A 72,089-nucleotide genomic window follows, 5' to 3' on the forward strand; every position below is an offset into this window, starting at 1 on the left:
TGGTTAATTAAGGAAATGCTACAGCATATTCAGCTACCTAAGATTGTTAAGTTTTGATCACATAAAGTTTTGGATATATCATTTGTGATTAATTGTATGCAATATGATGGAATTTAGCCCACAGGCAATTTCGTTATATTTGTATAATTAATTAGGATGAAATACTGGACTACGGTAATAATTTAGCCCACAGGCAATTATGTATCAGAATGTAGTTTAGTAGTTTTATCAGTGATGATAGAAATAAATCAATTTATTTACATTATGGTTATTTGTAAATAATTTCTAATTCTATCATGAAGTTTAATTTTATGATGTAAACTTTAGATCATATTTCTTAATTTACCCACAGGGATTAAGAAAAGGAACATGATCTCTTAAGTTTTTTATCATAATGGTTGTAATGAATCTTATTGAATAAAACTTTAGCCTACAGGCAAGTTTTATGTCACTTGGTTCTTCAACTCATTTGATAACTGTTTCATCATAAATAAAATTTTCTAGTTGGATCTAATTGAGTAAAATTTTAGCCCACAGGCAAGTTTTATGTCACTAGATTCTTCTGGCTCTTTAGTAATTGTGAAAAATATTCTCAGAAGGGTTTATTAATTGGATTTAATAGAATTAAAACTTTAGCCCATAGGCAAGTTTTATGTCAATAAATCTCACTACCCATTAGATAATAATTTTATCACAATTCTTATAATTTATAAATTCAGTTTAATTATAATTCTAAGTTTCATGGTTTGCATTGGCAAAACATGTATTCAGTTACTTCCCAAAATTTAGTCACTTTTATTAATTGATCCACGAATCTTGCTTGGTTATTCGTACTAACTATAGTAAGTTACGTGATTTGACATATCTCTTTTGGATTCCATTAATAAAAAAATGTATCTTTTTGAGCCAAATTCTAAACTTGGTTTTGGAAGGTATATTTTGTTTTTTTAGTATGTCCAACTATGGTGGGGAATTATATCTTCATTATTTAGTTGAACTTTGATTAGAACAAAAAATTGATTGTTTAGTATGTCCAACTAATGGTGGGGAATTATGTCTTCATTTGTTAGTTGGTCAATAAATCAATTATGAGTATGTATATTATTAAGTTCACTTTATTAATTTCGGTGAAGAATATTTTAAACAGTGGGAGTGATCATTTAGAAAAAGATCATTAAGTTACTCCACTAAAGATTTTGGATTTAATTATTGTATTCATACGTTTCAAATTGGATTGTATGTCAAACAATAAGTCCATAAGATTCGACAAGTATCAATCTTGTATTTGTTCATATAAATTCATAAGTTCAAATTATTGAACATTTGGTTGTGCAACATATTTATGAAAATGTTGCAACAATATTAAGGAATTTATTAGAACAAAAGCATTTAACTTGTGGTACACTATAATTTAATAAATTCTTCAGTGATTAATAGAGTCTTTAGTTTCTTCAAAATTGATCCTGGGCCATTTCGGTTGTAATGCTCAAAACAATTTTGTGGGACATATAAGACTCATTATGTTTAGTTCATTTGAAATGAACATTGAAGTTATTTGGGAAGTTATGGTGTATGATTAAGATTCCAAATTTATGGACTTAGACCTTTGGTTTATTGTCTAAGTTATTGGAATGCTTCTGTGACTTGACTATCTTTTGGCTATTTTTGATGAGTGGGAGTGACAGACGTGTCAACTCCAAGCTCTTAGCTGTTAGAGATAGTACTTAAAGTTAACTTATAAAGAAGTCATAGAATACAGTTAGCATTATGCTAACATTAAGAGATCTCTACTTAAGGCATTCTTATAAAGTTTTAGAGATCATACAGTGTACTCTTTTGTACAATTTGGATGTGTTTTCTCCTTCAGTTGTGCACATAATTTATTTTGAGAAACATCCCTTAAGGTACCGAGAATAAACATAGTGTTTGTTCATTAAAGGACCTAAGTTGGAGAATTAAATGCATGTGACCATAATGGATACTACTCTGATTAAATAGAGGACATATCACTATGATTCGTGTGTTTTGTTCTTTGATGATGGTTGTGCTAGTACTTGCACTAAGTGGGAAAATGTAAGATTTTCCCTAATAATATATATTGTATATTATATATTAGGGTCTTAATTAAGTGGTGCAAGTTGACTATGCTTATTAAGTGGTCTGGTTAGACTGAATAACAAGAAGTTGTTAGTCAACCAGACTCTGTGCCTAATATAATCCTAGATTGATGGGATACAGGATGATTGATGTTAGCACATTCAGTTACGGTACTGAGACTGCTCAGTAGACACTAATACACCATCTAGGGTTCTGAGTCAGGCCTGAGGCAAAACATGGCTAACGGTCTACCGTTAAGAGGCAATACAACAGGAACATCAACTGTGGCTGGAGATCAACACGGTTACGCTTCCGCTATCATACGAGGTCAGGTTTCTCGTATACTATGGTTTATTATAGTTAGACTATTTAGATCTAACATAGGATCCCTACAGAATAAAAATTTCGAACTTCACTAATTTCGTTAGAATGTCTGGGGTTTGATCTTCAATCTTGCAATACTCCAGTTTGATCACTCCCTTGTTAACTTGATTTCTCAAGAAAAGATACCGTATGTCTATGTATTTGCTCCTTCCGTGAAATACAGGATTTTTAGTTAAATTAATATTTGATGCGTTGTCCACATAGATCTTGATTGGACTTTCCTTCTGAAACCCAAGTTGGCTTGTTATGTTGTTAAGTCAAATTGCTTGATATGCGCTTGATGTTCCTGCAATATAGGATACTCCAAATGCATGCCAATAAATGTGTACATCAAACATTAGCAAGATTCAAACACAAAACCTTCACAAATGTAACACATGAACCGTTAAGCCTTTATCTAGGTTGTTATGTTTCACGGCATACAAGCACACATGTGAATTTTGGACATATATAATATAATAACTTGGAGGCGAAAGTTACAATTTTCGCTCAAATGAAAGAAGGCCTAGGTGGAAACTAATATCCCGTGATGGGGATGCCTAAAATTTGTGGTGCTTCTTCAACATCAAACTCTATGATGTGTTTTGCTGCAATGAAGACAGTCTCATTTACTTTGAATTCATATGCATGCAGAATCATATGCTCCCCTCTCTAAAAGAGGTTTATATTACTTGCTGGAAACATAAGATAAGAGTTAATAAATCTCCAAAGAGGAGGTTAGAGAATTAGAGGTGGCTTAAAGCTGTTCTATAATTCATTTTAATAGCTTTTTCAATGTATAACCTTCATGGTTAGGTTGTTTAGCTGAACTGAGCTTAGCACTGCTGGAAATTATGGAATTTCCGACCACCTAAAAGTAATCTTAAATCAAGTCGAAAGCAAAAAGTGGTCGGGAATAGCAACAAAGGTTTTTCCGGATACCAAAAGTGGTTGGAACAAGGCTTTCGAATTGAATTAAGATCACTTTCAGGTGGTCGGAAATTTCATAATTTCCAGCCGTGTAGGTACTTGTTCGTTAAACTTACAATTCGACTTCATATATACAATGGAATATCCCAAATGAGATCAGTCATAGGGCTTGTTTAGCAATAAGCGGTTAACGAATAGCGGATTGTTGACCAGCGAATTGTATAAGTAATTTTTAAAAAGATGTTTGATAAAATTAGCTATTTAGATTAGCGGTTAACATGTAAAATGACCAAAATGGTATACATATAATAATAAAAATAAATAATAAGAATAATAATAATAATAATAATATAATAATAATAATAATAATAATATAATAATAATAATAATAATAATAATAATAATAATAATACCAAAAAGATGCCAAAACCTTGTGGTTTAATGGCATCCGGGTGGCCGGGTTGAACTCTCATATGGGAGGTTGTGAGTTTTAGCTTCAGTGGAGGCATTATTGACTTTTCGTGCTTTAGTAGGTTGAGAAAGTAGTTATGAATAGATACTACATTGTAATAGAGTCAGTGGCATTCAAAAAAAAAAAAAGATGCGGGACCATTCGGAAGTTTTTTTTTTAATCCCACATCGGAAGTTGTTTTTTTTAAAGGGGGTTGAGCTCCCTTATAAAAGGGAGCTCAATGCCTTTCAACATATCTCTAGCCCAGTTGCCCATCCCACATCGAATGGGCAAAAGTTGAGAAGTCAGAGGCTTCTTTAATATTAAAGAACTCATGCTTCTTTTTAACCGTGCTAATTTATATATATATATATATATATATATATATATATATATATATATATATATAGTGGGTGTTTAGAATTTCAGTATGGAGCGAACTGTTGTTTCAAACTACTGAGTTACCAAACGGTTTTTTTTGGCATTTTGACTTTAGTCAAAATGTCAAAATAGCGAATTCGTCAAAATTTGGTAGATTCGTCATTTACCAATCATGGCCTATATAGTCTTGGAGGCGTAATGGGTTCAACCCGCCAATAGGCTCAATAAATATCAAATTAAACAGTCATAGGTTAAAATACAAAATACATTGGGGGTGTTTGGTAAATGGTTGTTAACTGATTGGGTTAGTGGGTTTGATTAGTTGATAGCATTAACTAATTGTAGAAAAGTGTTTGGTAACATTAGCTAATTGTAGAAAAGTGTTTGGTGAATTAGTTGTTAGCTGTTAGCTGATTACATAAAAAATACTTTCTCAAAAAGCTAATTGAAAAGTAGCTTAGCTTTTTTTTTTTAAAATTTTTTTAGCATTTTGAAACAATAAATTGTTACAAAACCTAATTAATCAAACATTCATATCCTTTCAAAAAAAAAATCATTCATAATTGTTTAACCAAGTCAAACAGCTAATAGTGGGCAAATAAGTCAAAATTGGCTGATACACTAATTATTTTAGCAAAGAGGGCCATTATAAATTACAATAGAATTTTATTACATGATAGCTAGGGTCGGAGTCAAAATATACTTGAGTGGAGTGAAAATGTAAAAATTCGAAAATATTTATGACAAAATATGAAATATAATCAATTAGATAAACTAATTTGAATAACAATATATTCATAAATACTTTGTTAGATCAACTTTAAGTTTTTCTAAATTAATTCGAATACAATGAAGTATAATATAAATTTGTATACTACATTAATTAAATGATTCACAAAAATTTAAAAGTAGACTAAAAGGGCATTTGATTTGTTAATTAAATGATTCATAAAATGTAGAATCAAAAATATTTAATTTATCTTGCAAAGCAATTTAAAGACAAGTGATGCCGTTGCTAATGAGATTTGAACCTATGACATAGGTTTTTTAACAACAAGTTTGGAGTTCAAATAACTAAGCTACTAAAACTATTCGCAATTTAAACATAAATATATATTTTATATAAAATTTAATACTATATATATATATATATATATATATATATATAGATTTTGTTTCCTGTGAGGTCATGTCTTCCCGTGTGGTCAGTGCGGCATACACCATTAGGTATGTATAAATGCACCATATAGTGTTCGAAAATACAACAGAATGAAATGTCAAAAAATACACCACACAAAAAAAAAAAAAATACACCACACATAATGATGTATTTACGAACACTGTGTGGTGCATTTTTGCATACCTAATGGTGTATGCCGCACTGACCGCACGGGAAGACCTGACCTCACAGGAACCTGACCCTATATATATATATATATATATATATATATATATATATATATATATATATATATATATATATATATATATATATATATATATAAAGAGATGCGGTGGGGACAGCTGCCCCTACAGTGACTCCGTCCTTGATAGCAATAGTCTTCTATAGTAACGTAGATAACAATTTTGGTTCTAATGCATATAGACCAACTAATTATGGAGATATATAATTAGATATATAAATTTTGACATGAACATCAAACTATAGTTACATAGATAACAATCACAATGAACATCTATGACATGAGAGTCGAAATATTCAAGAACAACAGAGGAAAAACACACGAACTTAAATCAAGACAAGATTAGAAAGAAATTTGCTCAAATTGGAGTTGCAACTTCTTGAAGATCTTTCCGGCATTGCAAGACTTCATCAATCTTGAATTCTTCTTGTACCTGCACATATTTTGACACTTTAAATGATACCTTCCAAGAAGGCATCACCCTTTTCACAAGCATGAATCCGAATTAACATGATACGTAGCTAGGTGTTTCTCTGGTAAAGCAAATAACATTAGATTAAACCTCAGATCAGAGTCACCAGCATATTGCAATTACAACATAAGAACAACAGACCACCATATATTATACCATGAGTCCTTACTCACCTTGCCAATTGAGTCTTAGATGAATATATTCATTCTGTTTGAATAAACAAACTAAGGTTTTACATTTTTGCAAAAACAATAACACCTTTTGAACTGACCCAGAATCCAGAGATGCAGGTTAAGAGTGGCTTATAGACTAGGATTCTTACGTGCATCCCCTCAATTCTTTAGTTGTGTGATTTTCCTCAATCCTTAGGTGTGTTATTTTTCTAGAATCTTTCTAACTTTTAATCACACCAAAATCTTATTTGCTCTATGCATACACTCACTCTACTCAAATATTGTTTCATTATTATTAATCTTTCTAAATTGAAGTGCATTTAATTTAGTGCTAATTTTAAAAAGCTATAAAAGTTTATTCAGCTTATCTATCAAGACCAACAAATATATATACCAATATATGAAATTTTACAACTTTAAAACAAAATATAAAAGAAAAAAAGGGTCAAATAGGCCATAAACTTTGTTGGAAATTTATATAGTAATGAAGATTAATATTTTCAGATGGACTACCATGAAAGCTTAAATAATATTTGGAGTTGTGAAGTTATAAATATTATTTTAGTTTGATAGAAAGTTAATTAATATAGCAGGTGGAGAATGAGTTTGCTGGAAGGACTTTGACGGAAGACTGTCTATTTTCCAATATTGGAAATTGTTTCAGTTGGAGCTTTGTCCATTTTCCAATATTGGAATATGTTTCAGTTGGAGCTTTGTCTATTCACCAATATTGGAAATTGTTTCAGTTGGAGAATGAATATACAGCTCGTGAGCTTTCAAACTTCCCAAACTTCCATGCAAAATTGTGCTAGCAATTATAGTATATATAAATATATTATTCTTGCACAGTTATGTTAGGAAATGCAATATTGTGGAAATCTGTGCGTTTGTAGTTTGGAACGGAAAAGAGTAAAAGTTATGTATTGTGTATTAAATACTACCTTAAAAGCATTTACGACCAGGGATTGAGTCGCATGCTCTCGACAGGCACAACAGAACGAACAGGCTAGCTCCATGTTCACTCGCAGGCAATATTAACGAAGCAGTTTTGCAGTATGGTTTCTGTACTGTTTTGGCGTGGAAAGAAGGACCAAAGTAGTAGGTTTATATAGTAGAGTGTTGTAATAGCCCACCTCTCACCATCCATTATTGTAGGGCTAAAAACTAGCAAAGGACCAACTCTGCACACTCATTCATTGAGTTGTACGGACAAGGTCACCAGATGATCCACAAAAATAGGGTGAGATAATAATTTTTGGTAGCAAAACGTTGACCCCACCACACCGCGCGCCGAGCAGGCGGCGGCGGCGGCGCGCGGGTGGTTTACCTCCTTTCCCTTCTCATAACACTTCAAACTATCTCAAAAGGCTATATAAGTAGGGAAAGAAGGGGTTATTCTACCAATGTGGGACAACTTGGGTAAGCTATAAAAAGCCTTTCCCTTTAAATGCTCCCAACAATCCCCCACCATGAAAACGGATTAGGCTTGTTGTTGGTCCCGATAGGGTGGTGAAAGCCTAGAGGGGGGGGGGGGGTGAATAGACTTTTAAGTTTTTTCAAATAAATAACTCTTTGGTAACTTCAACTCTAAGTAACAAGTAAATAGAGTAAGTTTTGAACTGCACAGCGGAATAATAGTATGTAAAGAGTTATGCCCAAACAATCATTTAAATGCGCATGTAAGATGAGTACAGATGATATGTAAATTGACAGATGTATCTTGAATATATAAAGGAGATGGTGCACTGAATATATAACAATAATATTCAAGAATATAAATAAAATATCGTGTCATGTCGACAGTGTGATGAACGTTACATGCAACACGTCAAACTTGCTTAGAATAATTTAAGATTTAAGCTCGAGAAGTTTGAATCACATGCATAAGTGAAAACACACTAAACCCGAAAGATTAAGATTAACTGTGAATAGTAAACGAGTTAGTCGGATAAGATAAATAGATAGAGCAAATTATGTAAGTGCGGTATGTAAATGAGAGAGGCAATTTATAGTGGTTTGGAAGTGGCGTAATCTTCCTAGTCCTCTTTACTCCATTCACTTCTAGGAGTAATTCACTATTTTCCACACACAGTTACAATAGTGAATAAGCACTACACAAGCACTTCTTCCGGATGTCTTGCACACAGCTACACCCAACTCCGAGTGTTTCGCACACAGCTACACTCAACTCCGAGTATTTTGAACACAGCTATACTCAACGCCAACTAAGTGTCTTGCACACAGCTACACTTAGCAACTACGAGTGTTTTGCATACAGCTACACTCACTAGAGTATTTTTCACACAGCTATACTCTTTTTACAATTACAAATACAAGGGTAATTGTATCTCTCTCCAACAAGTTTTGAGACTATTCAGACTAAGTCTCTAATGATTATTTGAGCACTTGCACTTTTCAAATTTTGCACTTTGTTTATCCGTGTGTATTGCACCTCTATCTCATTTCTATCTTCAAGTCTTCATGGCTTTTTATAGATAATCAAATATATCCGTTGGAGTGGGATAATTTGATATTTGAAATTTGAATCTTCATAGCCTGATATTGTTGACAATAGTAGATCTTCAATTTTGATTTGATTGTCAACTTGCTTGACAAAATAATATTTTATCTCAACTTGATTTTCTAGTTGTTTCTTAAAATATTATTTTTGTTGTCAATTTGAATATCCAACGAATCTTTGAAATAAATTCTTCTGATGGAATTTATTTCTAGGATAAGTTTTTATAATCATGTCTTCATAAATATTTTTCCGTTCTGATCAATATCTTCAGGCAATTTTGGATTCTTGTGGCATGTGGGCTGATTTAAAATAAATTCCTTCGAATTTATCCATTTTCAGAACATCTTGCTTCTTTGCCACATTGTGCTCCTTTGACTTAGGCACTTCTTGCTTGTTTGACTTGAACATTGTGTTTTTCTGATTTGGTCACATTGTGCTCCTTTGACACATTGTGCTTGTACGCATCGTGCTCCTTTAAGAACATTGTGCTTGTCCGAATTCTTGACTTGTAAAAAATAAATCCTTAGGGGGAAGCGATCTCGGGTATGATTGTTTTAAATAAAGACTTCTACCATTTCACCGTTAGGCTCATCCAATCATTTCTTGTAACGCCATTCCTTTATGTTTTTTTCTCGGATGAATACTTGTAGGACCAAAATTAATTTCCCAAATTAATTTTGTTCTTCATATGGTAGATTTCCTTTGACTCGATATTCTGATTTATGATGCTTGTACTAAAAGACCTAAAAACTAAGGGGATCTAAAGTACATTTGGCTCATCAAAACTTACAAAAATATTCCTAATAATTTTCCCCCTTTTTGATGACGCCAAAACCTATACTCAGTCATTTGGCTTGCCTTTTTAAAAACAATTATTTTTCAAAATATTTTATTAATTTTTTACATAGCCATGACGAGTTTAACATTTGATTTTGACTCTAGGAAAGGTATTTTTAGCAACTAAGTTCCTATTCGCATTTTTGGATTTTAATGATAACGAATTTTGTAATTTTCCAATTTATGCGATTTGATACAATTTAAGCTAAAAATATTACCTTTCAAGACAAATAAAATAACAATAGATAAAATACTTAATAACATCATAAACAGATAATTCGAATCATTGCAAATTGTTCCATGATCATGAGTTTGTAGACCATTCAAAAAACATTGTGACAATAATCATACAAATCACTTGATGATTCTGTTTCTCCTTTCTTCTAGCACATGATTAATATGATTTTGAACTTCAATGAAATTGTCACTAATGGCATAATTGTTGCATACCTGCCCAATCACATAATAGTTGAATGCTTTAATGATGTTGTCCCTGGGCAGTATATCTTCTTCATACCATATGATGCACTCTTCTAGACTCCTATCTCCTTGAAGCGCAGCATCATTGACTTTGATATAGTCTTTAAGCACCATGATCATCAAAGCTCTTGCATAGCTTTTGATCCTCCTGAAGTTCTCATTCGAAACCCACAAGTTTTGGTCACTTGGACCACTCTTCTTCATTCCCTTTGGTAGGTCATTCAAGGTTGCCAGTCTTGGCATTTCAACTCTACCATCTCTTGGTGTGGATTCCAAATAAAGAGCTGCTCTGTTGTACCAATTGATTTGTTCCTGATTTCCACCCGCACAAACAATTTCACGAAATGATCAGTTAGTGGTATTTGTACTGCTTGATCCACCTGGACTGCCAGCATCACCACGGAACCAATATTCCATTCCTCATCTTCTTGCAATATTGCTTCTGCCAACAGATCTGCTTCCTCCTCTACTACTGCTTGTACCAACATTTCTGGTAGCCATGGCAGTCATAATCATTTCCAGCATGCCTTCCAAATGACTGAATCTCTCTTCCCCCTTTTTGACGTAATCAATGAGTGTATATACTGACTCACGAAGAGATGAAACAGATTCAGAGATGTTTTCATATGAACCTCGAAGGCAACCCACTTTGGTGTTAATGGAGATGCGATCTGTGTGGACATCACTAATCTGCTTCTCATGTTGATGAACCATATTAAGAATTCCTTGACTTTGATTCACGGCAATTGCTTCATTGGCTTTTCCAGCATTTTTGAGGATTTGAGACAGTTGGATATAGAACTCATTGAGTTGTCCTTTGACATTTGTATTCAATCCGCCAACTTGTCTCTCAAGTGCTTGATGTGTGTCAAACAAGTGTTGTTGACTCCTTCGGTTTTCATCAAATGAGGTTTCAAATTTTCCTCCTTGAGTATTGACAACATGATCCACATGAGTGTAGATGCCTTGAATCATGCTCTCCATTCGGTCAACTAGGCTTAGTACAACATTTTCCAGATTTTTCAATCTTGCATTTGAGGTTGTGCCATCAAGGTTTTGCTCTTCTTGGGTTGCGGGAATACATCTTGCTCCTTCTTGAGCAGAGTTATCTCCAAGCATGTGAGATTGTGCTTGATTTTCTAGTACATTCCCTTCTTCTTCTGGCGTGTGTAACACGTGTGTGTCACCTTGCATACTTTCTGCATGAATGGATTGAATCTCTTCCGTATGGTGGCTGACTTGCATGGCATGATGTTCTTGGCTAATTTCAGTTTGATTGAACACACTAACATCATATAGGCCACTGTCCATCAAATGTACACCATGTGTGACATTTTCTCCTTCTTCGTTTCTAGTAACCTCAATAGGTTGATCAAACTCATCAATATCAACTAAAAAATCATCTTCAGTTGGTATGTTTCCTTGGACTGTGTTATCATGAAAAGTCTCGGCCAATTTGGCTTTCAGTTTACTAAAAAATACTCCATTTACGGTAGAAATCAGTGTTGCATGGCCAACATCTAAACTGCCAATCCAATGCAAAGAAAATGCTTCTTCTTCTTTCATACTTGGTCCTCTTGTCATCAACGCTTGATAAGAGTCAAGTCTCCGACGTCTCCAATTGAGAACTCTTTGATATCCATTCACCAATATCAAATCAAGTCCATCAACTTGATATATCTCTTCATTCATCACTGTTTCCAATTCGGCTATTCGGGAAAAAAGGTTCAAGATATTTTGGCTTGTGTTGGAATTAAAGTTTGATGTGGGATTGTGACTCATGGTGGGATTTTGGCTTGTGGTAGGATTTTGGCTTGAATTTGGTTCGTGACTAGAGATTGGATTTTCAAGAGGTTGGATTGAGGGTTGAGGATTTAAGCCAAGGATTTCTGCTACTTGCCTTTTCCTAGCAGGAATGTAACACCCCAGATTTTCAAGACATTTTAAACTTATATAATAAAGGTAATATCTCATTACATCCCAAAGTATATCATAAGTGTACGGGGTGCTATGCCACACCTGGGCTAGAGAACCCAGGTGCACAGGCTGTCTAACTAATATCCATTGAAACATAATGCATAATATGGCGCGCAGGCTGAAAGGGAAACTAATCTATTTCTACGCTCCAATTCTAGCACGCTCCAGTGCTCTAGTCCTCTGTGCCTGAAAGCCAAATATATCTGTTCAGCGAGAGATGCTGGTAACCCACTCCAACGCGTTGAGATACAATACATATAGAGATATATATAGATATACGAAAACCATTATGAGCATGAAGATATATCCTACGAACTCTAGCTTTAAAACCGGGAATGACTCGACAGATAAGGCCAGACACAAGCAACAGATATAACGAGCATATGCAGTTCACAATAGATAAGGCAGATAAGGCAAGGCATAAACAATAATCATAACCCAACATGAACAATCCCCAATATAAGCCCCATAGTCACATCCCCCAAGACACTCATAATCACAACCCATCCATATCACAACACATAACACACCTTGTTGGCGCCACAGGACCAATCGCATGCCCATACATGAGGGTCAGCGCATATAGCTCTGACACTGCCCCGCAGCACCCTGCCCCGTATCGCAACACGGAGGGGTCGATCGCAACCGACCGATGAACCGCAACTCATCATAGTGTTTGATCGCAACCAAACAGTGGACCGCAGCCCAAGAGAATGTCATCTGACCGCAGCCAGGAAAAAGGACGAACCGCAGCTCGTATAGAAACGTTTGATCGCAACCAAATGGTGGACCGCAGCCCAAGAGTATTAATCTGACCGCAGCCAGCTTCTGAACCGCAGCTCAGGATAACCAATCCGATCGCAACCGAATTGGGGTAACACACACATAACACATAGCAAGCACATGCAACCCACATTACACATTAGGAAGGGGGAGAAAACGTATAACAAAACCTATGCGTGATCCATCACTTACTAAGAATAGTCCTAAGGGGTTCATACTTCTTCCACCTAGGTCAACGGGATACCGATTCAACTAGCATGCAATATAATAGACTCATAAACCTACGAACGGTACCCGAAACATCAAACTAGACATAGGCACGATAAACGGGGTCCATTGGGACACCGCGGGGAACGGGGGGATATCAAACGGGGAAGCCGGGGTCCCGGGTGGGACGACTTTCCAGCGGGTAGCCGGTGGGTGGTGGGCCACCCGCCGGCTGCCCGCCGGATTCTACTGTTCCGGGCAGCGGGTCGCCGGCGGGCAGCTGCCCATCGGCCGGCCACCCGCTGCCAGGCGGTGGTTTACGGCTATGGGTAGGTGGCGGGTCCCCTACCCCCCACTGACTCTTTTCACACACTTTACGCCCCGGGAATTGTTATGGAACCCGAAACCATGCTTAGACACTTTACAACACAATTAATGACAACCCGTAGACAATTAACGAATCAAATACGAGGAACGAACGGCACATAACCTATCATGCTTTTCTAAGTATAATCAACACCCAAACATGCGGTTTCCCCACCCGATAATCCAAGAATAAGATCATACGATACAACCTAGGGTTCTAGTCATTTTTATATTAACAATAATACGGTTCGTCTTCTAATTGTAAGATTCGGTAAGAATAACACATAATCATCAAGATCATCACCCAATTATCAAGAACGACACATAATCATCAAGAACTCCATATAATCATCAAGAACATCATAATTATCAAGAATCTCTCAATATCAAGATTATCAAGATCCCCCATGGGATCATCACATCAATCATCAACAATAATCATTACAAGTCATTAATACACAATAATATGGGGAAACCCTAAGGGGGAAATCATAGCTATGAAAATAGGTTTTGTTGAGACATGGGTTACCTCTTAGCCTTAATTAATTCCTTGGCTATGAAGGATCTTTCTTTAAGCTTCCTTGCTTTCTTGATTTCTCCTAAGGGGATTCTTGGAGCTCTTTTGGGGTGGTGGGGCGTTATTCTTGTGGGAAGTTCTAGGTGTCTCCTAAGTCCCCTATTTATATATTTAGGAGTCCTAATTAGGAACTAATATTATAGGCTCGCTAATTCTATTCCTTTTGGAACTAAGGATTGGGTTTAGGGGTTGGGTTTATATATGAGGGCCCATGGACTATGGTGGGCCTTTTTCCCTAATTAATCATTATGATTTGTTCCTTCTCTTGGGCTATTGATTGATTAATTAAATGGTTTTTGGGGCCGTAACACGGGGTGTTACAAGGAATACCTCTCGGTTTTCTCTTTCTTTTGGAATTCAACTCGGTTGACACTTCATGATCTTTATATAGAATCCGGTTATTTCCAAATGGCTTTCTAGACCTCATTGGCAATCCTTTTCTTTTGACGATTTCTCCAATAAGTAACCCGAACCCTAGAATGTGGTTGAACTTGTCATTCCTAATCTTTGCGCCTTTCACAAAATGTGCAATCCGGCTTAAAATAAGCTTAATCCAGTCACCCTTAACATCATTCATCAAGGCATGCAAATATCCAATTCTCACAGGTGATATATCCTCCATACTATTCAGTTTACATAATACACATTTGTAGATGATTTTGACTAGCATTTCATACTCTAGCTTCAAGTCAGATTTTTGACCGGAAAGGTTGGGTTCGAGAGATGCATTCTCATTTTGAATTTCTGCCCAAACTTCCGTGTGATTATATGTGTGTATATCTAAGTCCAACAGTGGTTGTTCTAGACTAGATATAGGAAGTCCAAAAGTTGAATGCATCTCTTGTTCATCAATGGTGATGAGAGTTCCATTTACGGTGGACTCAATGGTCCATCTAACAACTTTGGCATTCACAAAGAAATCTGCTACATCTTCATCATAAAATCCTGAGTATGGATAAGAACATAACCTCATAAGATTGCTGCTTTGAAGTGCATGGATGATTCTTTGTGCTAGTTCGGAGTTCTTGGCCTCCTTGAGAAATTCGTGGGGGTCAAAACTTCCTCCTGCCTTGATTCCAACTGCTAGCTTGGTGAGATTTAGTTGTGTAGAATGTTCTTCATTCGGTTGAGAACTTGAATCTCCAATGGCATCCATAATGTGCTTGGTGTTTCGATTTGAGATTGAGAGAGATGGAGCTTGAGAGATTTCGGTTATGGAAGATGTAAAGGTTTTGAGAATTTTGAGTGGAAAGGTGACTTTTCGACCGGTTGGGTGGAAAGGGGGTGCCTTTACAAAAATATCCTCAAAATTGAATTTTGACTTTTAATAGGTGAGGGGTATTTTTGATATTCCAAGGGTCTCCAACCTTTAACCTAACTGATAGTTAGTTTAGGTTATATATTCTCCATCCAATTTGTCTGCTGATGTGGCGCCAAAAATTTAGATACTCGAACTGATTTTACCTGAAATAAAATTCATAAAGCACTAAATCTGTTCCGAAAATAATATGTGCATGTACATATATACACGTTTTATGTAGTTGGGAGAAAAAGAAAATTGATTCTTTTTAGACAATTTATTATGTGCAACTACCATAAAAAGGTGTTCTCATTTAAGATAAACTCATCATCATACTATCTTGTCAACTCTTAAATGGTAAGATTGTGTAAATCTAAATAAATTTTATTTGTGCATATATATATATAAATACATTGATACACGGTTGAAGAGGCATGCATGCATTATGTGCTTTATCAACATTTAATTAAGATAGGTAGACTTAAATGTTAAGATGTGACATATTTTGCATGTGGGACACATATGCAGGAAAATAAGTTAAATGAATCAAATAATGTAACGAATTTTTCAGATGAAAATTGAGATTTTAGTTTAAATAGAGTTTAGAAACTTAGCTCAATTTAATCATTCCCATCTCGTGTCTTAATTTAGAAAATCTTGATTCACACAGAGGCTTTGTGAGAATATCAGCTAATTGATCTTCGTTCGGGATGTATTCTATTTTCAATTCCTTCTTTTCAACATGATCCCGGATAAAATGATGTCTCACATCAATGTGCGTTGTTCTTGAATGTAACACGGGATTGTGTGTTATGACTATGGCACTCATATTGTCACACAGTATGTTGACATTTTCACAATTCACGCCATAATCTTTCAGTTGTTGTTTCATCCAAAGAATTTGCACACAACAACTCCCAGCAGCTATATATTCAGCTTCGGCTGTGCTTGTAGCTATGGAGTTTTGCTTTTTGCTAAACCATGATACCAATCTTCCCCCTAAGAACTGGCATGTCCCTGGGGTACTTTTTCGATCGATTTTACATCCTGCAAAATCTACATCTGAGAAACCAGTTAGTGTAAGATTACCTTCTTTGGGATACCATAATCCCACATTGACTGTTCCCTTTAGGTATCGGGTGATCGATTTTCTTGGTAGCAAGAAAATGACTTTCTTTCGGCTTTGATTGGAACCTATCACATACTCCCACTGAATAAGATATATCTGGTCGGCTTGCAGTGAGGTATAGTAATGACCCAATCATTCCTTGATATTTTGTTTCGTCAACATCCTTGCCTTCATCATCTTTATCCAATCTTAAAGACGTGCTCATCGGGATCTTGATTGAGGATTTTCCATCTTGACCAAATTTCTTTATGAGATCTTTCGTGTATTGGGCTTGATTGATGAATATTCCTTCGTTGAGTTGCTTTACTTGTAGTCCAAGAAAGTAGTTTAATTCTCCCATCATGCTCATCTCAAATTTATTCTGCATGAGCTTAGAAAATTTCTCACATAAAGTTTTATTAGTACTTCCAAAAATAATATCATCAACATAAATTTGTACTAACAAAATGTGATCATTTTCTTGAATTCTGAATAAGGTTTTATCAACAAGGCCTTTTGTGAAACCACAGTTAATTAAGAACGTTGATAGGGTGTCATACCAAGCTCTCGGTGCTTGTTTTAATCCATACAACGCCTTCTTTAATCTGTAGACCTTATTAATATCACCTTTTACCTCGAAACCGGGTGGTTGCTCAACGTAGACTTCTTCTTCAAGTAAGCCGTTTAAAAATCACTTTTCACGTCCATTTGATAGACAGTGAAATTCTTGTACGCCGCATAAGCTAGAAATATTCTGATGGCTTCTAGTCTTGCAACAGGTGCAAATGTTTCATCGAAGTCTATTCCTTCTTCTTGTGAATATCCTTTTGCCACTAGTCGTGCTTTGTTTCGAACAACAATTCCATCCTCATTTGCTTTATTCCGAAAGACCCATTTTGTTCCAATTACATTTTAATTTTCGGGTCTTGGAACTAATTCCCATACGTCACTTCTTTTAAATTGATCAAGCTCTTCTTGCATTGCATTAATCCAATCTGGATCACTTAGAGCTTCTTCAGTGCTTGTGGGCTCCACCTGAGAAAGAAAACAAGAAAATAAAGTATCTATATTTGAGGACCTTGTTTTTACTCCTTCTGATGGATCTCCAATCACTAGCTCTGGAGGGTGATTTTTGAGCCATCTCAAGTCAGGTTGTAGGTTGCATGGGTTTTCCACGTTTCCTTGCTCAGTAGGTAAGTTGGAGGTAGACACATTTTGCTCATCAGATTGTTCTCCAACTTGTGTTTCAACTTGAGAATTTTGATTTTCCCCATGGGGATCTTCATTTGCTTCCACGTGTCCTTCACTATTGCAATCAATGTCCAATTGCTCCATACCCTGTACAATTTGATCTTTAAAAGATATGTCAGTATCATTAAATGATTTTTCAACTTGACAACTTTCCTGATCATTTTTGTTGCTCTGGGTTTCTTTCTTATGCGCTTCATCAAATGTAACATGAATTGATTCTTCTACCACCATTGATTTCTTGTTCAATACTCTGAATGCTTTGCTGGTAGATGAATATCCCAAAAATATTCCTTCATCTGCACGCTCATCAAAGGTCTTTAGATATGTTTTACCATTATTAAGAATAAAACATTTGATGCCAAAAGTATGGAAATAGCTGAGTTTAGGTTTTCTCCCTTGTGTATCAAGCTTCGATTTTGCGTATAGCAAGCGGTGTTGATTGCTTCAGCCCAATATCTCTTAGGTAGCTCGGCTGACGTAATCATCACTCGTGCGGTTTCTTTTAGAGTTCTATTTCTTCTTTCGGCTACACCATTTTGGTTTGGTGTACGTGCGCCAGATAATTGATGTAGAATTCCTTGAGAATTGCAGTAGGCTTCAATTATTTTATTCACGAACTCAGTTCCACGATCAGTTCAGATTTTTGCAATTTTCAAGTCTTTCTCGTTTTGTAGTAGCTTAAGTAGTTCTGGCAACTTTTGCTCCACTTCATTTTTCTTCTTGAGAAATATCGTCCACGTGTACCTGGAAAAATCATCAACAACAACTAGTGTATATTTCTTACCACTTAGACTTACTGGGTCTATTGGACCGAATAGATCTATGTGTAGTAGGCTTAGCGGTCCTATTGTAGATTCTTGAGCTTTGGATTTGAAAGATGACTTAACTTGCTTTCCTCTTTGGCAAGCATAAGATATTTGATCTTTCTTGTAAACAACGTCAGGTAGACCTTCAACGAGTTTGTTTCTTGCTAGCTTGTTGATAGTCTTAAAGTTTAGATGATTCAACTTCTTATGTCATTCCCAACTTGTCACGTGTGAGTTGTTTGCTAGTAGGCACACTGATTATTTTGTTGTGTTCCAATCCGCCACATACATATTTTTCATCCTTATTCCTTCGAGCACAACTTCTCCCGAGGAATTATTCTTCACTTGGAATTTATCTTTGAAGAACTCTACTAGATATCCTTTGTCACAAAATTGACTTGTACTCAACAAGTTGAATTTTAGACCTTCAACAAAGGATACATCTTCAATTTTTAAGCCATTTCAAAATATTGTACCGATTCCTTTTGTTGTGTCGTATCGTTCATTTCCACCGAATACGAATTTTTGTCCTTCGATATTTTTAAGATTCACAAGACTAGATTTATTTCCAGTCATGTGTCTAGAACATCCACTATCGAAGTACCAAACTTCCTGCAAATAAATTACACATTTTTAGGTACCCAACTTGATTTGGGTCATTGGGTGTTAGTCATTTTTGGTACCCAAATCCACCTTGTACTCACTGATCTAAGTTTAGGTGGTTGGTAACCATTGAACACATTATAATCATATTTAATTTTTGAAAACAATTTTTGTGCCGGTTTTTGAAAATTGACTCGATTTTTTGGCACGTGGGAGGTAGATTGTTTGAGCCTATGATAGGCATTAAATCTGGACTTAGTCCATGGTTTAATATTATCAAACCAATCTTGTTTAGAGGGATAAAATCTCCCTTCCTCAATTCTTGGATTCCTTCCCACTCTCCTATGAGGGCTTTGTGCACTAGACTCATTGGTGTATTTCCATTTAGGAACAAACTTTTGTCTTTTTACATACTGTTTAGGCGAAATATTGTTTCTTTGAGGCTTCGGCCTAACAGCATTAATGTTGACATTAGTTTGATAACCAATTCATTGTCTCACTATGCTTTCTTGACCTTTTACAAATTTTACTACTTGGACTTTATTATTTAAAGTAGTAGTAGAATTGGTCAAGTTCTTGGAGGCTTGAGAACACGATGGATCATAACCAAGTCCGGTTTTATCACTTGAGGGCTTTTGCATATTTACCATTTTTTCCATTATTTTGGATGAATGTGTAAACGTTTCTATAACCTCTCTAAGGTTGTGTTCTCCCACTTCCCTTGATTTACACTCTTCTTGAAGAGAAATAATTTTATCTTTCAAGTCTTTCACTTCAAGTAGAGCATTTTGCAATTTTTCATTCAGTTTATCTTTTTCAAGAATCAAAAGATAATTGCGCTCTTTGAGTTGAGAGTGAGTGTCCATTACAGTTTGACATTCTTCCATTAAGTGAAAGAAGGACTCTCTAGAAAATGAAGAATTTACTGAATCATAAGAGTTAGATGTTACCTCATTTTCCTCATTTCCATTTGCCATAAGACACATGTCCTCGTAGGGTGTGTTGTTGGAGATGCTCATGCAAAACATTGCATTGTCATCCTTTGAGGTGTCACTTTCATCACTTGAAGATTCTTCTGACTCACTTATTTCAAGTGGGTCACTAATAAGTGCTTTTCTTCTTTCTTTTGTAAATCTTTTATCTTTGGTCTTGAATTCTTCATGTTGAGAGTTAGAAGTATTTGTGTATTGACTTTTACTTACCTTGGGGTGTGGACAACTAACTGCAAAGTGTCTAGGCTTTCTACAGTTGTAACACAAATTTGAATCTTCCTCAACTATTTCTTTCTTCGAATTCTTTGTTGCATTCCACGATTTTCCTTGTGGATTTTTCTTGTAGTTGCTTCTCTTCATGAATTTCCTAAATTTCTTAACAAAGAGAGCAAATTGATCATTAGGCAATAATTCAACATTTTGTACTGACCTTGAGGTTGATGGTTGCTCGGCTATGAGTGCGTTATTCTTTTCTTCATGATCTTCCTCTATTCTTGATCTTCCTCTATTCTTGATTTCATCTCGAATTCATAGGCTTTTAGATCACTGAATAACTTGTCTTTTGATAGGGTTTGTAGATCCCTATTTTCTCTCATGGCCATGACCTTCATGTCCCATGTAGATGGTAGACCACGTAGAATTTTGAGTGAGATTTCTTTTTGATTAATATCTTTTCCAAGATCATTAATCTCTCCTAAGATTTTGGCAAATCTTGTTTCCATGTCGGTAATATTCTCGCCGTTTAGCATTTTGAAATCCTCAAATTTCTTTAATGCTATGGTGAGCTTATTATCCTTTTCTTGCTCGTCTCATTCACCAATTTGAATGAGCGTTTCCCAAACTTCCTTCACGGATTGACATTTTCGAACTTTTGGGAATATTGTGTCATCGATAGATTTAAACAAAATATCCTTGGCAATATTGTCCAAGTTATTTCTTGTTCTATCTTCACGAGACCATTCCGCTTTCGGTTTTGGAATGTATTGTGGAGTGTCACTTGTTTGTACGGATGAAGTGTTGACGTGTAAAATCTCAATAGGACCACTCGTAACCACTTCCCATATTTCATCATGTAGTGCAGATAAATGTACCTGCATGCGAATTTTCCAATCATCAAATTTCTCTAAGGAAAACAATAGATTTTGGGCAAGAGCCATATCTCTTTTCATCATCTTGATTTTTCGAGATCTGTCTAGTAGTCAAAAGTTGACTCAAATAGACAACTGCTCTGATACCAATTGTTGGTCCCGATAGGGTGGTGAAAGTCTAGAGGGGGGGGGGGGGTGAATAGACTTTCAAGTTTTTTCAAAAAAATAACTCTTTGGTAACATCAACTCTAAGTAACAAGTAAATAGAGTAAGTTTTGAACTGCACAGCGGAATAATAGTATGTAAAGAGTTATGCCCAAACAATAATTTAAATGCGCCTGTAAGATGGGTACAGATGATATGTAAATTGACAGATATATCTTGAATATATAAAGGAGATGGTGCACTCAATATATAACAATAATATTCAAGATTGTAAATAAAATATCGTGTCACGTCGACAGTGTGACGAACTGGCGAGCTGTCGTAGGCTCCCAAATTAAAACCTTACAAACGTAGTAGCGGGAGTAAGGATCGATCCCACGAGGATTAACTAGTTTAACTTTTGTGCTCAAGGAAATAATGGGGGGTTTGGAATATATCGAGAATAAATATTAAATAAAAGAGAAATTAAATAAACGAGAAATTTAATCGAACGAATAAACAGTGAAAATAATATATCGAAAACACTTATAATAAGAAACCTTGGTCAGTAAAGATCCACCACCGGAGTTTAACACTGATCATTGATTTATAAAGTAATTTATATGCAGTTGAATATTTGTCGTGAAATTATTTCATTTCCGTTTTCCCTTAGTTGTAGGTAACTAAAGCACACGCGGTTTAATTACCCCTAACTACTAAATAACCTAAGACAAGCGCTATAGATTTAATTTAATAGCAGCAATAGGAACTAGGAAAACCGACAAACTAAATAACACAAGCACAAGCGGTTGCATTTAATTTAGGAAAATATTCTACCCGAGTCCAATTATCACTAAGCCGTCAATAATTAACCCAGTTGCTACTGAATATTAGAGTAATTTGTAGCACAACATTATCTAATATAGCAAATAATTATATCAAATAAATAACTAGTAGGCCTCCCTAGCAATTAAATGACACAATTATTTCAAATAACTTAGAAGAATATTTAATACTCAAATGCATAAAAAATATATAATAAAAATAAATAAATAACCTTACAGCGTAATGAACTCCGGGGCTTCAATTCACTAAACCAAACAAGAAATTAGCCGCGAATGGACATTGATAACAACCTTAAAGAATATTCGAGAGGGGAAGAATGAACGATCAACTAGAAAATCCTTCCACTATTTATACACTTCCTAAATTAATTTCTACCGCTCAATTCCTATTGTTTCTCGCCGCACGACTCCGTCGACCAAAGTTGCGCCGCATTTGCCGCACGCCCTGAAGAAGAAATCAAACAATATTATTACTTTGTTTCTTTATCTTTAGGATAGGAAATGGATTAGCTAATAATATATTATATATATATTTAGTATATAGCACGTAGCATATATATATATATTGATATATTAATTATTATATATATTATATATTATATATATATATATATATATATTTAGTACAATATTTAGTTCATTAATTGTTAAACTCCAAAAAGAACAAATTATTAAATAATATTAAATAATTAATGCAAAATTATTATAAAGATGTACCTAAAATATGAGTGTAAAATATGCCCGTCAAATTCCCCCACACTAAAACGTTTGCTTGTCCCCAAGCAAAAATATTATTTGTGAAGTAAATTAAAATGAAATTCCCAAAACTCATAACATATCATGAACAACAATCTGAAGCACCCTGCAATTAATAAGTTAGCACCCTGTTTGAAAATGTAGAAAACTAAATAAGTAAGCCCTCACAGGAATGTCACTCATCACTCAAGTGTTTGATGGGTATAGATTTCGCTCAAGTTCATTCCTATAAAATTGCTCTACCATAGGCTTGCATATCTTCTCAATCACCACTACAAGAGTCATGCATGACACAAATCATAAGGACTTTTCACAGGTTGTAATGGGGCTAGGGTTAGGGTAGAGAATATTTTAGGAAAGTAGTTTAAACAAAACCTTCAAACTAGAGGAGCAATTAAATACAAAGAATCTAACACCCTTGCTCAACACCCTCAGTTTTTCATTCAAAGCATTTCCTATTGACATTTCAACCCAATTATCATTCTCATAAATATAGAATTCTTCCTCAAAACTACAAGAACTTCCCCTCGCTTCATTTATTTAGGAGTGGCTTCAACTCAAAACTAATTGCTGATTCTTTCTCATTTTTCTCATAAATTTCAGCAACATTTTTTCTTTTTCAAACATATATTCTCCATTTTTCCATTTTTTTTCATTTTTTTCAATTTTCCATACCTTTTTTTTTTTTTTTTTTAAATGATGAACTGCCTTCATTTTCTCTTAGAAGACCAACGACAAATTGGCAATAAAGGTACAACCCGCCTCACTCTCAAAACAAATTAATAAGAGTAGGTGATCTCCCCCACACTTATCCTTCACAAACTCACGTAGATTACAAGAATAATCCATAATTTGCTCCACTAGTTATTCAGCTGGGTGAAGGCATTATTTTTAGATATAAAAGGCTTGTAATGTGGTTCAAGATAAAGAAAAGAATGGCCGTAAAGCTCAAAGTGGTTAACAAGGGGAGATAAATCATAGGACAAACTGGTTATTTGGCTAGTGAGGCTCAAGATCAAATAATGGCCTTAATCACACTTGAATCATGCATGGTCTAATTAGCTTTAAAAGAGAATCAAGGCAAGTTCTAGAGAAAAAAAATTATGGAAGAAATCACACAATAGAAAGAAAATAAGACCGAAGTGTCAGTCAGTGGCTCAAAACACTCACAGGTTTATTGCTTACTTAATATAGCCACTACATATCAAACAAGAGATGCTAACAAACTAATCACAACTTGCCACAGTATTTATTCAATCATGTTATGCATTCCAAGAAAGAAAAAAAATATTATTTTTCAAAATAATACTTATTTTGCATAAAATAATAGTAAAATATTTTTTGAAAATTATGAAATAAGAAAATAAACAATTTTTTTTTTTGACATAAGCAAACAAACAATAAAACTAAATTAATCAAACAAACAATAAAACTAAATTAAGCAGAGAAATAATAAAACTAAAACTAAATCTCCTCCCCCCACACTTATTACCAACATTGTCCCCAATGTTGAATAAAAACATGCAGAAAAGGAGTATTAAATGAAAAATAACGATTAAGAAAAAGAGAATAGAACAAACTCCCCTTCTAGTTGTGCATATTATTCAAAGTAGCTGGGATCTTCAAGAAGTATATCGGCAATATAATCAACTTGAGCACCTTCATGCATGGTAGGGTTTAAGCCGATGACCATTCACCTTGAATATCTTAGAAGTCTGTAAACTTTGAATCTCTATCGCACCATGAGGAAAAATGTTAATGATAATAAATGGACCAACCCATCGAGAACGTAACTTACCTGGGAATAGCCTAAGACGTGACTGGAAGAGTAGGACTTTTTGTCCAATTGAAAATTCCTTTCTCAAAAGCATCTTGTCATGAAATGCTTTTGTCTTTTCTTTATAGATTCTTGAATTCTCGTAGGCCTCATTGCGAATCTCCTCCAACTCAGAAAGTTGCAACTTCCGGTGTAGGCCACTTTCATCAATGTTCATATTAAAGCTCTTGACAGCCCAATAAGCTTTGTGTTCCAACTCGACGGGGAGGTGACAAGCTTTCCCAAACACAATGCGATAAGGGGACATACCAATAGGTGTTTTGTATGCGGTTCTGTACGCCCATAATGCATCATCTAATCGCAAACTCCAATCCTTCCTGTTTGGGTTGACTGTTTTCTCAAGGATTGACTTTACTTCTCGGTTGGATACCTCTGCTTGCCCGTTAGTCTGCGGGTGGTAGGCAGTTGACACCTTATGGGTGACATGATACTTTTTAAGCAAAGCTTCGATGGTGCGATTACAAAAGTGAGTACCCTGATCACTTATTATAGCCCTTGGAATGCCAAACCTGGAAAAGATGTTAGATTTGATAAAATCTGCAACAACTTTAGAATCATCAGTCCTGGTGGCTTTAGCTTCCACCCACTTTGAAACATAATCAACAGCAAGTAAAATATAAACAAAACCAAAAGATACAGGAAATGGGCCCATAAAATCAATGCCCCAAACATCAAAGACCTCACAAAATAGGACCGGAGTTTGTGGCATTTCATTTCTCCGGGATAAATTACCTGACTTTTGGCAAGCATCACAACACTTGCAAAATGAGTATGAATCTTTAAACAAAGTTGGCCAATAAAATCCAGACTCCAATACCTTCCTTGCTGTTCTCTTATCACCAAAGTGGCCTCCACAAGCATAAGAATGACAAAAGGTAAGGATTGAAGCAATTTCATCATCAGGTACACACCGCCTTACCACTTGGTCAGCACAATGTTTCCAGAGGTACGGTTCATCCCATACATAGTACTTGGCATTACTCCTGATTTTATCTTTTTGTGCCTTAGAGGAATCAAAAGGAAACTTGTTAGCAACCAAAAAGTTGACTATGTTAGCATACCAAGGTAAAACCACAGTTGCAGCCAATAGGTGCTCATCAGGGAATGCTTCTCGCAGTGGAGGTTCAGGTTCAATGTGTACCAACCGACTCAAATGATCGGCCACAAGATTTTCTGACCCCTTCTTATCTTTGATCTCCACATCAAACTCACTTAAGAGGAGTATCCATCTTATTAATCGTGGTTTGGCTTCCTTCTTTTGCATCAAGTAGCGAAGAGCTGCATGGTCAGAATAAACTATAACTTTTGTGCCCAGCAAATAAGACCTAAATTTTTCTAAAGCAAAAACAATGGCTAAAAGTTCTTTTTCTGTAGTAGAATAGTTTTTCTGAGCATCATTTAAAGTCCTAGAAGCATAATAAATAACATGGGATGATTTCCCGATCTTTTGGCCCAACACAGCCCCTACTGCGTGATCACTTGCATCACACATAATCTCAAATGGGTAGTTCCAGTTAGGTGGCTGAATGATCGGCGCAGACGTCAACAACTCCTTCAATTCGTCAAATGCTCCCTTACACTTTTTGTCAAACTCAAAGGATGTCTCTTTCTGCAACAATTTGCATAAAGGTAGTGCTATTTTCGAGAAGTCTTTGATAAACCTTCGGTAAAAACCTGCATGTCCAAGAAAAGAGCGGACTTCCCGCACATTAGTGGGATACGGCAGAGATTCTATAATATCAACCTTGGCTTTATCAACCTCAATCCCACTAGACAAAATAACATGCCCTAAGACATTACCTTGTTCAACCATAAAATGATATTTTTCAGAATTTAACACAAGATTACTCTCTACGCATCTTTTCAAAATAAGTGAAAGGTTATGTAAGCAGGTATTAAAAGAGTCACCATAAACTGTAAAATCATCCATGAAAACTTCAATCATATGCCCTACATAATCAGAAAATATACTAACCATACACCTTTGAAAGGTACCCGGGGCATTACAGAGGCCAAACGGCATGCGTCGATATGCAAAAGTGCCGAAGGGACATGTGAAAGTCGTTTTTTCCTGGTCTTCCGGAGCAATTGCAATCTGGAAATAACCTGAATAACCATCAAGAAAACAAAAATAAGAGCGACCAGCTAACCTTTTTAACATTTGGTCAATAAACGGTAAGGGAAAGTGATCTTTTCTTGTGACAGCATTCAACTTCCTATAATCTATACAAACTCGCCACCCATTTTGAATACGAGTGGGGACCAGTTCATCATTCTGGTTTTTGACAACCGTAATCCCTGTTTTCTTAGGAACCACTTGAGTTGGGCTAACCCATTTGCTGTCTGAAATTGGATAGATTATCCCAGCCCCAAGGAGTTTGATGACCTCTTCCTTGACTTCTTCCATCATGGGCGGGTTTAGCCTTCTTTGTGGTTGACGAGATGGTTCTGCTCCTTCATCTAGAAGGATTCGGTGCATGCAAGTGGATGGACTTATCCCTTTGATGTCTGCAATTATCCACCCAATGGCAGTTTTGTGTTCTTTTAGCACTTGGACAAGTTTTTCCTCTTCTATTGCAGACAGTTTAGTTGAAATTATGACTGGCAATGTTTTATTTTCTCCTAAGAAAGCATATTTAAGGTGTTCAGGAAGGGGTTTCAATGTGGGGATCGGTGCTTGCACAACAGATGGTAACAATTTTTCACTAGAAGCAGGTAAAGCCATATAAGAAACATTACTTTGTTGGTGCAATTTAGGACAATGATTCAATGATGCAATAATTTCGCGTAAATTGTCACTCATAGCAAATTCATCATTTTCAAGGTGTTCACAAATAACAACTTCCAATTTATCTTTACCATTAAATTCAAAAACTTCTTCAACCAATGAATCAATAATATCAACAGAATAAGCAACACAATCACCTCCAGGGTATTTCATAGCATTATAAATATTGAATGTAACAACATTACCATCAAATTCCATAGTAAGTGTGCCACTATGAATATCAATTTTTGTTTTTGCAGTTTTTAAAAATGGTCTTCCTAACAGAATAGGTGCAGAATGATCATTATTTTCCATATCTAGCACATAGAAATAAGTAGGGAAGATTAAATTATTAACTTGCAACAATACATCTTCAATTACACCCCTAGGATATGCATTAGACCTTTCGGCCAATTGGATAACTACACTAGTTTTATTCAAAGGTCCAAGTTTTAAAGACGCATACACAGAATATGGCATAACATTAATAGATGCTCCTAAGTCTAACATAGCTTTCTCAAGTTTAGTATCGCCTATCATACAGGGAATAGTAAACATACCTGGATCCTTGCATTTTTCAGGAAGCTTGCTTTGAATTACAGCAGAAACATTCTTACCCATTAGCACTTTATCACCCTTTTTTGGCCTTTGTTTCCTTTTTGTTGTACACAACTCCTTTAAGAACTTAGCATACCTAGGAACTTGTTTTATTGCATCAAGTAACGGGATATTCACTTCACAATTTTTGAAAGTTTCATATAACTCTTCATCTTTCGTTCCTTTTATAGGTTCTGACAAAGCTTGAGGGAACGGGGGAACTGGTTCATAATCAGAAAGATTGGGAGACTTACCTTGAGATTTTTCATTGTTGTTAGTCCCCTCTTTTTCTTGGTTCACTGATGGGGAAGCAACCGCAGGCCCTTCAATTTCCTTACCACTTCTCAACACAATTGCACTTGCATTTTCTCTTGGATTAACCACCGTTTGCGATGGTAGTTTGCCAGAACTCTGTGATTCCAACCGACTTACCGTAGTCGCTAGTTGACCCATCTGCCTTTTCAAGTTCTGAATACTAGCCTTCGTTTCTTGAATACTAGCTCTTGTTTCTTGTTGAAATTGTTGTGTTTCCTGCTGAAACTGTAAAGTGTTAGTAGCAAGGGTTTTAACAATTTCTTCTAAATTCATACCTGCGCTAGAGCTTTGGACTGGTTGTTGTTTGGAAGGAAATGGTTGTCTATACTGCTGAAAATTGGGGCGATTCTGAACAAACTGGTTTCCTTGTGAGTTCCCATAACTAAGGTTTGGGTGACCCCTCCACCCAGGATTATATTTGTTAGAAAATGGATCATACTTACCTTGAGGTTGCCCAGGAAAACCTCCAGCCATGTTAACTTGTTCAGTAGGTTCTTCTTGAAGAGTTGGGCAGGCATCAGTTTGGTGCCCAACTACCGAACAAATTCCACATGCTTTTACAGATTGCACATTGCCGACAGCTAATTGACGAACAAGAGTAGTTAAACCAGTAATTTGTTGCTCAAGAGCAGAAATATTTACCTCATTCACTTGCTTAGACGGTTGGACTATTCTATTGCCAAACTGTTGAGAATTTGCAGCCATGTTTGCAATTAGAGTTCTCGCAGCGTCCGGTGTCTTGTCAACTAAAGCACCACCGCTCGCGGCATCAATCATGCTCCTATCAGTCGGAAAAATTCCTTCATAAAAGTATTGAATGAGTAATTGATCACTGATTTGATGGTGTGGGCAGCTTGCACATAACTTTTTGAAACGCTCCCAATATTCATACAATGATTCTCCATTGTTTTGCCGTATACCACATATTTCCTTTCTAATGTTGGCCGCCCTTGAAGCTGGGAAATATTTTTCAAGGAACATTGTCTTCAAGTTGTTCCATGTGGTGATGCTCCCGGAAGGTAAATAATATAGCCAATCCTTCGCTGAATCTTTCAAAGAAAATGGGAAGGCTCTCAACTTGATTTGTTCTTCAGTAACCCCTGTGGGTTTCATACTTGAACACACCACATGGAATTCCTTCAAGTGTTTGTGAGGGTCTTCACCTGCAAGTCCATGAAAAGAAGGCAAAAGATGAATTAATCCAGATTTCAGTTCGAATTGTACATTAGCATCCAGAGCGGGAAAGGTGATGCATAAAGGTTGCTGATCCAAATTTGGAGCTCCAAGCTCTTTTAAGGTCCGATTTTGAGCCATGGGTTCCTCTTCTAAATCAGAGTTGGCAGAATCGGTAGCCAGATCACTAAACTCTAATTTCCTCAAAGCTTGTTTCCTCCACCTGCGTACAGTTCTTTCAATTTCTGGATTGTATGGCAAGACTTCTTTGTTAGCAGATCGAGTTATAGGCATAAACCGTTAAAGATAGTGTAGCAATTATGTAAAAGTAACGAAAGAAAAGAAAATTATATTTTTCACTAGTACAGAAACAGTCATTCGCGTCCAAAGTAAAGCCTCATTCGCGTCCAAAGTAGCTGGGACGCAGATGTCGGGGACGCGAATTGTATATACAATTCGCGTCCGAAGCTACTTTGGACGCGAAAAATGATTAATCGCGTCCAAAGTTGAAGAACTTTGGACGCGATTTATCCGATCTGGACTGTTGACTACTTACTTTTCGCGTCCAAAGTTGGTCAACTTTGGACGCGAAATGTCAGTAAATCGCGTCCAAAGTTCTTCGACTTTGGACGCGATTTATCATTTTGTTTTAATAAAATGATAATTCGCGTCCAAAGTTGAAGAACTTTGGACGCGAATTATTGGTTTTTTATTTTATTTTATTTTAATTTATTAATAAATCCAGTTTTTTTCCTGTACAAAAAAGTATATTTTTCATCCTGTACATGCAGTCACAACCACTACCACTTCAAAGCTTTCAACTAAAGTTCAATACATCATTAATTTGCCAACACTTTAACACTAAATAATTAAACTACACTACTTCAACACATGTGTAATAAGCTAGATAAGTACACTACTTCAACTAAGTTCAATACATCATCAATCCGCCAACACTTTAACACTAAATAATAAGCTAGATAAGTACAGTACTACTTCAACACATATGTAATAAGCTAGATAAGTACCAACAATACATCATTACAATTCAACTAACTAATATAACTAAATCACACTTCAAAAATTTATATACATTCTTGAGTAAAATATTTAGACCAAATCTCACGAACCTCATCAATTTGTGCTTCTGAATAAGGCTTTCTATTAAAGAATAATTCCTACAAAAATTTAAAATAATCAAATAATTAGTTTTAACATTCTAAAGTGTAATTTAAAACTATTTACTTTTAATAAATTTTACATACCATATCCAAATCATCAGAATCCCAACATTGAGTGCATATTTCATACATGAATCTCATCACATAATACCCGCACTCCACACCACCCGGTTGTTGAGGACACTAGAAAATATGTTTATATATTAATATTTTAAACAATAAAAATATTAACATGAAATATGAAAGATATATATACCTCAATGTGAACCCAATCAACGTTGTTTTTAGATCTTCTCCCTCCTAAAGTTTCAACCGATCGAAATGCCCTATAATATACAATCGTAAATAATTTATAAACAATAATGGTTAATAATAATTCTCAAAATATAATATATATAAATATATATATGTGTGTGTACTTACACATTCAATATGGCCTTAATCTCAAACTCGCGATCACTTGTTGCAATGGAGTCTAATACATAGACTTTTCTTAATGGAACAGAAATAACTAGAAGCATCCAATGATTTCTAAGGCATTTAAATGAATATGTTAAGTGTTATTCACAAATAATGCAATTAAGTTAAACAAATAATTAAAAATATAAATATAGTTTTCTTACTTTTCATGGTATGGAGCTAAAATGAAGTGTCGATTCGTCTGTTCAACCATGGCATTCACAAGATATTTTGAGACCTTATCAATATCCGCACGTACAGAGTCAGCACAAATAGTCCTTGGACAGAGGAATCCAATTGTATGAACTCCAATTTTGGAGCACAACCGACTAAGACATCTACAACATATATATAGATAATTAATAAAAATGAACGACTAATTAAAGACAAGTTTTTAAATATAAAAACATTATAAAAAATACTTACATTATAAATATTTGTAATATGGTCACATCAAGCCATCGCATCGTCAACAAGTCTTTAATATCTTGAAACAACACGTGAATGAAATCCACATCTTGATGATGGAAGATTGCCTCATCTAGATCCACATTAATGTAATCTAAATCGAAAGGCAGGTTCTTAATAAGTCTGACCAATTTCTTAGATTCATCTCCCAATTGCTGCAGTGTATCATCATCAACAAGAAGTGGTCGTAATTGGACAGCAGATTGATCACCACTTTCAAAATTCATCATTCGGGTTTGTTTTGGATTTTCCTATGAATCAAAAGTAAAGACATAATAACAAGTAGATCGAATATCAAATATTCAAAATATTAAAGATATTCAATATTACCTTAACTTTGTTGACTTGATCAATAGAATGACAACTGCTCCGAGTTGGTGTGCCAACTTTTGGACTTGCTTGTACATTCTTCATCAAATATTCCAGTTGGGATTGCATCAAATCAAACTTGGGCTGCATATCTTCCATTGTTTCTTTTCTAATCTTTTCAGCCACTTTGTCATATATTCTCTTCTCTATGATCTTCTCCATATCACTAACTGAAACAAGCCCAGCTGAATTTCCACGACTTATGCTCTCCGGTTTACCAAACACATCCCTAATATTGGAGTACACTCCAACACCTCTCACATAGCCACCGTACTCATTGGTGCCAAGAGTTGTTGTCAATACATCATTTTGCCTTTTTGGTTGGAATGAGCCTTGACTTATCTCTTCACACTTCTCAACCTATATTTCAACACAAAAAAAAAAGATTTAAAATTTAAATGTTAGCTAGTAATCTCGTCAATAATATATATATTTAAAGTATTTGTATTACTTACAATTTTATCCAACACTCCCTTCGTTTTTTCATTGGGAATGTAATAACTTCCATCTTCAGATTTTTTAGATCGCGCTCGAACCCAATCCAAACTACGATCAGTAGAAGATATGTTCGAGGTAATAGCCGCACAAGAAGATTGTGAAGACAATGGGTCGCATATCAACCACTCAGACTGCTTTCCAGCATAGCCCGTAGACCCTAAATAGTGAGGATGCACATTTCGCGCTTGCAACTCCCTATACTTTTGACTGTTGGCCTGCTTACACAAAAGTTATTACTTAATAATATGTTCATAATAACCATGTTACATGATTATTAAGGAATTAAATTATGTACTGTACCTTGGCAGCTTCAGTTTCATGCGTGGTTACAAATTGCTCCCATTTTTTCTCATCCATGAACTTATATAACTCACAGGGAGAGCTATATTTTTCGTTCTGTTTGTTGATGAAGTCACGGACCAATCTTGTTTTGAAATCTTTCCAACGTAGCCGTGCATGGACCAAAATATGACTTCTTCTCGACTCAGGGATATTAAACTCTTTCTGAAAATCAACAATAAAATAACAAATAATTAGGCCTTTATTGTCATTAACATATATGAACTAATGAATGCAAAACTAAAATGAAATAATGATTAATATATAAATTAAATTATTGACTATTACCTTAAGTTCATCCCAGACTGCATCTTTAACCGCAGTTGGAACAAGACGCCAGTGCGGAATGTTTATGTCTATGTGAATACGAACCATAAGGCCAAGGTAATTTGAGTACTTCCTTGCATTTTGCCCAAGAGGCCTATTCTTCTCATCAAACTCAATTGCCTTAGACTCATCCTCTGGTCTCTTCTTTGTCATTTTACTGCAAGTTGTAGCTCCTCTTGCTTTACGCACTTTGCTCTCTGTTCCCTTTGAAGATTCCTCCACCACCGGATCTGTGTGATCGTCAGCCATGTATATATATACCTGCACATGCATAAGATAAATATGTTATAAAGAACATCTTATAAAATATAACCATGTTAAAAAATAATAATAACATTACATTATAGAAATTATACTGTCGGATGATCAATCCACAACCCTTCTTCATGATCAGTACACATGTAATTAGTATCAATGTTATCTTCACATAAAGTCACATGTTGAATACCAATAGAAAATGGTGGGGTTTCATCAAATTGGTCATATTCCTCTTCATCAACAACATCACCAACACCAACAATACTTCTTTTGCCTTGTAAGACAATTGACCACTTACTATCAATAGGATCAGAAACATAGAAGACTTGTTTAGCTTGAGATGCAAGTATAAACGGTTCATCATGATATCCTAGCCGACCAAAATCAACTAAGGTAAAACCCAAATCATCTACAAAGACACCCCGCCTGTTATCAACCCAAGAACATCGGAATAGAGAAATCCTAAACACCTTATAATCAAGTTCCCAGATTTCATCAATGACTCCATAGTATGACATAGTAGCATCTACCGGGTTAGTATCTTTAGCACTTGAATACTCTCTTGATTGTGCTACTAATGTCACTCCACTATTTTGCACTATACTTTTTTGATCTTGACATTTTGTGTAAAACGTATACCCATTAATATCATATCCCTCATAAGTGCTCACAACAAATCTAGGGCCATACGATAACCATCTAATGGTTTCAGTGATATTATTTGGCACTTGAGATAATATGCCTCTAATAGCAATAGGTAACATATGTTGCATTAGCACATGGCAATCATGTGATTTCATACCAACCAATTTAAGGTCCTTCATTGAAACAAGCTTTTTAATGTTAGATGAATAGCCAGAAGGAACCTTGACACCATTTAGACAGCTACAAAAACTTGTTTTTTCCTTTTTAGACAGAGTATAACAAGCTGGAGGTAAGTATGCCCTCTTTCCAGATTCCTGTGCTGCAAATTGAGTCCTTATCCCCAATTCTACCATATCTTTTCTAGCTTTAATACCATCTTTCGTCTTACCTTGAATATTCAACAATGTCCCGATAATGCTATCACAAATATTTTTCTCCACATGCATTACATCAAGACAATGTCGAACAGATAAGTGCTCCCAATATGGTAAATCCCATAATATAGACCTCTTTTTCCAAATACCCTTTTGACTTGTTTTTGAAGTTTTTCCCCACACATTATCAATGTTTTTCACTCGATCATAAACAACATCCCCTCATAATGGTAAGCGAGCAACTCCAGTCTCAGATTTTCCATTGAAAGCTTTTTTCCTCTTTCGATAAGGATGGTCAATAGGTAAAAAGGTTCGATGACTCATGAACACATTTTTCCTACTGTTGTTCAACCAAAGATCAACCGTTTCATCTTCACAAACAGGGCATGCCTTAGCCCCTTTAGTAGTATACCCTGACAAGTTACCATATGCTGGGAAGTCATTGATTGTGCAGAACAGCATGGCTCGTAAAGTGAAGTTGGTTTGACTATGAGCATCAAATACTGTCACACCTACATTCCACAACATCTTTAAATCTTCAATAAGCGGTGCCAAGTACACATCTATGTCGTTTCCTGGTTGTTTAGGACCAGATATTAGCAATGATAACATGATGTACTTGCGCTTCATACACAACCACGGAGGAAGATTGTAAACTGTTAAGAGAACTGGCCAAGTGCTATGGCGACTGCTCATGTTACCATGAGGGTTCATTCCATCCGTGCATAGTCCAAGCCTAAGATTTCGATTTTCAGCACCGAAATCAGGAAACTTCTTATTAATGTTCTTCCACTGAGGAGAATCGGCAGGATGTCTCAACTTTCCATCTTCTTTTCTCCCACTAGCATGCCATTGCAAATTCTTCGCATCCTTTGCATTTGCAAACAAACGTTTGAATCTTGGAATCACCGGTAGATACCACAACAACTTCGCTGGAGGACCTTTCTTCTGCTCACATGCATCATCGAGCCCTTTTCGTTTATAACGCGATGCTCCACACTTTGGACACACATGCAAGTCTTTGTTTTGATTCCAATACAAAATACAGTCGTTTGGACATGCATGGATCCTTTCAATCTCCATACTCAACGGACATAACATTTTCTTTGCCTCATAAGTTGAACTAGGAAGTTCATTCTCATTTGGAAGCATGCCCTTTAAAAGCTCTAATAACTCCGTGAAACTCTTATCACTCCACCTATGTTTTGCTTTTACGGTATACAATTTAAGCACTGCTGATAACTTTGTAAATTTACTACATCCAGAAAACAAAGGTTTTCCAGAACTCTCAAAAAAACTTTCAAACTCTTGAGGCATTTGATTCAAATCCCCTTGCATATCCCGCATCAATTCATTTAGCCGATCATTGTCTCCATCATTTCTAACATTATCTTCATTACTTTGATCTTTCTCTTGATTTTTTCTACATTCTCTTTGATTTGTACTGTTACTAGTAAGGACAGTTTCACCATGCCATATCCACCGGTCATATCCTATCTTAAAACCACGACATATCAAATGTTCCTTAATTTGTTCAGAACTACGAAACTTTTATAGATTTCTACAATCATAACAAGGACACACTATATAATTTTCACCAATTTTACTTGCATATTCCTCGGCAATTTTAACAAACTCTTGAACCCCATGAACATATTCAAGTGTATTGCGTTTTTTATACATCCAACTCCGATCCATATCTCCTATATATTGTCACACAACATTTAAGAAATGATAAATGAGTTAGTTTCTTAAGTTATAACTTAAAGGTTCAAATTAAAGCTTTAACTAAATTTATCAACAATACCTAACATATACAATAATACACAACGAATTTGTCAACAATGTCTAACTTATACAATAATACACAACAAATTTGTATATACAATAAACAAATAATACAATAATTAATGATTTACGAATACATCAAATGCAATATATGTAGTTAATTTTCTTCCACCAATGCTACAATAACCTTTGATCCACAACTACTAAAATAACTATTAATATTTTAACCAAGTAACAACATTATCCAAATTAAAACATTTATAAAATTATACGGTAAAGGTGCAATCTCTATAAACAAATAATACAAATAACACAACAAATTTGTATATACAACAATAACAAATAATACACAATAAACAACAATAACAAATAATACACAATAAACAACAATAACAAATATACAATAATACACAATAAACAACAATAACAAATAACAAACAAAAAAAAAATTAAAATAATTAATTATTTTCGAAAAAGAAAAAAAAAAATTAAACAAACTCACCGTACCTCTGCCGGGGTTCGTAGCAGCGACGGTGGTGGCGGGGGATGTTGCAGCGGCGACCGGCGTCCGGCGTTCGTAGCAGCGGCGGTGGTGGCGTGCGAGGTAGCAGCGGCGACCGGCGGTGGTTGGCGTGGTAGCAGCAGCGGGCGGAGACCGGCGGGGCTTGGCGTGCGAGGAGCAGCGACGACCGGCGGGTGTGAGGTCTGAACGGCGGACGGTGAACGGCGGATGATGAACGGTGACCGAATTGAAGGACGGAGGAAGGAGACGGCGGCGAGAGAGGTCTGATTTTGGGGGGTTAGGGCGGAGAGCGGGCTGAAATGCTGAATTGAATTTGGGGGAAATTTAATTCGCGTCCAAAGTTGCCAATTTTGGACGCGAATTATATCCGCATTAAGTCATTCGCGTCCAAAGTTGGCAACTTTGGACGCGAACTTTGGTCTCATTAAATTATTCGCGTCCAAAGTTCGAAACTTTGGACGTGATTTATTTAAAATATATATATATATATATATATATATATATATATATATATATATATATATATATATATATATATATATATATAGTGGCAATTTAATTACAAAATTGCCACCGCACTACACATTCGGCGTCCAAAGTTGTAACTTTGGACGCGATTTATACGATCTTATTGATATTTTTTGTACTAGTGTTTGATGATTTTTTTGGGACAAATTAACGAGAAAAACAAACAAACAAACAAATAAATAAATAAACAAACACAAAATAAGGTAGAAAATCTCCCCGGCAACGGCGCCAAAATTTGGCGAGCTGTCGTAGGCTCCCAAATTAAAACCTTACAAACGTAGTAGCGGGAGTAAGGATCGATCCCACGAGGAGTAACTAGTTTAACTTTTGTGCTCAAGGAAATAATGGGGGGTTTGGAATATATCGAGAATAAATATTAAATAAAAGAGAAATTAAATAAACGAGAAATTTAATCGAACGAATAAACAGTGAAAATAATATATCGAAAACACTTATAATAAGAAACCTTGGTCAGTAAAGATCCACCACCGGAGTTTAACACTGATCATTGATTTATAAAGTAATTAATATGCAGTTGAATATTTATCGTGAAATTATTTCATTTCCGTTTTCCCTTAGTTGTAGGTAACTAAAGCACACGTGGTTTAATTACCCCTAACTACTAAATAACCTAAGACAAGCGCTATAGATTTAATTTAATAGCAGCAATAGGAACTAGGAAAACCGACAAACTAAATAACACAAGCAAAAGCGGTTGCATTTAATTTAGGAAAATATTCTACCCGAGTCCAATTATCACTAAGCCGTCAATAATTAACCCAGTTGCTACTGAATATTAGAGTAATTTGTAGCACAACATTATCTAATATAGCAAATAATTATATCAAATAAATAACTAGTAGGCCTCCCTAGCAATTAAATGACACAATTATTTCAAATAACTTAGAAGAATATTTAATACTCAAATGCATAAAAAATATATAATAAAAATAAATAAATAACCTTACAGCGTAATGAACTCCGGGGCTTCAATTCACTAAACCAAACAAGAAATTAGCCGCGAATGGACATTGATAACAACCTTAAAGAATATTCGAGAGGGGAAGAATGAACGATCAACTAGAAAATCCTTCCACTATTTATACACTTCCTAAATTAATTTCTACCGCTCAATTCCTATTGTTTCTCGCCGCACGACTCCGTCGACCAAAGTTGCGCCGCATTTGCCGCACGCCCTGAAGAAGAAATCAAACAATATTATTACTTTGTTTCTTTATCTTTAGGATAGGAAATGGATTAGCTAATAATATATTATATATATATTTAGTATATAGCACGTAGCATATATATATATATATTGATATATTAATTATTATATATATATATATATATATATATATATATATATATATATATATATTTAGTACAATATTTAGTTCATTAATTGTTAAACTCCAAAAAGAACAAATTATTAAATAATATTAAATAATTAATGCAAAATTATTATAAAGATGTACCTAAAATATGAGTGTAAAATATGCCCGTCACGAACGTTACATGCAACACGTCAAACTTGCTTAGAATAATTTAAGATTTAAGCTCGAGAAGTTTGAATCACATGCATACGTGAAAACACACTAAACCCGAAAGATTAAGATTAACTGTGAATAGTAAAAGGGTTAGTCGGATAAGATAAATAGACAGAGCAAATTATGTAAGTGCGGTATGTAAATGAGAGAGGCAATTTATAGTGGTTCGGAAGTGGCGTAATCTTCCTAGTCCACTTTACTCCATTCACTTCTAGGAGTAATTCACTATTTTCCTCACACAGTTACAATAGTGAATAAGCGCTACACAAGCACTTCTTCCGGATGTCTTGCACACAGCTACACCCAACTCCGAGTGTTTCGCACACAGCTACACTCAACTCCGAGTATTTTGCACACAGCTATACTCAACGCCAACTAAGTGTCTTGTACACAGCTACACTTAGCAAATACGAGTGTTTTGCACACAGCTACACTCACTAGAGTATTTTGCACACAGCTATACTCTTTTTACAATTACAAATACAAGGGTAATTGTATCTCTCTCCAACTAGTTTTGAGACTATTCAGACTAAGTCTCTAATGAATATTTGAGCACTTGCACTTTTCGAATTTTGCACTTTGTTTATCCATGTGTATTGCACCTCTATCTCATTTCTATCTTCAAGTCTTCATGGCTTTTTATAGATAATCAAATATATCCGTTGGAGTGGATAATTTGATATTTGAAATTTGAATCTTCATAGCCTGATATTGTTGACAATAGTAGATCTTCAATTTTGATTTGATTGTCAACTTGCCAGACAAAATAATATTTTATCTCAACTTGATTTTCTAGTTGTTTCTTAAAATATTATTTTTGTTGTCAATTTGAATATCCAACGAATCTTTGAAATAAATTCTTCTGATGGAATTTATTTCTAGGATAAGTTTTTATATTCATGTCTTCATAAATATTTTTCCGTTCTGATCAATATCTTCAGGCAATTTTGGATTCTTGTGGCATGTGGGCTGATTTAAAATAAATTCCTTCGAATTTATCCATTTTCAGAACATCTTGCTTTTTTGCCACATTGTGCTCCTTTGACTTAGGCACTTCTTGCTTGTTTGACTTGAACATTGTGTTCTGATTTGGTCACATTGTGCTTGTTCACATTGTGAACCTTAAGAACATTGTGCTTGTACGCATCGTGCTCCTTTAAGAACACTTGTAAAAAACAAATCCTTAGGGGGAATTGATCTCGGGTATGATCGTTTTAAGTAAGGACTTCTACCATTTTGCCATTAAGTTCATCCGATTATTTCTTGTAACGCCATTCCTTTATGCTTTTTTCTCGGATGAATACTCGTAGGACAAAAATTAATTTCCCAAATTAATTTTGTTCTTCATATGGTAGATTTCCTTTGACTGATATTCTGATTTATGATGCTTGTACTAAAATACCTAAAAACTAAGGGGATCTAAAGTACATTTGGCTCATCAAAACATACAAAAATATTCCTATAACTTGTGCTAACATTGCTTGAGTGCGAACAAAAGCAAATTTTCATGCGAGTGTATAATACTTGAACTGTCATCACTACTACAGAATTGACATACAACGTCGGGTATTTAACGTCGGCTATATACATAGCCGACGTTAAAAACATTTAAATTTTTTTTTAAAATAATTAGATTTATAACGTCGGCTATTTAGTAATAGCCGACGTTATAAATATAAAATAATAATATAAAATAAATATATAACTTACGACGTCGGCTATTAATACAGCCGACGCCGTAAGTTTTATTATTTAAAAAAAAAAATTAATTATATATAACGTCGGCTATAATGAAATAGCCGACGTTATATACTAAAAAAAAAAAGAAATAAAAAGTATACGACGTCGGCTAACTATTTAGCCGACGTCGTATACTTTTTAATTTTTTTTTCTTTTTTACTTTATAACGTCGGTTATATGAAATAACCGACGTTTTAAAGTTTTAAATAAAACGGATGAAACTTACAGATCTGAGAATATCGTCGCATCTTCATTCCATTTCAGCTCCGCCGATCCCCTCCGCCTCCGCATCAATCGTCTTCCCACCGCCTCCGCCGCCGCTGCCGACGACGCTGCAACTCCCCGATGCCGTCTCGCCGATGTCCTCCACCGGCCTCGCTGCATCGTCCACAACATCACCGACGCTCTCCTTCCACGCCGCCGCCGCTTCACGCCCTCCTTCCATGCCGCCGCCGCTTCACGTCCTCCTTCCCGGCCCAGCTGTGTTGTCCAGACCGGCCCTCCCCTCCGCCGCCGCCGCCAGCCATCGACGGAGCCGGTATGTTTTTTTTTTTTTAATTATTATTAATTAATTTCGAATTTTATTAAATTTATTTGCAATTTAGGGTTTTTTTGTGTATATTTGTATGTTTTATTGATTAATTTCGAATTTTATTAAATTTATTTGCAATTTAGGGTTTGTTTGTATATATTTGTATGTTTTATTGATTAATTTCGAATTTTATTAAATTTATTTGCAATTTAGGGTTTGTAAGTATATATATGTATGTTTTATTGATTAATTTCGAATTTTATTAAATTTATTTGCAATTTTATTAAATTTATGCCTCTCATTAGTATATAGTATAAATATAGATAGATAGATAATATAAACTCATGTTTATTATTTGTGTTGTATATATGTATACTTGTTGTCCTATATACTTGAGTCAATATAAGTTTTAAACATCTTTTGGTTTGATTGTTCACGATATTCGTACTCTTTTACATTTTTTTTGAAACGTTTGTTGTCGTTTTGTTAAGCGTTTTGCAAATCATGTGGCTCATTTTTTAGCTAGAAATGCTAGTAGTGTGTTGGGTTCTCGATTTTGGTGTGATATCGGTCCCCTTCTTTTATTTTTCAAACTCTTTGTAATGACGTTATGAATTTATAAAGTGTGTGGTTTTCTTCTCAAAAAAAATAAGTTTTAAGCAACGGTAAAATGTTATATATATTTGTATTTGGACAGAATAAATACTTTTCTTTTTCAATGTAGCAAATGATATCTTAACCTTTTTTTTTATTAATATCTTTAACAGAATTAAATGAACCAAATGCTTTAATTAATAAATTTTTTTATTTTATATATATTTTGAATACTTGAATTGGTGAGAGATCAGATCACAAATTGGGAAGTTGCAATTAACTTAGGAACCAAATGCCCCTCATTTCGCGCTTGCAACTCCCTATACTTTTGACTGTTGGCCTGCTTACACAAAAGTTATTACTTAATAATATGTTCATAATAACCATGTTACATGATTATTAAGGAATTAAATTATGTACTGTACCTTGGCAGCTTCAGTTTCATGCGTGGTTACAAATTGCTCCCATTTTTTCTCATCCATGAACTTATATAACTCACAGGGAGAGCTATATTTTTCGTTCTGTTTGTTGATGAAGTCACGGACCAATCTTGTTTTGAAATCTTTCCAACGTAGCCGTGCATGGACCAAAATATGACTTCTTCTCGACTCAGGGATATTAAACTCTTTCTGAAAATCAACAATAAAATAACAAATAATTAGGCCTTTATTGTCATTAACATATATGAACTAATGAACGCAAAACTAAAATGAAATAATGATTAATATATAAATTAAATTATTGACTATTACCTTAAGTTCATCCCAGACTGCATCTTTAACCGCAGTTGGAACAAGACGCCAGTGCGGAATGTTTATGTCTATGTGAATACGAACCATAAGGCCAAGGTAATTTGAGTACTTCCTTGCATTTTGCCCAAGAGGCCTATTCTTCTCATCAAACTCAATTGCCTTAGACTCATCCTCTGGTCTCTTCTTTGTCATTTTACTGCAAGTTGTAGCTCCTCTTGCTTTACGCACTTTGCTCTCTGTTCCCTTTGAAGATTCCTCCACCACCGGATCTGTGTGATCGTCAGCCATGTATATATATACCTGCACATGCATAAGATAAATATGTTATAAAGAACATCTTATAAAATATAACCATGTTAAAAAATAATAATAACATTACATTATAGAAATTATACTGTCGGATGATCAATCCACAACCCTTCTTCATGATCAGTACGCATGTAATTAGTATCAATGTTATCTTCACATAAAGTCACATGTTGAATACCAATAGAAAATGGTGGGGTTTCATCAAATTGGTCATATTCCTCTTCATCAACAACATCACCAACACCAACAATACTTCTTTTGCCTTGTAAGACAATTGACCACTTACTATCAATAGGATCAGAAACATAGAAGACTTGTTTAGCTTGAGATGCAAGTATAAACGGTTCATCATGATATCCTAGCCGACCAAAATCAACTAAGGTAAAACCCAAATCATCTACAAAGACACCCCGCCTGTTATCAACCTAAGAACATCGGAATAGAGAAATCCTAAACACCTTATAATCAAGTTCCCAGATTTCATCAATGACTCCATAGTATGACATAGTAGCATCTACCGGGTTAGTATCTTTAGCACTTGAATACTCTCTTGATTGTGCTACTAATGTCACTCCACTATTTTGCACTATACTTTTTTGATCTTGACATTTTGTGTAAAACGTATACCCATTAATATCATATCCCTCATAAGTGCTCACAACAAATCTAGGGCCATACGATAACCATCTAATGGTTTCAGTGATATTATTTGGCACTTGAGATAATATGCCTCTAATAGCAATAGGTAACATATGTTGCATTAGCACATGGCAATCATGTGATTTCATACCAACCAATTTAAGGTCCTTCATTGAAACAAGCTTTTTAATGTTAGATGAATAGCCAGAAGGAACCTTGACACCATTTAGACAGCTACAAAAACTTGTTTTTTCCTTTTTAGACAGAGTATAACAAGCTGGAGGTAAGTATGCCCTCTTTCCAGATTCCTGTGCTGCAAATTGAGTCCTTATCCCCAATTCTACCATATCTTTTCTAGCTTTAATACCATCTTTCGTCTTACCTTGAATATTCAACAATGTCCCGATAATGCTATCACAAATATTTTTCTCCACATGCATTACATCAAGACAATGTCGAACAGATAAGTGCTCCCAATATGGTAAATCCCATAATATAGACCTCTTTTTCCAAATACCCTTTTGACTTGTTTTTGAAGTTTTTCCCCACACATTATCAATGTTTTTCACTCGATCATAAACAACATCCCCTCATAATGGTAAGCGAGCAACTCCAGTCTCAGATTTTCCATTGAAAGCTTTTTTCCTCTTTCGATAAGGATGGTCAATAGGTAAAAAGGTTCGATGACTCATGAACACATTTTTCCTACTGTTGTTCAACCAAAGATCAACCGTTTCATCTTCACAAACAGGGCATGCCTTAGCCCCTTTAGTAGTATACCCTGACAAGTTACCATATGCTGGGAAGTCATTGATTGTGCAGAACAGCATGGCTCGTAAAGTGAAGTTGGTTTGACTATGAGCATCAAATACTGTCACACCTACATTCCACAACATCTTTAAATCTTCAATAAGCGGTGCCAAGTACACATCTATGTCGTTTCCTGGTTGTTTAGGACCAGATATTAGCAATGATAACATGATGTACTTGCGCTTCATACACAACCACGGAGGAAGATTGTAAACTGTTAAGAGAACTGGCCAAGTGCTATGGCGACTGCTCATGTTACCATGAGGGTTCATTCCATCCGTGCATAGTCCAAGCCTAAGATTTCGATTTTCAGCACCGAAATCAGGAAACTTCTTATTAATGTTCTTCCACTGAGGAGAATCGGCAGGATGTCTCAACTTTCCATCTTCTTTTCTCCCACTAGCATGCCATTGCAAATTCTTCGCATCCTTTGCATTTGCAAACAAACGTTTGAATCTTGGAATCACCGGTAGATACCACAACAACTTCGCTGGAGGACCTTTCTTCTGCTCACATGCATCATCGAGCCCTTTTCGTTTATAACGCGATGCTCCACACTTTGGACACACATGCAAGTCTTTGTTTTGATTCCAATACAAAATACAGTCGTTTGGACATGCATGGATCCTTTCAATCTCCATACTCAACGGACATAACATTTTCTTTGCCTCATAAGTTGAACTAGGAAGTTCATTCTCATTTGGAAGCATGCCCTTTAAAAGCTCTAATAACTCCGTGAAACTCTTATCACTCCACCTATGTTTTGCTTTTACGGTATACAATTTAAGCACTGCTGATAACTTTGTAAATTTACTACATCCAGAAAACAAAGGTTTTCCAGAACTCTCAAAAAAACTTTCAAACTCTTGAGGCATTTGATTCAAATCCCCTTGCATATCCCGCATCAATTCATTTAGCCGATCATTGTCTCCATCATTTCTAACATTATCTTCATTACTTTGATCTTTCTCTTGATTTTTTCTACATTCTCTTTGATTTGTACTGTTACTAGTAAGGACAGTTTCACCATGCCATATCCACCGGTCATATCCTATCTTAAAACCACGACATATCAAATGTTCCTTAATTTGTTCAGAACTACGAAACTTTTATAGATTTCTACAATCATAACAAGGACACACTATATAATTTTCACCAATTTTACTTGCATATTCCTCGGCAATTTTAACAAACTCTTGAACCCCATGAACATATTCAAGTGTATTGCGTTTTTTATACATCCAACTCCGATCCATATCTCCTATATATTGTCACACAACATTTAAGAAATGATAAATGAGTTAGTTTCTTAAGTTATAACTTAAAGGTTCAAATTAAAGCTTTAACTAAATTTATCAACAATACCTAACATATACAATAATACACAACGAATTTGTCAACAATGTCTAACTTATACAATAATACACAACAAATTTGTATATACAATAAACAAATAATACAATAATTAATGATTTACGAATACATCAAATGCAATATATGTAGTTAATTTTCTTCCACCAATGCTACAATAACCTTTGATCCACAACTACTAAAATAACTATTAATATTTTAACCAAGTAACAACATTATCCAAATTAAAACATTTATAAAATTATACGGTAAAGGTGCAATCTCTATAAACAAATAATACAAATAACACAACAAATTTGTATATACAACAATAACAAATAATACACAATAAACAACAATAACAAATAATACACAATAAACAACAATAACAAATATACAATAATACACAATAAACAACAATAACAAATAACAAACAAAAAAAAAATTAAAATAATTAATTATTTTCGAAAAAGAAAAAAAAAAATTAAACAAACTCACCGTACCTCTGCCGGGGTTCGTAGCAGCGACGGTGGTGGCGGGGGATGTTGCAGCGGCGACCGGCGTCCGGCGTTCGTAGCAGCGGCGGTGGTGGCGTGCGAGGTAGCAGCGGCGACCGGCGGTGGTTGGCGTGGTAGCAGCAGCGGGCGGAGACCGGCGGGGCTTGGCGTGCGAGGAGCAGCGACGACCGGCGGGTGTGAGGTCTGAACGGCGGACGGTGAACGGCGGATGATGAACGGCGACCGAATTGAAGGACGGAGGAAGGAGACGGCGGCGAGAGAGGTCTGATTTTGGGGGGTTAGGGCGGAGAGCGGGCTGAAATGCTGAATTGAATTTGGGGGAAATTTAATTCGCGTCCAAAGTTGCCAATTTTGGACGCGAATTATATCCGCATTAAGTCATTCGCGTCCAAAGTTGGCAACTTTGGACGCGAACTTTGGTCTCATTAAATTATTCGCGTCCAAAGTTCGAAACTTTGGACGTGATTTATTTAAAATATATATATATATATATATATATATATATATATATATATATATATATATATATATATATATAGTGGCAATTTAATTACAAAATTGCCACCGCACTACACATTCGGCGTCCAAAGTTGTAACTTTGGACGCGATTTATACGATCTTATTGATATTTTTTGTACTAGTGTTTGATGATTTTTTTGGGACAAATTAACGAGAAAAACAAACAAACAAACAAATAAATAAATAAACAAACACAAAATAAGGTAGAAAATCTCCCCGGCAACGGCGCCAAAATTTGGCGAGCTGTCGTAGGCTCCCAAATTAAAACCTTACAAACGTAGTAGCGGGAGTAAGGATCGATCCCACGAGGAGTAACTAGTTTAACTTTTGTGCTCAAGGAAATAATGGGGGGTTTGGAATATATCGAGAATAAATATTAAATAAAAGAGAAATTAAATAAACGAGAAATTTAATCGAACGAATAAACAGTGAAAATAATATATCGAAAACACTTATAATAAGAAACCTTGGTCAGTAAAGATCCACCACCGGAGTTTAACACTGATCATTGATTTATAAAGTAATTAATATGCAGTTGAATATTTATCGTGAAATTATTTCATTTCCGTTTTCCCTTAGTTGTAGGTAACTAAAGCACACGTGGTTTAATTACCCCTAACTACTAAATAACCTAAGACAAGCGCTATAGATTTAATTTAATAGCAGCAATAGGAACTAGGAAAACCGACAAACTAAATAACACAAGCAAAAGCGGTTGCATTTAATTTAGGAAAATATTCTACCCGAGTCCAATTATCACTAAGCCGTCAATAATTAACCCAGTTGCTACTGAATATTAGAGTAATTTGTAGCACAACATTATCTAATATAGCAAATAATTATATCAAATAAATAACTAGTAGGCCTCCCTAGCAATTAAATGACACAATTATTTCAAATAACTTAGAAGAATATTTAATACTCAAATGCATAAAAAATATATAATAAAAATAAATAAATAACCTTACAGCGTAATGAACTCCGGGGCTTCAATTCACTAAACCAAACAAGAAATTAGCCGCGAATGGACATTGATAACAACCTTAAAGAATATTCGAGAGGGGAAGAATGAACGATCAACTAGAAAATCCTTCCACTATTTATACACTTCCTAAATTAATTTCTACCGCTCAATTCCTATTGTTTCTCGCCGCACGACTCCGTCGACCAAAGTTGCGCCGCATTTGCCGCACGCCCTGAAGAAGAAATCAAACAATATTATTACTTTGTTTCTTTATCTTTAGGATAGGAAATGGATTAGCTAATAATATATTATATATATATTTAGTATATAGCACGTAGCATATATATATATATATTGATATATTAATTATTATATATATATATATATATATATATATATATATATATATATATATATATATTTAGTACAATATTTAGTTCATTAATTGTTAAACTCCAAAAAGAACAAATTATTAAATAATATTAAATAATTAATGCAAAATTATTATAAAGATGTACCTAAAATATGAGTGTAAAATATGCCCGTCACGAACGTTACATGCAACACGTCAAACTTGCTTAGAATAATTTAAGATTTAAGCTCGAGAAGTTTGAATCACATGCATACGTGAAAACACACTAAACCCGAAAGATTAAGATTAACTGTGAATAGTAAAAGGGTTAGTCGGATAAGATAAATAGACAGAGCAAATTATGTAAGTGCGGTATGTAAATGAGAGAGGCAATTTATAGTGGTTCGGAAGTGGCGTAATCTTCCTAGTCCACTTTACTCCATTCACTTCTAGGAGTAATTCACTATTTTCCTCACACAGTTACAATAGTGAATAAGCGCTACACAAGCACTTCTTCCGGATGTCTTGCACACAGCTACACCCAACTCCGAGTGTTTCGCACACAGCTACACTCAACTCCGAGTATTTTGCACACAGCTATACTCAACGCCAACTAAGTGTCTTGTACACAGCTACACTTAGCAAATACGAGTGTTTTGCACACAGCTACACTCACTAGAGTATTTTGCACACAGCTATACTCTTTTTACAATTACAAATACAAGGGTAATTGTATCTCTCTCCAACTAGTTTTGAGACTATTCAGACTAAGTCTCTAATGAATATTTGAGCACTTGCACTTTTCGAATTTTGCACTTTGTTTATCCATGTGTATTGCACCTCTATCTCATTTCTATCTTCAAGTCTTCATGGCTTTTTATAGATAATCAAATATATCCGTTGGAGTGGATAATTTGATATTTGAAATTTGAATCTTCATAGCCTGATATTGTTGACAATAGTAGATCTTCAATTTTGATTTGATTGTCAACTTGCCTGACAAAATAATATTTTATCTCAACTTGATTTTCTAGTTGTTTCTTAAAATATTATTTTTGTTGTCAATTTGAATATCCAACGAATCTTTGAAATAAATTCTTCTGATGGAATTTATTTCTAGGATAAGTTTTTATATTCATGTCTTCATAAATATTTTTCCGTTCTGATCAATATCTTCAGGCAATTTTGGATTCTTGTGGCATGTGGGCTGATTTAAAATAAATTCCTTCGAATTTATCCATTTTCAGAACATCTTGCTTTTTTGCCACATTGTGCTCCTTTGACTTAGGCACTTCTTGCTTGTTTGACTTGAACATTGTGTTCTGATTTGGTCACATTGTGCTTGTTCACATTGTGAACCTTAAGAACATTGTGCTTGTACGCATCGTGCTCCTTTAAGAACACTTGTAAAAAACAAATCCTTAGGGGGAATTGATCTCGGGTATGATCGTTTTAAGTAAGGACTTCTACCATTTTGCCATTAAGTTCATCCGATTATTTCTTGTAACGCCATTCCTTTATGCTTTTTTCTCGGATGAATACTCGTAGGACAAAAATTAATTTCCCAAATTAATTTTGTTCTTCATATGGTAGATTTCCTTTGACTGATATTCTGATTTATGATGCTTGTACTAAAATACCTAAAAACTAAGGGGATCTAAAGTACATTTGGCTCATCAAAACATACAAAAATATTCCTATAACTTGTGCTAACATTGCTTGAGTGCGAACAAAAGCAAATTTTCATGCGAGTGTATAATACTTGAACTGTCATCACTACTACAGAATTGACATACAACGTCGGGTATTTAACGTCGGCTATATACATAGCCGACGTTAAAAACATTTAAATTTTTTTTAAAATAATTAGATTTATAACGTCGGCTATTTAGTAATAGCCGACGTTATAAATATAAAATAATAATATAAAATAAATATATAACTTACGACGTCGGCTATTAATACAGCCGACGTCGTAAGTTTTATTATTTAAAAAAAAAAACAAAAATTAATTATATATAACGTCGGCTATAATGAAATAGCCGACGTTATATACTAAAAGAAAAAAGAAATAAAAAGTATACGACGTCGGCTAACTATTTAGCCGACGTCGTATACTTTTTAATTTTTTTTTCTTTTTTACTTTATAACGTCGGTTATATGAAATAACCGACGTTTTAAAGTTTTAAATAAAACCGATGAAACTTACAGATCTGAGAATATCGTTGCATCTTCATTCCATTTCAGCTCCGCCGATCCCCTCCGCCTCCGCATCAATCGTCTTCCCACCGCCTCCGCCGCCGCTGCCGACGACGCTGCAACTCCCCGATGCCGTCTCGCCGATGTCCTCCACTGGCCTCGCTGCATCGTCCACAACATCACCGACGCTCTCCTTCCACGCCGCCGCCGCTTCACGCCCTCCTTCCACGCCGCCGCCGCTTCACGTCCTCCTTCCCGGCCCAGCTGTGTTGTCCAGACCGGCCCTCCCCTCCGCCGCCGCCGCCAGCCATCGACGGAGCCGGTATGTTTTTTTTTTTTTAATTATTATTAATTAATTTCGAATTTTATTAAATTTATTTGCAATTTAGGGTTTGTTTGTGTATATTTGTATGTTTTATTGATTAATTTCGAATTTTATTAAATTTATTTGCAATTTAGGGTTTGTTTGTATATATTTGTATGTTTTATTGATTAATTTCGAATTTTATTAAATTTATTTGCAATTTAGGGTTTGTTTGTATATATTTGTATGTTTTATTGATTAATTTCGAATTTTATTAAATTTATTTGCAATTTAGGGTTTGTAAGTATATATATGTATGTTTTATTGATTAATTTCGAATTTTATTAAATTTATTTGCAATTTTATTAAATTTATGCCTCTCATTAGTATATAGTATAAATATAGATAGATAGATAATATAAACTCATGTTTATTATTTGTGTTGTATATATGTATACTTGTTGTCCTATATACTTGAGTCAATATAAGTTTTAAACATCTTTTGGTTTGATTGTTCACGATATTCGTACTCTTTTACATTTTTTTTGAAACGTTTGTTGTCGTTTTGTTAAGCGTTTTGCAAATCATGTGGCTCATTTTTTAGCTAGAAATGCTAGTAGTGTGTTGGGTTCTCGATTTTGGTGTGATATCGGTCCCCTTCTTTTATTTTTCAAACTCTTTGTAATGACGTTATGAATTTATAAAGTGTGTGGTTTTCTTCTCAAAAAAAAATAAGTTTTAAGCAACGGTAAAATGTTATATATATTTGTATTTGGACAGAATAAATTCTTTTCTTTTTCAATGTAGCAAATGATATCTTAACCTTTTTTTTTTTATTAATATCTTTAACAGAATTAAATGAACCAAATGCTTTAATTAATAAATTTTTTTATTTTATATATATTTTGAATACTTGAATTGGTGAGAGATCAGATCACAAATTGGGAAGTTGCAATTAACTTAGGAACCAAATGCCCCTCATTTTGTTTGTTAATTTTAGGGTTTATTTGTATATATTTGTAATTATTGTTGATTAATTTTGAATTTTAGTCAATTTATTTGCATTTTAGGGTTTATTTGTTGAATCAATGTTAACAAAAGTTTAATTGGAATTAATATTATCCTAGATTGACTTGTGATGGATAAAAGTTGGATGAAAGCTTCTCGGTTGAGTACGGAATATGAAGCCGGAGTTAGAGAATTTATAGAGTTTGGAAAACGTCATCTTCCAAATAATGATGCGACGTTTTGGTGTCCTTGTAAGAAGTGTTGTAATCTAAAACTATTAAGTGCCAAGGACATATATGATCATCTAATTTGTGATGGAATTAATCTAAATTATACAAAATGGATATGGCACAGTGAAGGAGGAAGAGAGACTAGTACATCTAACATGTATGTTGACAACGAAGCAAATGAAGATGATGAGTCTGAAGATAGGTTGGACGAAATGTTCCGTGATGTTGGAGAAGAGTTCACAAATCGATCAAATGAGTTGGATGAATTATTAAATGATTCAAAACAACCTTTATGGCCCGGGTGTAGTAAATATACTCGCTTATCTGCTATTTTGAAATTATTCAACTTAAAAGCTGGGAATGGATGGAGCGACAAGAGAGCTTTACTGCTTTACATGATTTAATAAACGATATGCTTCCAGAAGATAATGGACTCCCGAAGAGTACATATGATGCAAAGAAGATTATGTGTCCCATGGGTATGGAGTATGAAAAGATACATGCTTGTCCTAACGATTGCATATTGTTTAGGAATGATTACAAAGAATTGAATGCATGTCCAATCTGTGGGGCATCTCGGTACAAAATAAGAGAGCATGTTGTTGGTAAGGCAAGTTCGAAAGGGCCACCAGCTAAAGTTATGTGGTATCTCCCAATTCCTCCAAGATTTAAGCGTATGTTTGCAAATCCAAGCGACGCGAAAAACTTAACATGGCATGCAGATCAAAAAATTTCTAATGGCAAGCTTCGACACCCAGCTGATTCTACTCAATGGAAAACCTTTGATAATGTTTTTCCGGAATTTGGCAAGGAGTCGAGAAATCTTAAACTTGGCATTTGTACTGATGGTATTAACCCTCACGGGAACCTAAGTAGCAAGCATAGCTCGTGGCCAGTTATGTTAGTGATTTATAATCTACCCCCTTGGTTGTGTATGAAACGCAAATATATATTACTGTCCTTGATGATTTCTCGCCCAAAACAACCCGGTAATGATATAGATGTCTTTTTGGCACCTGTGATTGATGACTTGAAAAAATTGTGGGATGAAGGTGTGTTAGTGTTTGATGCCTACCGGAAAGAGAATTTTAAGTTGAATGCTATGCTTTTTTGCACAATCAATGACTTTCCAGCTTATGGAAACCTGGCTGGGTATAGTGTCAAAGGACATAAGGCATACCCTATATGTGAAGGTAATACATGTTATACACAACTTGTCCATGGCAGAAAGACAGTCTACTTGGGTCACCGGAGGTTTCTTGATAGAGCTCACCCTTACAGGAGATTAAAAAAGGCTTTCAATGGGCAACAAGACTATACAGATGCTCCACAACCAATGACTGGGATTGAAGTTTATGAACGTGTGAAAGGTATAAATGTTACTTTTGGTAAAACTCAAAAGCTTAAATCTCAGAGAGGTAAGAGGTTAAGAGCTAATGTTGAGGTACCTCCAAATGAAAAGAGTCCATGGAAAAAGAAATCCATATTTTTTATCTTCCATATTGGAAGACATTAGATGTGAGACATAGTATTGATGTGATGCATGTGGAGAAAAATGTGTGTGATAGTCTTGTTGGAACTCTTTTAGATATAAAAGGTAAGACTAAAGATGGACTCAATGCTAGATTAGACTTGATTGAAATGAACATAAGAGCAACATTAGCTCCACGCCAAGGGGATAAGAAGACATATTTGCCTCCAGCTGCTCATACTTTATCAAGAAAGGAGAAAATAAGTTTTTGTGAGTGTTTACGTGGAGTCAAGGTACCACAATGGTACTCATCAAATATTAGAACACTTGTGAATATGCAAGATTTAAAATTGGTGGAATTGAAATCTCACGATTGTCATGCCTTAATGCAACAACTATTGCCAGTGGCTGTTAGAGGTATATTGCCCAAAAAGTTGAGATATACTATTATAAGGTTTTGTTTCTTTTTCAATGCTATCTGTGGAAAAGTGACTGATCCAGAAAAACTAGATGAATTGCAAAATGGCATTATTGTTACATTGTGTCAGTTGGAGATGTATTTTCCACCGTCATTTTTTGATGTCATGGTTCATTTGGTTGTACATCTGGTGCGAGAGATCAAACAGTGTGGTCCTGCTTATTTGAGGTGGATGTACCCATTTGAACGGTACATGAAAGTCTTAAAAGGTTATGTGAGGCACCGATATCGACCAGAAGCATCTATTATTGAAAGCTATATTGCTGAGGAGGTAAGTGAATTTTGTACTGAATATTTGGCGGGGGTAGAAGCTATTGGTCTTTCTAAGTATCGACATGAAGGAAGAAGTGCTGGGAAAGGTACTCGAGGACGCAAAGTAGCCGGTATGCCTCGTGAAGATATTGAGGAAGCACATTTGTACATCTTGCATAATACAAGTGAAGTCGAGCCATATTTAGATGAGCACAAGGCATTGATTAAAGAGCAAAATCCAAGAAAGAGAGACATGTGGATTATGAGCGAACATAATCTTACTTTTATTAGTTGGTTCAAGAATAAAGTTCTGAGTGCTACTAACTATTTTGAAACAGTACGATGGTTAGCTCATGGTCCTTGTATGCAAGTCATATGTTATACTGGATATGATATAAATGGATTTTCTTTTTATACTAAAAAACAAGATGAAAAGAGCACTATGCAAAACAATGGAGTTTCTTTGGTTGCAAATTCAGTGCACTTCAGTAGTTCGAAAGATAAAAGTACGGTCATTGCAGAGTTGTCATATTATGGTGTGATTGAAGAAATATGGGAGGTTGATTATGTTCAGTTCAAAGTGCCGATGTTCCGATGTAAATGGGTAGATAGTAAACACGGTGTTAAAGCTGATGAGTTAGGGTTTACACTTGTCGATTTGAACAGGGAAGGTCACAAAAATGAACAATTCATAATGGCATCTCAAGCAAAACAAGTATTTTTTTGTTACTGATCCTAGTGATAAAAAATGGTCTGTTGTTCTTCATGGAAAGAGACAAATTACTGGTGAAGGGAATGAAGATGTTAGTTATGAGATTCATGAAATACCACCCTTTTCTTCAAGTTTATTACCAGTTATTATAGATAATGAGATAGATGAAGTGCATGCATCACGTGATGATCATCATGAAGGGCTATGGGAGAATTGATTATTATTTGTAATGCTTTAACTTCTTCTTGTGTTTACTATATCTAAATATTTAAAGTTATATTTATGCATATTATTCTTTTGTCAATTCACTAATAATTTCTTTGCTAAATGACCTCCTTGTTGATAGTACCATCCAAGCTAAAGGTACTAATACCAAAGCTAAGAAGAGGGGAGCCACCGTTATGACAAAATTAATTTCTAGGCGTGGTGACACAAACACGAAATTGGTGGTTCAATTTAATAGTAAACACGAAGCTGTTGGGCCAGGGAGCGCCCAATTCAAAAGTTTCTTTGCGTTGATTGGACGGAGCAAAGTTCCAATCACATAAAAAGATTGGAAAGTGGTCCCAGAAGAGAGTAAAGCGTTGGTGTGGGATGATATCACGGTATGCAACTTATTTATAAAACTATTGAATTAATCGTATTTAATTTGTTTCTAATATGTAATCTTGTCTTGCAGAGCGTTTATGATATTCCCACTGATGATGCGGATCTGAAGGATTTTTTTTATGAAATATGCGGGTGAACGGTGGAGAGATTTTAAAAGTAGATTGAACAGAAACTACACATTCCATAATGAAGACCCAATAAAGAATACTCCATGTCAAAAATACACATTCGTTGATCCAAATACATGGAAAACGTACGTGGAGCGGCGTAAAACTGCAGAGTTTGAGGTATATATTATAATTTTTCTATCAATTATTTATTAACTCAAATATATTAAAGATGTATATTTTTACTTAATGTTTTCTTTTTGTGTAGGAATCAAGAAAGAAACATCAAGAAATACGGAGTAAGAATATTCATCCACATCATTTAGCCCGAGGAGGCTATAATAGATTGGAGAAGATTACGATGGATGAGAAGATGAAAGAACAAGAAGAAGCTGCAAGATCAGATCCATCGTCAGTAGTTGTTCCTCCATCTCCGCCAGCTTGACATGAAAAGTGGAAGAGGGCAAGAATGAACAAAGCGGGAAATATCAACAACGAAGCGACTAGAATGGTCGTGGAAAAGATTGTAAGTAAAATGTTAAAATTTTCTACATTATTAAGATAGCTAGTAATCATAATTAAATATTGTTTTTATATGTTAGGATTTGCTATCATTGCAAGCTTCTCAAGGAGAGTTTGTTGAGTCCGGTACAAAAGATATATTGTCTAGTGCCATAGGTACAGATGAGCATTGCGGACGTGTTAGAGCCGTGGGTAGAGCACATGGCTTAAAAAGCTACTTTGGTCATGCAAAACGTCGTCAAAGCCAGTCTACACCACAAGTGAAAGATATGATTAAGACAGTAGTTGCTGAGGTGTTAGTGGTTGCCCGAGAGGAATATGAAACATCCTTGTAAGAAGCCATTAGAGATATGAGGGATGAAATTAGTAGTATGAGGACTCCAGCGGCTCAACCTGTACCATCAAGGCAGGAGGAAGACATGCGTGTAGCTGTCCAACCACATGGTCATAGTGAAAAATTAAAGCAAGCTCTCCAGACCCTTTTGCTTATTTACCGGCCGTAAGTAATCATTTATAACTAATCTTATTATTTATTAAAAACATTTTACCTATTTCTTAATATGAATTCATGCAGTTAGGAGCCGGATGTGAATTGTATTTGAAAGATCCCATTAGACGTAAAGTTGCACGTGGGACAGTTTACAAGGCCGAAAGGGTTCACGGGATACAAATACATGCGGATCAAGTGAAGGTCACCGTGACTAAAATTCTCGTGTCAAGTGCAAAGGTACCCTTCCCTACCGATGAGGTTCAACTGTTAAGGGATGCATTGCACAACTTTATTATTTGGCCAAAGAAGTTGGTTGAGTTGTATACCGAAGCTGATGAGGTATGTATTTTAACAAATTTTGGATTTTAAAATAGTGTTTAATTTACTTTTTAAAAATAGTAATTGTTAGTTATATTGAACAAGTATAAATGACTTATGATTCCGGTGTGCAACGACCTTTTGTTGATCTGAATATAGCTGATCCGACTTCTTTGAGTCCTCGATGTCTAAAGGTATATAAAATTATTTGCAAACTTGATGAAAATGTTGTGATAAAGATGGAGCGTGGTATTGTGGGCGATGTTGACTATCCCTTACAACTTGACCCGTTGGAGATTATGCGTTTCTTAAGGATGGAGACGTTAGATGTTTCCATATTGCAGTTCTTTATAAGGTAATAATTAAGTTCTTTACTTATATTTGTTTATATAATATTTTTCATTTCATCTATTATATTACTAATATATATTATTGATTGTACTTTTGAATAGGGGTCTTTATGACAAATTTGATTTGGCATCAAAGACCACATATGGCTTCTTAGATCCACATTTCATTCAACCAATTTCGAATTCTATAGATGAACGGACAGGGTATATCAACGTCTCCATGCAATATGGCCAAAAACAATGCTATCTAGCGCCATATATTTTAAAGTAAGTTTTAATTGTTTAAAATAAAATAACTTATATATAATACACTTTTATTATGTATTATATTTACTTACAACTAATACATTATTGATTTGTAGTGATCATTGGATGTTGATGGCAATTTGTCCTCAACTTAATGAAATCTATTGGTTTGATTCAATTGGAGGCCAGTCACGTGATGACATCAAAGATATTGTTGAAAAGTATGTGAACTTATAAGTATTAATATGTATAATTAATAAAGTATAAAGTATTTATGTAAACTAATCTCTTATAATTTTAGGTGTGTCAATTCAGCAAAGTTGTTGAGAAGCAATGGATCAACTCGTTCACCAAAATGGACTAAGGTTTTGGTAAGTATTTTATACATTTGTAAAACTACATATATTTTATTGTTTTTATTAAATAAAATTTTAAATGTAATTTAATTCAAATGTAGTGTGCTCAACAAGTTGGAAGTACGGCATGTGGATATTATGTGATGAAATACATGCTTGAAATTCTTTCCAAAGAAGCATGTGCGGGAATGGATAAGGCATGTAATTTAATATAATACATTTCTCTTTCTAATTTTATAAATGCTAGCGTACTAATTATTTAATAATTATCAACTTTGTAGATTGTTGAGAGAGTTGGTAGATCGAGCTACACTCAACAAGAAATTGATCAAGTAAGAGACGTATGGGTCGACTTCTTTGTTGATGTATGGTTAAGTATGTAAATTGAACAAATTGATATTAGCTTTTGATAATGTTAACATGTATTATTAATTAGTATCAAATTGTGAGATTTATTACTTTTATTACTTGTTTGATTATAAATATTAGATTCTACATATTTTGTTGTGGTTGTGGTGCAATAATTGAGCACGTTTTGGTTGTGGTTGTGAGAAATTGAGCAGGTTTAGGTTGTGGTTGTGGTTGTGAGTAGATTTGAGCAGGTTTTTGGGTATAAATAGACAAATAAACTGTATATTAAAAAAAAATATATACAACGTCGGCTATTAAGTAATAGCCGACGTTGAATACATTTTAAAAAAAAAATAAATAACGTTTACAACGTCGGCTATTTGCATATAGCCGACGTTGTATAGTATTTTAAAAAAAAATTAAAATACTTACAACGTCGGCTAAATGCTAATAGCCGACGTTGTAGGTATTTTATAAAAAATTAAAATACCTACAACGTCGGCTATTAGCATTTAGCCGACGTTGTAAGTATTTTATTTTTTTTAAAATACTTTACAACGTCGGCTAAATGCTAATAGCCGACGTTGTAAGTATTTATTTTTTTTAAAATAAGATATAACGTCGGCTATTTATATAGCCGACGTTATAAATAATATTTACAATGAAGCCCAGAACAACTACGGAACATAGCTGACGTTAAAAGCTCTATTTAGCCGACGTTAAAAGCCTGCTGTGTAGTAGTGCATATAGTGACATTAAGTACTTCTCTACGCGGGAGTGAATTAGATCTTGAACTCACCGAATAGACAAAGTTTGAACTTAAATGCAGTTAACTTGCTTTAGTTGCCATGAATTATGTGTGGTCATACTCTTGACCCAGAATTATCCCCTGTTAGGTCTATTCCAGTATAGACCTTCAACTCTGTCAAGTCTACTTCAACGTAGACCACCGTGATTGGCTACAGAGCATGTGTAGGGTTCCAGACCCATTTCCCTTGATGTATCAAAGATAGCCTTTCTATTTAGGCCCTTTGTGAAAGGATCTGCAACATTCCTTTCAGATCTCACAAATACCATTGTGATCACCCCATTTATTATCAACTGCAGTACAGACTCATGTCTGACTCTTATGTGTCTACGTTTCCCATTGTAGACACTGTTTTGTGTAACACAGATGGCAGTTTGGCAATCACAATGTATGGGAACAGCAGGTGCTGGGCACTACCATAATGGCAGGTCTGCCAAAAGATTTCTCAGCCATTCGGCTTCCTGACTTGCTAGATCTAGAGCTATGAACTCTGACTCCATAGTTGATCTGGCTATATAGGATTGTTTGGTTGACTTCCATGATATCGCGGCTCCGCACATAGAGAACACATATCCACTAGTCGAGCTTACATCATCAGTGTCATTTACCCAGTTTGCATCACAGAACCCTTCGAGCACAGCTGGGTTGCCCTTATAGTTAAGACCCCAGTCTGTCGTGCCTCTTAGGTATCGAAGTACCCTTCTCAGTGCATCCCAATGTGGGATACCAGGGTTGTGAGTATACTGACTGAGTTTATTCACAGCAAATGCAAGATATGGTCTAGTATAGTTCATCAAGAACATTAGACTCCCAATTATCTTTGCATATTCTTCTTGATGAGACACACCGACCTCTATGTTCTTTGACAATTTAATGCTAGGATCATAGGGGGTTTTCGCCGGAGTTACATCATAACTCTCAAACCTCTTCAGGAGTTTCTCCGTGTAATGACTTTGAGATAAAAGGTAACATTTCTCGGTTTTTGTAACCTTTATCCCAAGTATTACATCAGCCTCCCCAAGATCCTTCATATCAAACTTGTCACATAGAGTTCTTTTAGTCTCTTTTATAGCTCCTATACTTGAGCTAAAGATTAGCATGTCATCTACATAGAGACAGATTATTACGATGCTAGACTCTACCTCTTTTGTGTATAAGCAGGCATCTGAGCGGTTAGTGGAATAACCTAGCTCTAACAAAGTTTTATGAAACTTTTCATACCACTGCTTAGGGGCTTGTTTCAAGCCATAAAGAGATCTCTTAAGTCTGCATACCTTTCCTTCTTATCCCGGATCAACACATCCGGGGGGTTGTTCCATGTAGATCTCCTCTTCTAGTTCACCATTGAGGAAAGCTGTTTTCACATTCATTTGATGTACTATCAACCTGTGTAAAGATGCTAAAGCAAATAGAATACGTATGGTAGCTATCTTTGTTACTAGTGAATAGGTATAGAAGTAATCTTCACCGAACTTCTGTGTGTACCCTTTAGCTACCAGTCTGGCTTTGAATCTTTTAATTGAGCCATCTGGTCTCAATTTCCTCTTGAAAATCCATTTGCAGCCTATGGGTTTACAACCCTTAGGCAAATCCACTATTTCCCACGTATGATTAGACTGTATAGAGTCTAATTCACTTTTAACTGCTTCTCTCCATAGAGTAGCATCTACTGAGCGCATAACTTCTTGAATGGATTTTGGTTCTTCTTCTAACACAAGTTGACATATTAAATGATCACAAAGTTCATTTAGATCTTTCAATTCTATCATACATGTTATGCAGTCAGAGGCAAAGTTTTTCTCAATTCTAGGCCTTTTACTTCTTCTAGGCTCTTCTGAATTACATGAGAAATCGGGGAAAGAAAGATTTTGTTGAACTTTATTGGCATCTAGTTCAATAGCACCCTTCAACGAAAATACGTGTTCAAAGAAAACTGCATCTCTAGATTCACAAATTGTACGGTTTTCTAAACAAATAAATCTATATGCAGCACTATTTTCAACATACCCAACAAATACGGCAACTAAGGTTTTAGGTCCTAAGTTGGGCCTTTTAAAGGACGGAAGTCCCACCTTTGCCAAGCAGCCCCATACTTTAAAGTATTTAAGATTAGGCACATGCCCTTTCCACAGTTCATAAGGCGTTTTTTCAAACCCTTTGTGCAAGACCCTGTTTAGAATGTGGTTTGTTGTTAGAACAATTTCCCCCCACAATGAGTCAGAAGAACCTGAACTGATCAGCATAGTGTCGATCATCTCTTTGAGAGTTCTATCCTTTCTTTCTGCTATGCCGTTTTTTTGGGGTGTATAGGGTGCAGTTACTTCGTGTATAATGCCAGAAGATTCACACAGATTTTTCAGGAAATTTGATTCATACTCTCCTCCTTTATCGGATCTAAGTCTTTTGATCCTTTTTCCAACTGATTTTCTACTTCATTTTTAAACACAACAAATCTTTGTTCAGCTTCACTTTTTGATTTCAATAAGTGTACTTTTGTATATCGGGAGAAATCATCAATAAACTTGATATAGTAACGCTTACCACCTCGACTTTCAGTGGTCTTAAAGTTTGCTAAATCAGTGTGAATCAATTCTAGCAACGATGAAGTACGATGCTTTACAGTTGAAAAAGATGTTCTAGCAAATTTTGCCTCAGCACATGTTTCACATTGTTCAAATGTATCATTAGACAAGTTTGGCAGTATATTCACGTTTTTCAGTCTATTTAAACATTTTGTACCAACATGTCCTAATCTAGCATGCCAAACATTAACTGATACAGTAATATAAGCAGAAGAAGCATTCTTATTATCACGAGCAGTTAGAGAAGATCCAGATACATCAGAGTGATTTTTAACTATAGAGACATCTAGTACAAAAAGACCTCCACGCAGATATCCCTTCCCAATGAACTTCTCACAATGAGTCATAACCAGACGGTCAAACTCAAAAACCATCTTGATTCCAACCTTATTTAGAAGGCCTCCGGAAATCAGGTTTCTTCGAAGGGAAGGAACATAAAGCACATTTTGCAACAATAAATGTTTTCCAGAACAAAGCAGTAATTCTACTTTTCCTCTACCACTTACCTCGGAAACGCTGGAGTTCCCCATGAAGACTTGTTCTCGACCAGTGATAGGCTCAAAAGTTTTGAATGAAGCTTTTTTATTGCAAAAGTGTCGTGAAGCTCCAGTTTCCACAACCCATTCGTCTGGATTTTCTATCACGTTGGCCTCAATTATTACTGCAGCTACTAAGTCAGCATCTTCCGTGTTCTCCGTGAGGTTAGCTTGGTTCTTCGACCTCTCGTTGTTTGGCTTCTGACCATTCTTACTCGTGGACCCTTTGCGTTGATAGCACTGGGCAGCACGGTGGCCTCATTTCTCACATACATAACATTCACCAGAATTTTTTCCTTTTTTCTGAATTTTCATGCCCTTACCCCGATTGGAACTATTATTCTTATAATTTTTCTTTTGGTTTCTAGAATTGTCACCCGTTTTTGACTTGTCAAAGCCAGAGTTAGTCTCAACAATATTAGCTTTAACATTGTCAGTAAGAATAACAGAGCTTTGAACCAGGCGGTTTTCTTCCTCGATATTCACGCTACTTATCAGTTGTTGTAGTGTGTAGCTCCTTCGGTTATGTTTCATTTTGTTCTTGAAGTCCACCCATGAGTCGGGCAATTTTTCAATCAAGGAGTCACATAGGACAACTTCATTAACTATTCCACCTTCTGCTTTCATGTCACCGACCAGATTCTCAAACTCGTGTACCTGTTCGATTACAGGTTTGGTGTCCACCATTTTAAAGAGTAACCAACGACCGACAGCATATTTGCGTCTCCCCATATCATCAGCACCATATTTCTCAATCATTAAATCCCAAATTACTTTTGCAGATTTGTATTCAGGAAACATATCAAACAACGGGTCACTTACAAGTTGGAGAATGGTTGTCCGGGCAGTCTTGTTATCTTTCTCATATTTGATGCGAACTGCCTCGGATTCTGATGAAGCTTGCGCTGATGATGACTTTGGGTCCTTGGATGCATCAGACTTCGGGTCTGTTGAAGCAGATGAAGTCGTGGTCTGCAAAGCAGGTTGTGTAGCAGCCACGTTAAACTTCGCAGGATCTTCAAAAAGGACGTAATCCACATCCTTCTATTCCAGGAGCATGATCATTTTTGCAGCCCATCTCTTGTAGTTTAAACCACCAGTGAGTGGTTGAACTGGGGTAACATCAAACACAGTGTTTGCTATTTCCGACATTGTTGACTCGACTTGGTGATAAATGCTTTTAATTGTTAGGAAATGCAATACTGTGGAAATCTGGGCATGTGTAGTTTGGAACGAAAAAGAGTAAAAGTTTTGTGTTGTGTATTAAACGCTACCTTAAAAGCATTTACGACCTGGGATTGAGTCGCATGCTCTCGACAGGCACAACAAAACGAACAGGCTAGCTCCCTGTTCACTCGCAAGCAATATTAACGAAGCAGTTTTGCAATATGGTTTCTGTATTGTTTTGGCGTGGAAAGAAGGACCAAAGCAGCAGGTTTATATAGTAGAGTGTAGTAACAGCCCACCTCTCACCATCCATTATTGTAGGGCTAAAAACTAGCAAAGGACCAACTCTGCACACTCATTCATTGAGTTGTGCAGACAAGGTCACAAGATGATCCACAAAAATAGGGTAAGAAAATAATTTTGGTAGCAAAATGTTGACCCCACCACAGCCGAGCGAGGCAGGCGGCGGCGACGGTGCGCGCGTGGTTTACCTCCTTTCCCTTCTCATAACACTTCAAACTATCTCAAAATGCTTGGAGTATATAAGTAGGGAAAGAAGAGATTATTCTACCAATGTGGGACAACTTGGATAAGCTATAAAAAGCCTTTCCCTTTAAATGCTCCCAACAAGTTATTTGCATGCGGTTCATAACCTTACAAATGTTCACACACACACACACACACACACACACACACACACACACACACACACACACACACACATATATATATATATATATATATATATATTCATGTTGAACATGATTTATGTAATTTATTTTCTCCTATGATAAATATATCATTTAAGATATATTTTTGGAAGTTGGAATTTTAAACTAGTACTAACTTCCATGTAACCTCTCATAACCGTCAAAATATTTTATATAAATGTTTTGAGAGACATCTGAAAGATTAAAAAAAAAAGAAAAAAAAAAAAGATTAACAGGCAATTTGAGAGGCAATCATCTTGCTGGAAACTGAGATATTTCACAGTCTTATTCTACAGGAAATTCTCAAACAAAGCAACTTGTGAATTTTATTTATCTTCTTGTATACCATAAGATTAAATCTTGAACCTTGTTGTTTTTATAGAGTGAGATTTAAAGCTTATAGGAAAGTGATTACACGTCTGAAGATATCAAATGATCCAGTTTTTGTTCCATGTTGTCTTCTGTATTTTGTTGTATCTCAAATGTATTACAGAATACAATCAATTTTTTCCAACAAACTTTATACGAAAAAAGAAATTAGGCCTCTAGAGAACTTTAAAATGTAACAATTAAACACTTAAACTCAATGAAACAATGCAATCAAGTACTTTTTATCGATAACCAACAAGTTACAAATAAAAAGACAATGTCTTTGGCATATTTTGTTTTTTTTTTTTATTTGTCAAAATCTTATTTTTCAATGATCGGCTACTTGAGGAAGAAGGCGATCCGCAGTGGTCTTCTTTCTCAATCTGAAGAAGGCAATTGGCTATCAGTAGTGCGCTTCAAAAAATTCTCATAGTGAAAGCCAGTAACCATTCATTTTGAAATCTTCTCACAACAGTTAGAAAACATTTACATATTGAAATCTTCTCACAACATTCCACCATTAACCATTCAGAAAACCATTGCAGATGAGAGATGTTGATGCCAACATTTATTCGTGCAAGAAAAAAAGTTACCTTTTGAAGAACAAAGCACTATTTATCATAAAAAGTGCAAAACAAAAGCTATACTAACTTGAAAATATCAGATATAAAATAAAACTGACCTGTGCAGCAATGTGATAGAGCAACGAACTGAGTTGAATTTACTGATCAGGAGGATAGATAGAGAACAGAAATGTAGCGCTCCTCTCTGCATTTTCATTTTCTTGTTTCTGTGTAAATATCTCGCGAGCAGAAATAGCTGCCCTACTGTTTGTACAGAACAACTCCACCACTCTGAGGCTTTCTGTTTCATTTTTCCTTGACTTAATTTTCCTAAATTTTTAACAAGGCTCCTGTCGTGGAAGAAGATTATGCTATGGGTTTCAATGGAGAGGCGAAAACTATATAGGACCGTCTTCTTGATAAATCAAATGAAATGATTGTCATCTCAATTGTGGGAATGGCTAGGCTTGGCAAGACCACTTTGACCAAAATGGTGTTTAATGATCGTCAACTTCAATACATGTTTCTTACTCGAATTTGGGTATATGTTTCAAAAACTTTTAATAGAAGGCAAATATTCCTTGATATCCTGAGTAATTTCGCGAAGAGGACATAAAACTACCATGATTTGTCAGATGAACAGTTAGCTACTAAAGTGAAGGAGTTTTTAGAGTGTGGGAAGTATTTCATTGTGGTTGATGATGTGTGTAGCCAGCAAGACTGGGACCATTTCAAATCTGCCTTTCCTAAAAACATGAAATTCAGTAGAGTCCTTTTAACAACTCGGCATGAGAATGTAGCTTCACATGCAGATTCTGGTAGTAATCCACACCATTTAAAATTTTTAACAAATGAAGAAAAAGTTGGGAGTTATTAAAGAAGAAGTTTTCGCAAGGAAAGTTGTCATCTAAGTGCAAGAGTCCGGGAGACTTATAGCTATAAAATGCAAAGGACTGACACTTGCAGTTGTAGTGATTGTAGGTGTCTTGAACAAAAACAGCACATCTGTTGAGTGGAAACAAGTATCTGATAATCCCTTTTGCTGAGATTAATCGAGAAAAGCAAAGCTATCATGAGTCATTGAAGTGGAGTTATGATTATTTGCCTTTCTACATGAAAGATTGTTTTCTTTACCTTGATGCATTCCCGACGGGACACAATATCGATTCTTGGAAGTTCATGCGCATGTAGATAGCGGAGGGGTTCATTCCACCTACGGAGGGAGGATACAACTTGGACTTGGAGCGTAGAACAGAAAAATATTTGAAAGATCTTGTTGATAGGAATCTTCTCAAAGTGTTGAACCGAAGAGCATATGGTCAAATTAAAATGTGTCGTATTGATGACACATTGCATGAGTTTTGCAAATATGAAGCTGTCAAGAAGAATCACTTCTACAACGTAGATGGTAATTACCGTCGCCTTTGTGTCCATTATTCTTTCATTATGAAGTCGAAAAAGAAAATTGAGTCCAAACTAAATGATGTTTATTTGACAGCTAAAAAGGGAGACCGCGTCGTGAGACTAATTCAATACTTGGTATCAGAGCTCAATACTTTGTACCAGAACCCAATACTTTAAGATTACATAAAAGATTTCTTAAAGACGTAATATATATATATATATATATATATATATATATATATATATATATATATATAATGTAAATATTTGAACAGTAATGCAACATTGCAATGTATATATATTAAATGTCTATATTTGATATATAGTTGGATAGTCTAAGTAGGTAGTGTTGCTTTCTTTTCTTTTCTTTTTTCTTTTTTTTCTTTTTAAAGATAAGTAGTGTTGTAAATGCTATGTAATTTTTTTTTTTTAAAAAATAGTCAGGTAAATATATTTAATATAATAAATATTGTATATATTTGTATAGTACGAGTTTGCATGTTTCATAGATCAGTGAAGAGTTTTGGAAGGGTACTGAGGTCAGTTGTGACAGCCAGAAAACGTAGATGATATAGCAGATAAAAGTCTTTAGGTAGTATTTCGAATTTGAGGGCCTCAACATCAAAAACAATGAGAAATAGATAGGCTCTTAGATAGTTGCCAAGTGTTCATTGGGAATCTCTAGTTTGAGGATGATGTCATAAAGAGCGAATATGGTCGCCAGTTACCTTATTTTCTGAAGATATAAAGCTCAAGATAGAGGAATGGATTCAAAAGCGATAACATCTATTATTAATAATTTTGTCTAGTTTTGCACTTTTGCTCCATCTATCTCTTGGAAGAGCTTTTTGTTCAAGGCTTCTAATTTGTAGAACACATGCATGGTGTCATAGAGGCGGCATGTTTTGATTTCCCATCAGCTCTTTTATTCAATACCATCAACATATTATCATTCACAATGTCCTTCAAATATGCTTCAGTTGTGCCCTCTAATTCCGAGTCCTCTAATGGAGGAATAAACCCTTCTGCAATCCACAGTCGAATCAATTTCATGCAATCCACAGTCGAATCAATTTCCTGCAATCCTATTTACGAGAATCCAAGTCAAAAATCAAATCGAAGGCGCAGAAAGTTTTGCACGGAGGAATCAGAGATGTTGTAGCCGAAGCCGAAGAGAAAATCGAGTCCAAACTAAGTGATGTTTATTTGGCAGCTGACAAAAGGAGACCGCGCCGTAGTTCAGACTTATTCAATAGTTGGTATCAGAGCTCAATATTTGATATCAGAGCCCAATACTTTTAAAATTATACAAAAAAATTCTTAGAAACATAATAGGCACCAATACCAAGTATTGGGCTCTGATACTAAGTATTGAGCTCTGATTACCAAGTATTGAGCTTTGATGCCAAATATTGAGAGGTAAGAAGGGTTAAGGAAGGATTAAGCCTCCGCAGAGTTGAGGTAGAAGTACGCCTCCTTAGAAGAATGATGTTTTAAACAGTTAATAAGTGGCTTATATATATATATATATGTATATATATATATATATATATATATATATATATATATATATATATATATATATATATATATATATATATTGTCACGCCCCACTTTTAGGACATGACCCGGCCGTATCGTTACGTGAAGACCTGTAACAATACGAAGCCTAACCATACATACCTCTCAGAATCTTCATAATAACACTTGAATATACAATAATTCCACAACCCAAAATGACAAAATATAATCGACTTATTCTTCCCAAAAACTCATCAAATCCACTATTAGATATTTACAATCAAGAGTAGTATGTCCAAAATGCATCACAATCACCAAAGCCAAGCACAATGGTCTACCAAAAAACACAAAGGGTCAAAGGGAATGTCTAAATAAACAAAAATCCATGATAAGCTCCAAAAGTAGGACTAAGTCTCCAAGTTTCAAAAGTCACCTTCGAGACCCCACCACTTGTGCTCGTGCTATTCACATGTCCTTAACTACTCTGAAACATGAGAAAAATACAAATAATGAGCTAATGCCCAGTAAGTGATACTCCTCTCAACCCGGATCAAGTAGCCCCAATATAATACAAAAAGCTTTAGAGTAACAACTAGATGCAAAACTCAATCCTTAAATTATATCAAAATCATAACATACTTCCATCATACTATACACAAATTCCCAAAACGAAAAACTTTAGCTACATGGGCATCAATATTTTTTCATAAAACAAATACTTTCAAAAGCACCAATCATTCCTTTACATATAACTCATTGGCAACCTACAACCACCATTATATTATGTGGCACATGCCATTATCGGTATAATGGTCCAAAAAGACTCGACGATTCGGAATGAGTCAGGCTCGACGATTCAGAATGAGCCGGATGGAACGTTCCAACAAATAATTCGAAAGACTCGACGATTCGGAATGAGTCAAGCTCGACGATTCGGAATGAGCCGAATGGAACGTTCCAACAAATAATTCGAAAGACTTGACGATTCGGAATGAGTCAAGCTCGACGATTCAGAATGAGCAATTAGGAACGTTCCAAGCCAAACAAAACAAACAACAAAATGTAGGTTGCCTCATGAGTTTGATCAAATAATCAAAATAGTTCTTATAATCAAATAGCCCGATGTAGCAAAAATCATTTGCTTAAAATCACATAACAAAGTTCATATTTCCAAAATAGGTAATAAGTTTATCAAACTAAGAAATATGCAAGGTATAAACCATTCTCAAAATAATAATTTTCTTAGCACATAACTCTTTAGACATCATAGAATAGTTTATTAAACCAAAGTAATTTCAAAGGGATTGAAATGGCTTAGTTAGAAGAACTTAAGTTAATATAAGCGTGACGTTAAGAGTTCAAATCTCACTTTAAGCAAACAACCCATTTTATAAACATATAGCGTACAAGTAAAACAGCACACAAAATGTTAGCAAGGGGAGTTGAACACGCGACATGCAACATCTCACCAAGGCACCAACACAGCACCAACAAACCACTCCAACACCTCTACACATAGTGCCAGCTTTCAGTCCAGAATATATAAGTCAAGACCCGAAACAGTTTCAGTCCAAAATACTCAACATTTCCAGGGCAAAAAACCAGAGTTTTGAAACACAGTTCCGGTAGACATTTCCAGTCCAAAAACGCAGCTCAAAACATCAATATACAACTTAAAACACAAGTTTAATTTATAGTATAGGGTAAAAATAGTTTGAGAGAAATAAACACTTACCTAAAACATCCAAATCTTAGCTATTTAGCTTGCCCAAATACTCCTTGTCAAAATCCCTAATATTTTCAAATATCAATCTTAGGGCTCCAAAGATAAACCCAACTCATAATGAGTAAAAGATAGAGGTTAAACTCACCTAGAATACCCAATATCTTAGAGATCTAAGCTTGAAGAAGATGGAGATCCAAGCTTCAAGGTCTTCCCTTCCCATATCTCTCTCTAGTCAACTCCCCTTATCTTCTTTTAAAAGATATCTTTCTCCAAGACCAAGGGATTCCTTAATCTTTAAGGGTAGAGAAGGGTAATTTAGTAATTTTATCTAATATCAAATTTTAATAAGCGTTGACTTGTTGACCTCATTTACTAAACATATATATATTTTATTTATAAGGTTGTGGGTATTACAATCTCCCCTCCTTAAAATAAGTTTCGTCCTCGAAACTTGCATACCTTCAAACTTGAAGAGTTCTGGATATTTATCCTCATATCATCTTCCTTTTCTCATGTTTCTTCTCTTGGAGTATGATGTGACCGTTGCACTTTTACAAAGGGGATTAATCGGGACCTCAACAATTGTTCCTTTTGGTCAATGATCCGAAGATGTACTTCTTCATAAGTTAAGTCATCGCTAACTTGCAAAGGTTGATACTCCACCACATGACCCGGATCTGCAATGTATCTTCGTAGCATTGATACATGGAATACATTGTGAACTCCAGCTAGTTGTGGTGGTAGGGCTAGCTCATATGCCAAACTACCAACTCTACTCAAAATCTCAAATGGTCCAATGTAACGTGGACTTAATTTTCCTTTCTCTCCAAACCTCACTACTCTTCGGGTTGGTGAAACCTTTAAATACCCAAAATCTCAAATTTTGAATTCCAATTTTCTTCTTTTCAAGTTAGCCCAGCTCTTTTGTCTGTCTTGAGAAGCTTTAATTCTTTTCCTAATGAATTGAATCTTCTCTAATGTGAGTTGTACAGGTTTTGGCTCTAAGATCTTTCTTTCTACAACTTCATTCCAATATAAAGGATATCTACATTTCCTTCCAAATAAAGCTTCAAAAGGTGTCATTCCTATACTCGATTGGTAGCTATTGTTATATGCAAACTCAATTTAAGTTAAGTATTTACTCCAACTACCCTTGAAATTCAAGCCACAAGCTCGAAGCATATCCTCCAAGGTCAGAATAGTCCTCTCGGTTTGCCCATCGGTTTGTGGATGAAATGCAGTGCTTAATTTTAATTCAGTCTCCATGGCTCATTATAGGCTTCTCCAAAATTTTGACACAAATCAAGAGTTTCAGTCAGATACTATACTAACAGGTACACCATGAAACCTTACAACTTCTTTCACATACAACTTAGCTAGGTCTTCTTAATGGTATAAAAATGTGCAAGCTTAGTGAGTCGATCCACAATAACCCAAATTGTATTTTTCCCACGAATCTTAATCAACTTAGGCAACTTTAATGCGATCTAATAATACTGATTTTGTAATCATAGTTTCCAATATCCCTCCTTGCTTATTTTTCAAAATAACCTCAACTTCTAAATCTTGAAAATCTTTCAACAATTGGGTATGAGTAGTTACCACTATCACATTAACTGTGGAAAACTTACTACTTAAAGCACCAGCTACCATGTTAGCTTTACATGGACGATAATTAATAGTGAGATCATATTCTTTTATTAGCTCCAACCATCGTCGTTGTCTCGTGTTCATTTCCTTTTGGGTAAAGAGGTACTTCAAACTCTTATGGTCTGTAAATATTTGACAAGATTCTCCATACAGGTAGTGCCTCCAAATTTTTTTAAAGCAAATACCACAGCTGCTAGTTCTAAGTCATGAGTGGGGTAGTTAACTTCATGAGACTTCAATTGTCAAGAGGCATAGGCTACAACCTTATCATTTTGCATCAACACATATCCTAATCCGCTTCTTGAAGCATCACTATAAATAACAAATCTTTCTTCCCCAGATAATAGGGCTAAGATAGGTGCACTAACCAATAATTCCTTTAATTCTTGAAAGCTCTTCTCACACTCCTGATCCCAATTAAACTTTATACCCTTCCGAGTTAACCGAATCAATGACATAGTTATTAACCTGATAAACCCAGGAAACTCCTTACTTTTGTAACATTAGTGTGTCTCGGCCATTGTGTTGTTGCTTTAACTTTAGTTGTGTCTACAGAAATCCCGTCTCCAGAAATTACATGACCAAGAAAAGATACATCCTTACGCCAAAATTCTCATTTACTTAGCTTGGCATACAATTCATTTTCCTTCAAGGTGTGCAAGATGGTCCTTAGATGTTGAGCATGTTCTTCCTCACTCTTTGAATATTGCAAAATGTCATCAATAAATACCACAACAAATTTGTCCAGAAACGACTTGAGGACCCTATTCATTAAATCCATAAAGAAAGTAGGAGCATTAGTTAGTCCGAACGGCATCACAAAAAAATTCATAATGGTCATACCAGGTCCTAAAAGTAGTCTTGGGTACATCACTAGCTTTAACCTTCAATTGATGGTACCCTAATCTCAAATCAATTTTTGAAAGGTATTTAGCACCTTGAATTGGTCAAATAAATCATCTATGTGAGGTAGAGGATACTTGTTCTTGACAATAACTTTATTCAATTTCCAATAGTCAATACACAATCACAAGCTACCATCC

General features: G+C 35.3%; 3 protein-coding genes and 1 pseudogene across 3 annotated transcripts; 1 reads left to right on the forward strand and 3 right to left on the reverse strand.

Moving 5' to 3' along the window:
- Positions 1-31,802: 31,802 nt before the first annotated feature.
- On the reverse strand, positions 31,803-32,322 carry LOC109169191. Its single transcript, XM_019318054.1, has 3 exons — positions 32,060-32,322; positions 31,858-31,980; positions 31,803-31,823 (listed from the first exon to the last, which is right to left on the reverse strand). Exons 1-3 carry the CDS (start codon positions 32,258-32,260, stop codon positions 31,803-31,805), a joined length of 345 nt encoding a protein of 114 aa, XP_019173599.1. The 5' UTR covers positions 32,261-32,322.
- Positions 32,323-34,761: 2,439 nt separating this feature from the next.
- On the reverse strand, positions 34,762-36,237 carry LOC109169192. The gene is made up of 2 exons (XM_019318055.1): positions 36,147-36,237; positions 34,762-36,032 (listed from the first exon to the last, which is right to left on the reverse strand). The coding sequence occupies exons 1-2, from the start codon at positions 36,235-36,237 to the stop codon at positions 34,762-34,764; spliced, it is 1,362 nt and encodes a 453-aa protein (XP_019173600.1).
- A 7,847-nt stretch (positions 36,238-44,084) lies between these two features.
- LOC109169193 lies at positions 44,085-45,560 on the reverse strand. The gene is made up of 2 exons (XM_019318056.1): positions 45,470-45,560; positions 44,085-45,355 (listed from the first exon to the last, which is right to left on the reverse strand). Exons 1-2 carry the CDS (start codon positions 45,558-45,560, stop codon positions 44,085-44,087), a joined length of 1,362 nt encoding a protein of 453 aa, XP_019173601.1.
- Positions 45,561-70,660: 25,100 nt separating this feature from the next.
- LOC109169194 overlaps positions 70,661-72,089 on the forward strand; it is a 16,145-nt pseudogene continuing 14,716 nt past the window's right edge.

The sequence above is a fragment of the Ipomoea nil genome, unplaced genomic scaffold, assembly GCF_001879475.1.
Source record: "Ipomoea nil cultivar Tokyo-kokei standard unplaced genomic scaffold, Asagao_1.1 scaffold3256, whole genome shotgun sequence".
Taxonomy (NCBI): Eukaryota; Viridiplantae; Streptophyta; class Magnoliopsida; order Solanales; family Convolvulaceae; genus Ipomoea; species Ipomoea nil.

Coding starts and splice junctions, on each gene's coding strand:
- LOC109169191 (XM_019318054.1), bottom strand. CDS start 32,260: ATGGAGAAGATCATAGAGAAGAGAATATATGACAAAGTGGCTGAAAAG. Junction 31,981..32,059: donor ATCAAGTCAACAAAGTTAAG/GTAATATTGAAT, acceptor TTTGATTCATAG/GAAAATCCAAAACAAACCCG. Junction 31,824..31,857: donor GAGATGAATCTAAGAAATTG/GTCAGACTTATT, acceptor CTTTCGATTTAG/ATTACATTAATGTGGATCTA.
- LOC109169192 (XM_019318055.1), bottom strand. CDS start 36,237: ATGGATCGGAGTTGGATGTATAAAAAACGCAATACACTTGAATATGTT. Junction 36,033..36,146: donor AATTGCCGAGGAATATGCAA/GTAAAATTGGTG, acceptor GTTTTAAGATAG/GATATGACCGGTGGATATGG.
- LOC109169193 (XM_019318056.1), bottom strand. CDS start 45,560: ATGGATCGGAGTTGGATGTATAAAAAACGCAATACACTTGAATATGTT. Junction 45,356..45,469: donor AATTGCCGAGGAATATGCAA/GTAAAATTGGTG, acceptor GTTTTAAGATAG/GATATGACCGGTGGATATGG.